Raw genomic sequence first — 72,089 nt, 5'->3', positions numbered from 1 at the left:
AACGATATCAACGTATTAGATCGTTCTCCAGTGTTCGATGATATTCTAAACGATCGTGCTCCGAAGGTAAATTATACTATTAATGGTAATAATTATACTATGGGATATTATTTAGCAGATGGTATTTATCCTGAATGGGTCACATTTGTCAAATCAATCTCAAAACCACAAGGGAAAAAACGCAAGTTATTTGCACAATACCAAGAAGGGCACAGAAAAGATGTGGAGCGAGCATTCGAAGTGTTGCAAGCACGCTTTGCAATTATACGTGGTCCAGCTCGTTTTTGGGAAAAGAAGAAGCTTGCCAACATAATGAGAGCTTGTATTATATTGCATAATATGATTGTTGAGGATGAAAGAGATACTTATGCAGGAAATTTTGCTCAAGACTTAGAGTATGATGATGTCGAAAATGGCTTATCACAACCTCAGCTGGAAGAAGAAGATTTCGCACCATACCATCAATTTCTCCAAAAAAATGCCCATCTTCGAAATAAGCAACAGCATAGACAATTGAAAGAGGACTTGATTGAACACATATGACAATTTCACAATAATAGTGAATTATTTTTAAATTTAATAAATTTAAATTATATTATTGAAAAAAAATTAATTACATTAATTTCAAGTATTTTAATTAATTAATTAATTAAGTGAAACCACAACAGGGACTAAAGTTAGTTCCTCCTAATGGAGAAGAGAGAGAGATGTTTTGAGTTCTTATTTACTGTTTATGACGCAAAAACTGATGTGGAGTTACTTTTTATAATAGGTGAGCCATAAACAGGAACTGAAATGAATTTCCTGTTGAAGATGGTCTTAATGCCATTTCAGCATTCACGTTAATTTTAGAATAAATCTAAAAGAGAAAGAAAAAAGATATTACTTTGTGCACTAAAGTTTAGTAAGAATATCCAAATTTAATAAGTCACTTAGCCAAGTGATGGAGATTCGAAATCTATCCGCATCTCATAACCAACACTTACCCGCGCAGAGAGCTCCATTAATGGAAAGAGGATTAGTCACTGCTCCCACAACGGATACATTGGTTTCACTCCGGAAAATAGAAAGTAAATAATAATAATATATATATATATATATATATATATATATATATATATATATATATATATATATATATCATCCTAGTATTACCTTCCCCGGAAGATAATCACTTGCAACTAGTTTCAAATACTTAAAGAGTAGATAAATCCAAAGCATGAGTCCTTTCATGATGCATGAATGCTAAACTTGACAAATGATCTATGAGAAACAATTGAAGACAACAACTAACACTGAAAATAAACCTTCACAAATGTATCATCTATCAACGTGCAGAACAATCCTACGAGAAATATCAACAACCCATAAAACATAAGTTAAAGGCCCTTGTTAGTTGTTTACCTACTTTGGACCTTCTGAGTGCATTCTTTGATTATATTTACAAAGTAGAAACTGAAACTTAAACACTAAACCTGTGCATGGTTACCATAAATTAGAGAATGGCATGATTCAAAAGAATTTGAAAGCTAGTGGTGCAGGCACAAACAATTTAACCAAGATCGATGTCGACCCTTTCCGGATTTCCCCTTTCGGTTTGGTTTGCAACAAGCTCAATTCCTAGCTGTCCTTTGTCTCCGGCCCCAAATGCGTACAGCTTTCCAGATTCGGTTAGGGCAAAGGTGTGAGCATTCCAATATATGGAATTCGTCAAGCTAATTTGTACCACCCTTTCATTGATCTGTTTCAGCGATGTTACGAGCTCCGGACTCAACACATTTGCATGTCTGTTGCCCTGCACACAAACAAATATAAATCAATTTTGTTTTTCTTTTTGAGAGAAATGTCTAGTCATTGTTCGACAGATAAAGATTACCCTAAAATTGAATGTTACCAATTGCTATTACTCGCGGCTTTATTTTAAGGCATCAGAGAGGCACATGTGTAACTAAGAGTGAGGTCCATGGCTTACATTGGAAAAACTATGCAACTATTGGGGAAGGAAGAAATGTGAAACACATTTGAAAGCAACTTTCTTTCAATTTTCAAATAAGAAAACATAGCAGACCGACCTGTTCGTCGATTCCAGCATTGTGTCCAAGACTAGCAGATTCCCCACAGCCAAATGAATACACATCACCATCATCAGACACTACAAAGGTTGTGTAATCTCCCGTTGCAACATGAACAGCTTTGACATTACTCAATGCTTCCACAACCTTAGGTGCTGATTCACATTCTTCATTCCCATGCCCCAAGCAACCATAACGGCCCCATCCCCATGTGCACACTCGGCCATCCCGTCCTACAACAGCAGCATGCCATGCACCAGCAGCAACCACCATTGGTTGAAGGTTTAACAACTGGAACTGTTCGATCAAACGAGGGTACTTCTCATCAGTTCTTGAACCGTGTCCAAGCTTGCCTCCCAGGCCACAACCAACTGAGTATACAGACCTGTAAATTCCCGAAAAAGTGCTTTAAAATTTGAGCATGAAACAAAGCCCGAATTGGATCACATAACTACCAAAACTATTTTTCTTCTTGTCAAACAAAATATGCAACATGTTAAGAAAAGAAATGTAGTTGGAGCTCACATTCCACTAGGTTGACAAGCCAGACAAAGAAGGTAGCAATATCCAGCAGCAATTTGCACCACTGGAATATCTTCCAGAGCTCCTAATAAAGGATGGGGTTCCACATCACTTTGATCGGTGTGGTGTCCAAGTTTTCCATCACTACCCCAAGAAAATGTATAAACCCTTCCTTCTCTTGATAACACAGCTGTGAAGAAATTCCCAATTGCAGCCTGTACAACAAATATGTTTCTTAAAGACTCTACTAATTGTGGAGCTGTAACCATTTTAGACCCTTGACCTCCATACTCGGCTTCCCCAAAAGAATCTTTGCCACATGCATAAACTTGCCCCGAATCGCTTATCAACATGGTCCTCCCAGCACCAGCAGCAGCTTGTATAATTCGAATGCCTTGCAAGGTTCTGAAACACAATGGGAGTTCTGTTAACTTTAAATCAACTAGTTCACTTTCCGGTTATCCTTACAGGATATACTGTAAGGATAAAGGAATGTCCAAATGTTTTCCAACCTTATCGGCCGAGGCCGCCATTCCTCCTCAGTGGTGCCATGCCCTAGTTGTCCTGAACTGTTGGAACCGAATGAATAAACAACTCCATTTGACGTCACAGCAATGCTATGACCAGGACCTGCTATTGCCTGTGACTTCTCCCTCCGGCAACATGCTTCTCCGGCTTGCAAATACCTCAGCACCAACTTCCATGAGCCTCCACATCTTCGCTTCAAATCTTCCCTTTGTTCTGTGGACATTGGCTTAAATATGGCTCTCTTTTGACACATGTCCAGCGCAGCAATCTCCGACAAGGACAAATCGAAATCAGGGGCAAAGTTTGCTGGCTGCCTGAAGAAAGAGCATGTTGCCTATAGCAGCAAAATCAGAACCAAAGGCAGAATTATTGGCATTTGGTCTATAATTCAATAACAGCTTCATAATGGCGGATAATTCTCCTCTACAATGAGATTAATATCTCTAAAGTGTGAAAGTGAGAGAGTATCCACCCTCAGACCAATAAAACAATTCATAATCATTAAATGATCAAAGGCCCTATACAACCTCATTTCGTCACTTTAGAAAGAAGTTCACTCCAGAGAAGCAATTTCCAAGCTTCTGTTAGTATTAGAAGGGTTTTGCTAAATAGTAGGGCACTTTTCAAATAGTTAAAAGTGGAAAATTTTTTGAAACTTTTAATGAATTCAGTGCAATGGAAAGTTAAAAGCTTTAGTTTTCTATCAAACACACTCCATTTTTGGCTACTTAATAATAATAATAATAATAAGCATAGGACTTGCCTCTAGTTTGGCAAGGTCTTGAGGGTCCAAATTACATGCTGTGAGGACATGAAGGACAATGGAGGGGTTAGCAGACAAGGGAAACTCCCCCGGGGACGCGTCCCCGAAGCAATGGCGTTGCTGCCTTTGAAATGTTGGAATTGGTGTGGCAACAACAATGGCAGTTGTGATTGGCTGGTCAGGGATGTTATGATGGTATTGTATAGTTGGGGTTCCGCTTGTTGTGGCATCCATTGGGCACTGCCAAGAAACCTTTTGCAGTGCCCAAACTTTTTGCAGTGGAAATGATCTAAACTTCTGATAATTATGGAACAAAAAAACACAAACACAAGAAAGAATATGTGCAAATTTATTATTAATGCTACTACATTAGTTAACTTTAATTTAATTTCTCTGTTTCTCTAACTAAAGTGTGTACCTCAAAAATATAATTGACTAGCAAATCTCAGGTCTCAAACCTACAAAGAAAAAACATACTTGCATAAACTCATTATGTGACACAGTTTAAGAAAAAAAGAATAAAAATTCTTAAAAAAAAAAAGAAAAATTCTGAATCATAGGACCAACTACTTCCATTTGGTAAAAATACTATCAATTACAAGCACCAGAGGCCATGCAATTGGTTTAGACACTTAGAATCATGAAACTGGTTTTTATCTCCTATGATCAGAAACACAGAAAATCACTTCAAAAAAATTAATTGAAAAAATAAAAAAGGTAATAAAATCATCACCGATCATTTCATGAAACAGATGATTCGGATTTTAGATGACTCAGGTGAAGAGAAAAAGCATTAAATAAGGGGATGTATATGTGAAGCTGAATTGAAAGACGAAAACTTTGAGGAGAAGTAACAGTAATCATTCCCCTTAATGAAAGGTATATTCCAAACAAAAAGTAAAAGGAAAATTTACAAATTTGCAAATTGCAACCAAAATTGTGAAACCCCTCCTTCACGTGAACTCATCATGATTCATCAAAGTGAGATCATAGCAATCAAAACGAAGGAACATATCATAATCTCCCTCCATAGCTAGCAAAAACCCAGAAACAGGGGACTTGCAAATTAGAACCAATTTGTTTCAATCAATTATTCATCGGTAAGCGTAAAAATCTTTTCTTTTTATAACTATTCTTCTTTTTTAGGTGTGTTGTTCAAAGATCAGAGTAACCAAATTTGACAAGTGCAGTTGCCCTGAATACGCAACCAAAAATTGGGGGAAAAACGGAATAAAGAGGGAAAAAAAAAACAGAGAATCCAGAACAAAATTCACATGCTCAATAAGTTTGCGATTAGTGGCATTACGATCGCCACCGATCGATTAAGAGAGAAAGGGAAGAGATGGTGATTACGTATCAGAGACACCAACGATTCCTGAGACTCAATCAGCACCATCGGTGGAAAGAGAAATGCAGAGGGAGAAAGAGAGAGAGATAGAGAGAAAGAGAGAGTTTCAACGCTTCTGGATGAAGGAAAAGTTAAGAGCTTTGGGATGAAACAAAAGTGAACAGAGGTTGGTTTTTTTTTTTTTTCTTTTGTTGATGAATTAACGAAGGAGTGTGTGGTGGGGTGCTTGCAATGTGATGAGGAGAGAATTGAGAGAGGAGAGAGATTTTTGAGAGTGAGAATGAATGAACTATTTTAGCCTTTTATCTTTCTCTTTCTGTTTCTCTTTCTCTTTCTCTTCTTATATAGTGGGATTTTTTAAAAGAATATATATCCAAACAATAAAACTTTATATCCAAGTCATTTAATCAACTAGGGTGCGCATGGCCCGGCCCGACTCGAAGATCCGATCCGATTTCAAATATTTTAGAGACTATTTTGGTGTGATTTTACTGGATTTAGAGTCGGATAAGGGTTTCAAAAATAGACCCGGTCATTATTTTGGATCGGGTACGGGTCATGGCTTGGGTCACCCGAAGTCGGCCTAGTCATCATACACAATTAATATTTTGTGTTATTAGTAATGGATGATGGCTATTCTTATGTGGAATTTAAGTATTGTAAACCTTAATATTTTGTATTATTAGTTATTATAAGACTATAAGTTAATGTTTTATGTTTAAAATGCATGAGATTTTAGACTAATGCATAATATTGTGTTATTTGTATTGATTTAAATATTTGGTGTTATTAGACAATATTAGTATTGATTATGGTTATGCTTTAATTTTAGAGAAGAGTTCGTTCTTGTTATATTTTTCCAAGTAAATTTTACCATGTCAAATAATGGTTAGAGTCTTGGAAATTTGGATATTTTCACATGCTAGTTTATAAGAAGGTATCAAGGTAATGTAATGTTAACGGTCCGATTTTCACCCGGTTTTTACCCGGTATAATCGTGGCCCGAAAGTGTATAGGTTTCATTGGGTCTAGGGTCGGGTTCGGGTCGAATAAATAGGCCCGGTATATATTTCGGGTCGGATCTGGGTCACATCAAACCCGGTTTCACCCGGCCCATGCACACCCCTATAATCAACCAAGTTGCTATAACCTAATTCAGCTTCACGCGTCACTATTTCTAACAACATTTTGACTTAACGCGCGACTATATATAAATGCATTTTTTTATGCGGATTTCTTTTTTTTTTTCAAATTCTTTTAACGTTTTCTGCGTTCTCTTTCTTCTCCACCTTCTCTATGTTCTCTTCCTTCACTGTATTTTCTTTGTTCTATATGTTTTCTTCGTTCATGATCAATGCTCTTTAATCTGATTTGAATATGAGGATCAATGTTTTTTAAATCAAGTTGTGAAATCAGATTTAAGCAGGTATTTCGTTTTCAAAGACAATGAATTATGCAAGTTCACACTGTCAGTTGAATTAGGGCGAATTGAATTATTGTTTTGAAACAAATCAAGTGGATGAAGTTTGGTTCAAATCTCGTTAATGTAGTTGGTTAGTAGTTCATGTTGATATAGTTGTTTTGTCTACGAATTGAATAATTTCGTTTTTCTTTGTAAAAATCAGTGTTCATGGTTTGAATTTGAATGGAATGTTGGAGTTTTGAATTTTTGTTTCGATCAATCTATTTATGTTACATTTGATGGTAGTTTCAGTACATTTTTTAAAACTTATAAAATTGTTTTTGGTGTCGTGCTTATAAGTTTTCTGTTTTTTTTTTTGTATCCGTTTGTTTTAAAGGTTGGAATGACTTTTAACACACTTAAAGAAGAAGCCACTGCTATTGCTTTTTTCTTCTCTTTCTCCTTTTTTCTTATTTTTCTCTTTCATTATCGTTGTCTTCTTTTTATAAGTATAACAGTTCAAATCCAAAATGCACCGAAATTTCTTAATAATGACGACACACAAATAAACTCAGTTTAAAACAAGTTCAGATTACAAGTATACCTTATTTAAATCCAGAATGCACCACAACTACTTAATGATGACGAACACAAATAAACTCAGTTCAAAACAAATTTAGACCACAAGTGCACCTTATTTAAATCCAAAATGCACCAAATTCAAATCCAAATGCACTGAAATTACTTAATGACGACGACACACAAACAAACTCAATTCAAAATAAGTACATACCAAAATTTTATCTTATTCCAGAATGCACCAAAATTACTTAATAATAACTCAAAACTTCTCATCTTCCTTCTTCTTTTCTTGTTCATTTTTTTCTTTTCGTTTTACCTTCTCATTTACTCTCTTAACAAGAATAAAAACAAAAAAAATCAAATAAAAAAATGCATAATGATGTAAAATCACTAGAAAGAGGAGGAGAAAAAGAAAAAAATACAGCACCAACAATAAAAAGAACAACGATGAGAAGGAAACGCACGAAGAAGAAGAACAAACCCGAAGAAGAAGGAGGAAGAATGTGAAGAAGAAAGAGAAAAAGAAGAAGAAGGAGGAGAAACGCGAAGAAGAAGGAGAGGAATGTGGGAACCGTTTCACGTAGTTGGAGCATGTTTTCATGCTCCACTAATGAAACTGATTTTTGTTGAGTTTAGACCAACTTGGTTAGATTTGGTTACCAAAAAGACTTGTATGTGTAGCAACTCTAAATAGGTCCTTAAGAAATTTTGCATCGGATGTTTTTATTCCCAAAAAATTTTATTACGTTGAGATTCTTGAATTTTACAAAAATAAGACATATAAGTCTTTGTTATACTTTTGAGAACCTATTTGTCCAAATAAAAATAATGAATATGGTTAAGGTAGAGATTTATATGTCTTACTCTTGTAAAGTTCATAAAACTCAATGTAATAAAATTTCTTAGAGACAAAAATATCCGACACAAATTTTTAGGACCTATTTAAATATATACTCTTTTAAAATAAATAGAAAAATATATTATTTATGAATATATATAAATAAGTAAAAAAAATTCTCTACTTTACATACTTCGTTTGCAAAGAAACTGGGATACTTATGAATGCATCACATCTTCAATAAAATCTAATAATGTATCATACTTGCATACGAGATAAATTCATAGATGCCAACCTTGTATATCTTGTTACGCTTCAGTACTATTTGTGCTTATTGAAGCTGATATATGTTTATAAATACTCTGTAATCTGTGTATACGTGATAGGAACATGACATAAAAATTTTGAATATATAAAGAGCTCATTCATGCCAACTGCAATGTAGATCTTGAGTCATTTCAATTCTTTTCTGATATTCTTTCAATATATCTAGTAGTGAGTATATTATTGTGAGTGTTTATCTATATGGTTGTATTAAAAATATTGACGAAGGGATTGTGTTCAAATTTCTTGACCTTGTGTTGTTTCGAACTCTTCGTATTGATATCCTTAAGGCTGGGTTTTTGGGGTCAAAAGAAGGTTAGGAATACATGGTATAAATCCCATGCAGTCTTGGCAAACCGAAACTTCATATTCATGCTTTTTTTAGATTATAGGCAATGACCATGCGTGTGTGATGTTCGAGGTTCGTGGGAGAATCTTAGCACATCAAGTCATGGAGTTGTATGTCGAGGTCGATGAGACTAGTGGCGATGTTTCCAATCCGTCTACCTCCACAGTATTAGATCTATCGATAACAGTATTTCTATTCCATTACGCTACACCAAGCGAACACATGGAGGATGACTCTAAGCTGGATGATGAATACATTGCTGAGACCAAAAAGTCCTAAAAAATCTTTCAAAATAAAAAATTACTAAAAAAGTGTACTAAAAGACAAAATAGAGGCTTCTAACTCGTCCCCACATGAGACACTTATATAGGTACTACACTATACTTATCTCATTTGTAGTGAGGACATCATAGTTATGAACGTATGTCGTCTTCAACGCAAACGAGATACATATAATGTAATGTTCGTGTCTTATCTCGTTTGCAGACATGATATGCTTTTAGCGTGTATGTAACACCCTAATACTTTTAAACTGAGTTAAGCTTTATTTGAATTATATTTAGTAGCTGATATTTAAAATCTTGCAAAATTTTGTTTTTAAAACACATATGAAATATTTATATAAAATAATTTATATATAAAAACATCGAATAATTAGTTTTTATTAGAATAGTTACTAGTTAAAAAATATAAGTGATCTAAAAATACTAACATGAAAAGCGGGTGTGCTAAACTATGAAGGTACAACAATCACAAGCTTTACTCATATCAAATAATCATAACAAGAAACATCATAGTTATAATTGCAATCAGTCAATAAAAATAAAACAAGACACAGAGAAAATCCTAATTCTCTTAATTTGTATAACTATGGCTAAAACAATCGCATATTCTTCCTTCTTAAGGTAAATGCTTAATGTTTTGTATCTACGTCCTTGATAGCTTGCTCCTAATAGTGCACTTGTCTTTTTACCTCAACTCAACTGAGCAGTGTATTGCTTTGTACTGCATCGTTCCTGAAGATGATACGGAGAGAGGGGTGAGAAACAAAAGTTTCTCAGTAGTTTATCTATATGGTGTCATCGTATCCATCTCCAGCCACTCCGAATTTTAAAATAAAAATAGTGATAATGCAATGTTGTTTAATTATTATTTTCAAAAATTCTTGTTAGTCGGAGTGGTGTGACTTTTATTTGCTTCTCATTTACTTATGTAATGACATGTGTGATGCATACAAAATGTCTATAACATTAAAACATATAAAGGTAAACTTATAAACCTTGGTATGATGTTCTCATAGGCCATAAAGCAAGGCAAAATAAATAATAAATAAGAGAAAAATAGTAACATTGGCATAGATAAGTCAAACAGAATATATCTGAATAAAATAAAGATCCTAAACAATATCATACATCATACAAAAAGGAACTTTGGATAAAGAAGGATCTTTGAATGCAATAATAAACATAATTAAAAAAGATAAAAGAAGAATAATCATGATCACACTTTTTACTGTACTTTTCATTACTTTTTCTCGTAACTTTTATGGAAGGTATTGAGCTCAAACCGATATAAAGGGTGGGAGTCCCCTTCCCTTACCGAAGGTTCTTATCCCAAACGTTTTAGCGATCACCTTCTCTTATCAAAGGATCATCTCAATCGATCACCTTTCCTTACCGAAGGATCACATCAATATCTTGTCTTTGGGGGTCACCTTCCCTTACCGAAGGATCATTCCCTCAGTTCAATTTATAATCAATGTTATTTAGACATACACAAGAAGGGAGTCATATCAACAAAGATATATTATTATATAAAATTGATGGGATAGTCCCCTTCCCTTACCGAAGGTTCTTATCCCAAAGGCTTGTCAATCACCTTCCCTTACCGAAGGATCATCTCGATTATCTTGTCTTTGGGGGTCACCTTCCCTTATCGAATGATCATTCCCTCAGTTCTTTAATGCACATAAGATTGTTATTATAATGCATAATGCTTATGAAGAAAAGAGACATTATATCATGATATGTAATGCTAACATCTATATCCAAAAACATTTAACATATGACATATAAAAATTAGCATAAAATTTCCTACCTCGAGTAAAGTTCCGATAGGTATTTCGATACAAATAGATGCAGTTTGTTAGTAAAGAAAGACTTGTTCTATAGCTAGAAATTGTGTATACTATAATATTTTGTATAAAAAAAGGGAATAGAATGAGAAAGGAATGATCAAATAGCTCTCATGTATGTTCAGATTTTGTTAGGAGGCATTTAGGTGAAATCTTCAATCTGAATTGTCACTTTGTGAGCCCTATAAGGTTTTATATGTTTGGAATTTGAAAATAGATATTAGAGATAAATTTATAGAGAAATGAATTAGCTTTAAAATGAATCTTAAATAAAGTCAATCGAATAACCACAACTTGAGATATTCTCGAAATACTGTTAGTATATCAGACTGGCTGATAAAAGCGCGATTTTCTATTATGAACTTGTAACCGATTTATCTACCTAATTTAATTTGAATTTAATTTTATACTGAACTTAAGGAATAGAGCTAGTATTCTTATCTTTTCATATAACTAAATATCATTCAAATCTAATAAATGTAGAATTAATTAGGACTATATTTTAAAAGGTTGTTTATTGTCAGTTAGAGATTTACTACCGCTAGTGTTTTCATATGTTTAAATTTTAAATTCAAATCTTAAATCGTTACCATTTTAATTAATTAATTAGTTATAAAAAATGACTTGATTCAAAAAGTTTGGATATTACAGTGTACTTACTTATCTTGTCCTCAATACCGATGAGATACGTTTAGAATTTTTCTCGTTTTCTATGCAGACGATATATGTAACGCAGCAAAAAAAAAACCCTACCCATATCTATATCCGTAAATATTATATTTAATTTATTTTTAAAAAATCTATATATGTGCCTTTCATTTTCAATATTTTTTAAGAAAAGAATTTTAATAAGATTAGCATTGATTTATTTTCATGCTTGATGACCAAGTCGTTTCGCTAATCAATTCAAAGTAAATTATCTACCTGAGCGAAAGTTATTTATACAACTTGCGGGTGAATTACACGCTTCTCATTCTTTTGTTGCTATGTGTTTCTTCATCTTCTTCCTCTAAATGTTGCTGATTCTTTTATTGTTTCTTCTTTTTGTTTGCATTTTCTCTCCTTTTTTTGTTTCACAATTTTTTGGGAGGGTGAACTAATTTAGATCTAATCTGCAATATCTATGGTATTTATCTATATCCGATCCGAATTTTATGGATATGCTTCGACCCAATCCATAGATAAGTAGGATCATGTATCATAGTTTAGAATTATATACACGTCTCTAATTCGCATATCTGATTAAATAATAAAAATATTATATCATGTGAAATTTTATTACATTACAATGTTTAAGTGTTCCTTTTTATTTGGTTTAGTTTCCAACTTATGTTCATTCTTGAAATATTGGTATATTAAAATTTGCATTATTACTTGTTATTATTGTTGGAAGGTTGATAATTAAATCTCATTGTTTTATTTTTATTATCATTCATATAAGTTTGGTTGTTTTCTTTTTATTATTTAAGAAAATATTTTTTGATAATATTTTGAAAGTAAACACATTTACACGAGTGAACATAATTTTTCTTTTCACTTTTTTATAAAGAAAGGTTAAAATTTATTTTTTTGGTCTTTTACCCCTAACATCTAATATTCAATATCCGATATGATCTGTAAATTTGTAAATTAGATTAGATCTGAGCCTAACAAATGCAAATATCCAATCCGATATTTTGACTATGAATCTGATCAAGATTTTGGCAATAATATCTAATATCTGATCCAATTTATATACATCCCTAGTTTTCTTCCTTTGTTTCTCTTCAAAAATTTATGTTTTACACTAAAAAAATTATGTGTTTATTGTCATAGAGTTTCTGTATTTTTCTTATGTGTTTTCTTCTTATGTTACTATTCAAAAAATTATATTTACCTTCAATGAATTTTTAATTTTTCTTTTTCTTCAAAAGATTGTATGTTTACCGTAAAAAAAATTGTGTTTATTGTCGTAAGATTTCTGTATTTTCATATTTTATTTCTCTTTAAAATTGTGTTTACATTAAAATCTTAATGTTTTTCTTAGTAAATTTTTGTATTTTTCATCAATAATATTTTATATTTTCTTCCTAAGTTTCTCTTCAAAAAATTATGTCTATCTTTAAACGATTTTTGTGTTTATCATCACAAAGTTTCAGTAATTTGTGTAGTAATTTCTTTTGTTTTTTTTCTTCTTCTTTGTCATAAAATATTTATGTATTTATTAGCACAAAATGTTTGTGTTTCATGTAATGGATATTTTTTATTCATTTTTTTCCTTTTATTTCTCTTTTTTATTCTTCTTCTTCATAAAACTCTCAAAATAACAAAGAAACAAACAAATAAATAAATAGAGAAAGAAAGCATATTTAGAATTCTAGTGCAAAGGTTGTGGGCGAGAAGACTTCAAACTTGGCTGAGGTTGGAGCAGTTTAGGGGGCATCCTTTGTATGTCGGGAGATGAATTTTTCAAAATTTCACAAATCTTTAGAAAAAGTCGTTGGTAGGTTTTGAAGGTTGTAATAAAAAAATAGAATTTGTGTTTCATTTGTGTTGTTTATAGGTCACATATACACAAGGGATATGGTAAATAGATTTTGTGGAGATTTAGTAGAATTATCTAACAATCAATGGATTGGTGATTTGGTGTGTAATTTGTTGACAAAAACCTGAAATTGTCTGTTGTTGTTGTTGTTGTTGTTGTTGTTGTGTGAAAGTGTAAAAAGTGTATAGAAAATTAATAAAATGATGGCAAATCAATTGGGTATGTCATGAGACAACAAAAGAGTGATTTGAACTATGGATGTGAATTAGTAAATGAAGGTATCGAGATAGATTAGAGAAGATTGGGTATCAATTTTTTTAGTAATCTGTTGCATTTAGAATGCAAGAAACAAAAAAATATTCAAGAAGAAGGAATTTAGGACAAGCAAAGTGAACTAATTGATTAAGTGCCTAATTGAATCATGGAGAAGAAAATGGGAAGTGGCTACATCAAATGGCTTCAAAGTGTATAGCTAACATTGTCAAGAATGAAGAATTCAAAATGGAAAAGGTGAGATAAGAAAGTACGAGCATAAAAGAATGTAGTGAAGAAATAACGATGAGAAGAAATTGGAATAGCAGTGATGTTGACTTGGTTGAGCACCAAGCTGTTACAGGAGTTAGTTTTAAAGGGATGAGTATGAATATGACGGTAGTTGATTTGGTTTAGGTTGATTGCTTTCTGTGTTTGACTTGTTTGTTTGAACTTCATTGGTTGGTTTGTTATTTCGATTATAGATTTTATGCCGCTTCCCTCACCTCCCTTTATCGAGACTTTGTGAGTGGTTACCTATCAAAAAAATTAAAAAGAAAAAGAGAGAAAGAGAAAACATAGAAGAAGAATGGAGAATTAGAATAGAAAAAGAAAAATACATAAAAGAAGATGACAACGACATAGAAGAAAAATGACAAGAACATGAGAAAAAGAAGATGCTGAAAGTTGAATGCGTGAAAAAGATAAATGGAAAATGCATTTTGAGGTACTTTGTTAGACTTGGTTACAAAATTGATTTGTTTATCCAATAATTTCTTATTTTTAAAATATTTGTGGATAATTTTGTGTATTTATTAAAATTGGACTATAAGACTATAAAAAAATTTGATCATTTTAATATAAATTTGATAATTCTATTCTAGTTGAATTATTTTAGTGTTTGATTATTTTATTAAAAAATAATAAAATAACATGTTTAAGTATATACGATACATAATAGAATTTTTTTAAGAATAAATAAAATAAAAATAATAATTACCAAATATACATAACGTGAGAGTGTTTATATTTTTAACTCACATTATACATCTTGTTTATGAAAATTATATCGAATGGATAGAGGTCTTAAAGGAGGACATGAACATCTTTATAATAATTAATTTTTTGATGAGTCAATGTATCATGCTAACATATTCCAAAGAAGGTTTCCAATGAGAAGGAATATCTTTCTTTATATTATGAAACCGTTGTCAAATATTAGTCTATATTTCGAGCAACAAGTGATATTGTGGGGAAGAAAGGATTTTGTCCACTACATAATATACAACAATGTGTATGTTCGCATATAGAATAGTTGTTGATGTCATTGATGGTTATGTGTGAATAGGAAAAAGTATCGCAATTGAATACTCAAAAAATTTTGTAGAAGATATTATTTTAGTATTTAAGAATGAATATTTGCGTAAGCAAAATTGAAATAATCTACAACACTAACATCAAATGGAAGTAGATGTAAGTTCCTAAAATGTTGGATAGCATTAAATGCAAGCACTAGCAATTGCACATTATCTAAAAACGTAGAAAAGTATGTACATGGTTGGTCATTATGGGATTCTAACAATAGTTCTATTGTATAATTTGCCTTTGTAATATGTATATTTATAGTGTTGTTAGTTCAATTAATGAATTTAATGTGTTGGTTTGTTCGTCGTTGTTTGATAATTTCTAGAGGATCAAACTTCAAAGTTCTTTATACTTCTAATGGTACCAACTATATATTAGGTTACTATTAGTGAATGACATATATACACTAAAATTAAAGACCAACATTTATGAGAATAATCTCTCGACCATAGAGAGATAAGCATAAGTTATTTTCTCAACATAAAAAAAGATAACAAAAGGATGTTGAATGAATTTTTGGAGTGTTACAATCTTCCTTTGCGACCATGTGTTGCCCAGCACAAATTTGGGAGAAGAAAATAATTGAGAATATAATATGAGTATGTATCATACTACATAATATAATTTTTGAAGATGAAAGGAATACTTACAGAAAAGTTCGTTGAGCTTTCAACTTAAAATGGCATGGATAATGAGATATCACCATTGCAATTAGAGAAAGATACTAATTGTCCATTTTTAATTTCAAAATAACATGAATTGCTTTTTTTAATAACCCCCACAATTTAATGGTATAATTAAATTAAGAATTTTTCTAACTAATATTTTTAAGTGCACAAATTAAGATTATGCATAAATATCCATTTTGATTTTCAAGATATTCTAGATTGAACATTTTGTTTTTCAACAAATTTCATTTTTAGAAGTTCTTGATAATCGCTCTCGTAAGACAAATTAATTCATCCGACGTTTTGAAGGAAATTAGATCCTCTAAATTTTTATTAAAGTGTGATTTCTCATCATACATTCTTCAAGGAGGACACAAAAAAGAGAAAAGATATTAAATAGTAAAAGATCACATTTTACAAAATAATTGAAAAAAAATAGAGGATCCATTCTCGATTGAAGGTGACTAATTGACTTATAAGCTACTTTTCAAAACGTAATTATTTTTGCTAAAAGTTTGTTCAACTTATTTGCTTTGCTTTGAGATGGAGAGATCAATTTGTTTGAAATGAGTAATTCTTAAGTAATACAATTTGTTAAAAACTAAAATGTCAAATTTAAAATTTATGATAAAGCAATTTAATTACTTATTTTAACATATTTTTAATAAAATATCGAAGTAATTATTTTTCATTTAAGTGTTTGATGAAGTCATGGTGAGATGTCACTCTGACCAAGGTATTGCAAAAGCATATGGGATAAGTGCTAACCAAATGTCACTTTTAACTCTCATTATTTACTCTCTTCTTCTTTTCTTTATTCTTTGCTCACTCTGCCCTCTCTTAACCTTCTATATTTACTCCCCCCTCCCCTCTCTCTCTCTCTCTCTCTCTATAACACATTTATCTTCTACATTAGCTAGCATTTCTTTTCTTTCATAACCTAACTATTTTCCTATTTGTCAGTATTCATGAAAGAGGTAACAATAGCAGCTAAAGATGGCCATAGCCACTAAACGTGTATATATAGGTTGGGCCGGGTTATGTTTAGTTATATTCGAACCAGATCCTAATATTTTAGTGGGTCTATTTTAATCCAATTTTAAATTAACTCAAAATAAACCGAATTCAATCGACTTAATTAAGAAAACTTAAATACAAACTCTTTTATGGACAATGTAGGAGGAAGTAAGTACTAATGGTCTAACTTTGTTTACTTTTACTTGCTTTAGGTGACATGATATGTGATAGTGGTAGGTGACGAGGTAATGGTGAGCAGGGTGGTGGTCGTAGTAGGGGGACAACCTAGGAAGATTACTGGGTATCCCACTTGACTTAGGTGCATCGTTGTCACGCACCCAGCATAGGACCACTGCAACTACTACTGATCCTATGGTTGACGTGCCGACCTTATCACCCAGGTTGCACGCATAGCTATCACAAGGGTTGGACTCTATCAAAATGATATCGACATTGAATCTATCTTCAGAGGCAGCCGGGTGGCATAGATCAAACACCTCCACAACTATAAGCAACAACCGCAGACACAATCTCAGCTATAACCTCAAACACAACCATAGCCACAGAGCCAAACATAGACCTAGACACCACCCGAGGTACAAGCATCACCTAATCCGTAGTCACAGCCGATATAGTCGACAGCTAGAATCTGAGAAGATGGTGTCCCATTTACAGTGTTAAACAGAAGCTAGTGTGGGATGGAGGTGACAGGTATATTTTACATTTACGGGTTTAATTAATTTTATAGTATAACATCCATATATAGTGAAAATTATTTGTAATGATGGTTGGGACCTTACGAGACCGAGGACAAAGAAGATTACTTGGGTTTTCATGAACCACTAGGTAGTTCATACCCAGGTTCAGTATGGCTCCAAATGGTGTCCGCAATCTTTGGTGGTAACTTTTTAAGATAATAAATTGTATTTTTTTAAACTTTAAATTATAAACTTATAGTGATCTGATTTACTTGTATTTGATATTGCAGGATCACTTTGAGTTTGTCTATGGGGAGAAGCAAAAAATGTAGAATGCTTGATGGTGATAGCCGCTAAGCTCCTTCGAGAGACGCTAACAATCACCTGCAAAGCCGCAATAAGGGTGCCTCCTGTAGATTGGATCCCGGACAATAACCTCTCCCAATTGAAGGAGTACTGGAACATAAGGGATTATCAGGCTATCCGAGCTATGGCCCGATCTAGTCGAACATCTGAGATCGATGGATCCATGCACACTGAAGGGTCCACCACCTACAAGGTGACCAAGAAGATGGTTCGTATCATTTAAAGTTTTAATTGTTAACTTAATTTATTTACTATATTATTAATTAAGTTGAAACTCATATAATGACTTCTTGAAATTTTAGACCCTATGCATAGGAGATCAAGTTGGGTCACAAACCTCGTCGAGCAAGGTTTTTTAGAGGACGCACACGAGAAAGAAATATCGTACAAAGTGGGTTAACAAGCGGTCTGAGGATGCTTCTATAAGTTCAACAAATCCAAATATATCTCAATAAATTATATTCGTTTATTTATTTAACTCCGTATTCATTTTTGTTTGATTTTAGATTGATTTTGACGTTCAGCTAGCTAAGGCACAGGTGGAGCGTGCAACCCAAATTGCACAGGGGGACCTGAGCCGCACATATCTGGGTATGAAATATGGACACAGACAGTTGTCGGACACAAGCTGGAGGGTCTACGACATGGGACATCAATTCACCACGACTACTCCACGATTCTCCGATCTTGAGTCCACTGCCATTGGAGGTGTGAATAGTAAGGAGCAGGTTACCCTGAGCAATAGGGAGCTACAACAGGACATAGAGTGAGAACTATAACAGCATCAAACGAGATATGCAGAGTTAGAGGCAAGCTACCAGTAGAAACAAAACGAGTGGAGGCTTGCTCACCAGAGGTACGAGGGGGAGATCAGGAGCCTCTAACGTCCCCCAACAGTTCGATCAAGACCAGTGGAAAAATATGATCATGGATATGTACTTTTTCATGCGCGAGAAATTGGGGAGCAGCTCATCCAACGGTGCGCTAGACATGCCGCCTCTTCCACTGCCTAGACGTCCTCTAGCAACATCATCAGATTCTTACCCGTCAACACCACTAGTGCCACCGCCACCCACAAGACCTCAGGATGGAGCAGACAGCGACGAGTGCGGCTTCATCTTGGATAATTACATGTAGTGTACTTTCCTTTTTTATTTTGACGACATTTTTCTATTTCTAATTTTTTGTTGTATTTTGGTTTCAAATATTCCTGCAAATTTAATTACTATTTGTTCGTTTTCAATTTGAATAAAATTCTTTTATATTATTTACTGCCTGTGCTAAAATTTAATCATATAACACGTATTTAATTAAACATGTATTCAAATAATAGTTAAGGACTCAATATATGTGTATATGATTTACGAAATCCACACTTTTAGCCTTCAGTAAATTATGTTTAAAAAAATTATTTTCGCATTTTAGCGACTTTAATGTTCAATTAATATTATATTTTTTTACCGTCAATATTACCAATAATCATATTATCAATACAATGAAAATAATATTTTTCTATGTCGTATTTTACTGACAGTTTGCGACTATCGAGATTTACTAATGACTGCTTTGCTGACGGTCTTTTATTGATAGTAAAGTCATGGGTAAAATTCGTGTCTTCTGCAGTGTCCACGCGTCCATATACTTGTATTACTAATTAGAGACTAACATAGCTAGATTTAACCCTATTTGCAGCGGTTTAAAAAATAATTAGAGTGACAAATAATTTATTATGTTATCTTTCGCATTTTTATATAAAAAAAATATGCAAAGATAATTTTTTTTATTTAATTTTTATATGTGTGCATATACAATCATTCTTTTCTTTTAAATTTTAAATTAGGATTTACTTGATGATTGGTTACTTTAAAAATATTTACATTTTTTGGTTAATTTAATTCGAGTTATAATATGTATTGAAAAATAATGTTTGTATAATTTTTCATTATTTCTCATTTTTTATCAGTTTTTTTATTTTAATATTAAAATTAAAAGATATATATATGTATATATTTAACTTTTGATGCTTTCTATGGTGTTTAAATTTTAGACATAAAATTTAATATTAAAATTAAAAGATTTATATATTTTTTTGATGACTGAAAGAATATATATATATATATATATATATATATATATATATGTGTGTGTGCGCGCGCGCGCGCGTGCATGTGCGCGCGCCTATTTCTGATAGCATATTAAGTTTGGTGGCTAAAGTGACTATACTTACATTGACACATGGAAAGAAGAAAGTTAGTTGATCCGATTTTAATAGAATGAAAGCACAGTAACTTTGTTAAAGAGGCAAGGTAATCTTTTTCATTTCTTAATCGTTTTCAATAAAAAAAGAAATAAATAAAAAATTCTTTTTTGGGTCAAGTTTTGCCCAGTTTGGTGGCCAACACACAACGGCTAATCAGTGAAACAACCTTCAAGTAGCGGTGGTGAAAACAGGCACTTCGAATCAAATAGCCATCAAAGAAGGCAGATGGTAGCGAGTGTCAACGACTGACCAAGAGCATGGAGGAGCTGACAATGGCAGTGGTATGGTGCATTCTTTGTCTAACTTCAGCAGCCATGGCGAAACGGGTAGTGGAGGGAGTTGCTAGAAGTAGGGAATCCGTTGGGACATTCATGAAAACAATGAATTTATTCAAACAAACAAACAATGCAAATTACACTAATATCCTTTCATTTTTCTTTAATTTCAATTTTTATCTATACCTTAAAAAAATCTAGTTAAACTTTTACGTGACAAATATCACTTGTTCATTTGCAAATTAACTTATAGCCATCGTTTATATATATAGTAAATGGTTAAATTAGTTCCTAAAAGATTATTCGTTCTTTAAATTAGTCTTTTGAAAGATTTTTTAATCAAATTTATATTTAAAGATTTTAAATTAATCATGTTAGTCTTTCCGTAATTTTGTTTGTTTATGGTGTCAAAATTTGTTAATATGACACATTAAATAATACTCTAACACACACTTAAAAGTCTTAATTGACTATTAACATGATTAGTTTATAAAATTGGATCAAATCAACTCCAAATTAAAGGATTCTAATGTCTCAATTTCTCTCCACAAATTAGGTTTTGATTTGATCTAATTTCATAAACTTATTATGTTGGTAGTCAATTAAGACTCTTTGGTATGTGTTGGGGTGTTACCTAACGTTCTTAGGTTAGATAATTTTGACACCATTAATAAACAAAGTGACGGAAGAATTAACATGACTAATTTAAAATCTTTAAAAGACGAATTTGATTAAAAAAATTCTTTTGAGGACCAATTTAAAAAATAAATAATCTTTTAAAGATTAATTTGACTACTCAAAAATATATATATATATATATATAATTTTTTATGCTTTATAAAATATTTAAATTTTAGATATAGAATTTAAAAATAAAAGAGTAAGTCTCATTTTTTTCTATTTTTATTTTTAGATAATTTAAACAAAAAGATTATAGACTCCAAAAAAACTCTCTAATTTTTTAACGGTTGCATTAGGTTTTTTTTTTCTATTTTGAATTTTGATAATTAGATCTCAAGAGAAATTAATTTAAGATGTTAAATAACTAGCTTTACGTTCTTTTTTTTTTTTTGGTATTGTTAACTAGCTTTAATTTACTTTAATTGTGAACAATGGATAGCTCTAAATGTAGTAGCAAATCTAAAATGAATAATCTATTCCTTAGTCAATTGTCATCGGCATCTAAAATGTAAAAACATGGTTTCATTTTTTATTTATACCAGAGAAACATCATAGTAATAAGAAGGTATACCGTCAACATCTTCCACTGTATATATGCACCATAAAGAAAGATTCACGTACGTAATAATGCGAATAAAGAACCAATTTTAAAAACCTTAGCTTCATGTTATATTTAACTAAATTCAATCAAAGTTAGTTTAATTATTAAACGCCATAATAAAAACTGTTTATACCACTATTAAATTACACACTTTTTCTTTTCATATTTTGTTATTGATACAAAATTATTTCTGTATCTTTTCATTTTTTTTTTAAAATAAAAAATTTTATTAATAAATAAATCAACTTTTAAGCTGAATTATATAATAATATACAAAGAAAAACACATAAGAAAATGAAAATTTAGTTGAAAAATATAGAAATTATTTTAAAATTTAAAGATTTTTTAATTAAATGATACAGAAGAATAATACAAAAAATTTAAATAAAAAACACAAAATTTTAGTTGAATAATGCAAAAATACAAGTTGTGTATTTACTATTTACATTCAAAAAATCTGAGTTATCATAACAAAATTTATTTGTTTGGTTTTTCTCAAGAAATTTATTTGTTTCTATTCCAAAAGTTGTGTTTATCTTTAAAAAAAGTTGTATTTATCATCACAAAATTTTTGTGTTAATCATCAATAAATTTCTGTGTTTTATTTTTATGTTTGTCTTTAAATAGTTGTTTATTTTCGAAAAATTTATGTTTATCATTACAAAATTTCTATATTTATCATCAATAAATTTTTATATTTTCTTCTTTTGTTTCTCTTTAAAAAATTGTGTTTATCATCATAAAATTTTTATATTTTTTCTCAATACCTTAAAATAATTTCTAATTTATAATAAAAAACACTTTTTGTATTTTATATTGTCAATTAATTTCTATGTTTTCTTCCTTTGTCTCGTTTCAAAAAGTTATGTATTTATCTTCGAAAAAAATCTGTGTTTATCTTAACAAAATTTATGTGAGTATCGTTAATAATTTTTTGTATTTTCTTCCTATGTTCATTGGCAAAAAGTTGTGATTGCCTTAAAAAGTTTTTCGTATTATCATCACAAAATTTTTATGTTTATCATCAATTAATTTTTTATTCTCTACTTATACTTCTCTTTAAAATGGTATGTTTAGCTTTCAAAAGTTTATTTGGTTATCATCACATACAAATTTTCCATTGGTAAATTTATATGTTTTCTTCCTTTGTTTTTCTTCAAAGATTGTATTTACTTAATTAAAAAAAATTGTGTTTATTATTGTAACATTTCTGTGTTTTTGCCTAATAAATTTCTATGGTAAATATCTATGTTTTCTTTCTGTATTCTTTTCAAAAAGTTATGTTTACTTTTAAAATATTTATGTGTTTATTATTACAAAATTTATGTGTTTTGTGTAAAGAATTTATGTGCTTTCTTTTTAGCCCAAACAAATTAATTTAATTAAAAAATGGTAAATTAAATTTTAAACTGGTCTAAATTAATATTATTTTTAATAAAAAATAACTATAATGATTCTATTATAAAAAATAATTAAAATATTCTTATTATATATATTAATTTTAAAAATCTTAAATTTTAGCTCTTTTCTTCTCTGTCGTCATATGGTTAAAATTTAGAGTTTTTAAAATTATATATATATATATATATATATATATATATATATATATAATAGGAGTATTTTAGTTATTTTTTATAATAGAAATATTTTAGTCATTTTTTATAAAAAAATATTAATTTATACCAATTTAAAATTTAATCTATTAATTTTTTAAGTAAACTGACTTGCCCGGTCTAATTTTAATAAAAATAACACGATTTAATTGATTATATGTGTTAAATTTTAATTTAAAAAACATGTTTAAAAAAAAGACGTTTTTAACATCTTTATCTAAATTGCTTCATTCACGTAATAATTCATCAGCTGAAAATATTGACCATTCACCACCATTTTAAAACAATGTTCCATCTGAACCACCTACTACATATATTTATTTTTTTATCATTTTATCACTATATTTTTATTATTAAATTTATATGTAACACTGTGTGTGGTATGAAATCTCAGTTTTAATTTTATTTTTTTCACATGTGATTTTATTATCACATAGTTTGCTATTATTTTTATAGTTAGTTATTGTAAATTCTTGACCCCCATAAAGGACGAGAGAGTTCTAATAAGAGTAAAAAAAAATAAAAAACAGCAACAAAATATATATTGACAAATATTTTACATTTGTTTTTTATTTTCACCTACTATATCATACACAATAAAATAGCAAACACTAACTGCACAATAATTTTTTTGGTATTGCCATCAAAATTATTGTAAATTAAAATTTTATTATTATTTACCACATACAAGAACACCATTTTCTAATGATATTACGTAGAAAGAACCAATTGCCTAAAAAATGGAACTAATAAGAGAGCAAATCTTAGTGATTAGGTTATATAAAATCTAACGATTAATATTAAAAAGTATTTGTTATCATCGTTATTTTAATATCTATTTTCTTGTCTAAAAAAATTATATTTTTTGAGTTATTTATCCAAACGCTACAACTTTAAAATAAGTACTTCTATAACAGAAAATCAAAATACAAAATAATTTATTTATAAGTTGCTATTAATAAAAGTCCTTGACTTTAAGCTCTTTTTTCAAATTATTTAAGTTGTTTATTCAAATTGGGTGTTAGTGGTTAATTATTAGAACTTTCTACATTTTAGATCCCAACCATGCACTTAATTAATTAAATTATGTCATCTTTGATCCACTGGATATGCTATAGTTTAATTTAGCTAAACCACCATTTTGATGATTTAAAACGTTGATTTGTCAAAGATTGATTGTTTTTTTGTCATAGAATTTTTGGCTCTTTAAGAATTAATTTTGTTTAATGAGTACATCTAAAATGGAGGATCATTTTTTAATATACTATTTTTTTTCTATTTAAAATACGGGGTTTAATTACATTAAAACGAAAAAGCCCATTTCGTGTGTTCCAGAATTGGAATGGCCTAATTTATATGTACCGCCATTGTAGCATTGAGATGGAGGCTATTTCTAATTCGTGAGTGCTTTTCATTATTTGGTATTGCACATTTTAAAAAATGTTTTGATCCAAGCGTATTTAAGAAAATAAAAATTTTTCTGTATTTATTTCAATAAAAAAGCCGGAGAAGGAAAAGATGCAGACAAGAGTGAAAGTGAAAAAGAAATTGAAAAAGGAAGAATACATAACAAAAGCTCTTGATACAGAAGGTATAAAGCACTAACATTTTGCTGAATTGTCACCGTATTTATGTGTTAAATATATTTTGAGCACAAGAGTTATCTAACACTCATTTGATATGTGTGTCTTTCATATCTAATCGTATTTTAATAAAAATAAAATATATTTCTCATTATATATTTAGACATATCTAAATATTGTTAGTGTATTCAATTTTATTTTTAATTATATTCTTGAAATGAGTTCAGAATTAATATATATTATTATTTTTTAAAATAAAATAATTAATTTAAATACTTTATATAATAAAAAATATATTAAAAATAATTTTTATATTTTAATATCAATAAAATAATAAAATATAATTATAATTTATTTAAAAAATATTTTATATTTTATATAAATAATGTGTTTTCATGTGTTAAAAAAATAGTGTGTTTACATATTTGGTATCATATCGTGTTCTATTATATTAATGTTCATACTTGATAGTACAGAAGATAATCATCATGTCAACGAAAATTTTGTCCCAAATTTAATTGTTAGCTCTTTCTAAAAAAAACGTGCTAGAGACTCAATTAAAGGTCAAATTATTAATTATATGCAACAAATGTAACAGTGCCCTTATATTTTGATTTTGTATAACATATTATATTATTTTTTATGTAATTTATTGATATTTTATAATTTAATTTAAAGTAGAGTATAATTTTGTTCTTAATATTTTTAAAAAATTTTAAAATTATATATTTTTAACGTTCAATTTAATTTAATTTTGTCTCTAACATTTAAAATAAATTTCAATTCTATTCCTATTAATAATTTTTGACTGACAATTATTAATTATTTTTTAAAAATTTATCCTTAATTATCTATTTTAATCTTAATACTAAATATTAGCAAAATCTAAATCCAAACCCAAATCTCATTCCCCAATTCTTCAAAACTCCATCTCCTCTCCACTACACCATACAGCATCTTCCCATCACCTTTTTTTTGTCACTCCTTACCATCCACATCAACCCCACCATTTCACCTCACTACTCATCACATTATCCCGACAACACTCCATCTCTTACGAGTCTCCGCTTAGTTCGAACTCTGGAGTTGACAATTACTTGCATCTTTGGTCATAGCCTCGAAGGGTGAATTTCAATCTTCCTAAATTTGACGGTACTTATGCATTGAGTTGGATCTTTTTCGCAAATTAGTATTTTGATGTCTTTCGAGTACTTGTAGAAGAGTGAATCGGCATCGCTGCGATGCACATGACTGTCTCAACGATTCCGTGGTTTCAGATGTCATAATGCTCTCAGTTTCGTTCATGAACGTAGCCCAAGCGTGCTATTGAAATAGAGTTTGGCCCCTCCTTATTCGAGTCTCGCAGAGAGCTTCTCTTTAAGCTATAACAATATGGTTCTGTTAGTGAATTTTACGCTGAATTTGTAGCTCTTGCTAATCGAACGCATATCGAACATGCTGATGTGTTACGCGACTGTTTCATTAGCGGTCTCTGGGCCTATATTAGACATGAGGTGAAAGCTCAATGTGCACCCTCACCGATGCATGCTGTAAGCTTGGCTAGGTTCTATGAAAACAAGTTTTCGACATCCCGGTGGCACACTTCAGGTCCGGCAGCCTCTAAGTCCCCATCGCGAGGCTCTTCTATACCTGCGCATACCTTTCAATGGAATAGCTTGCCTCCCCTGCTTCCCGTACCATCTCCAAAGCCAGCTCTACCACCACCTAAGAACCCAATTTGCCATTTGTCTCCAGCAAAGATTCAGAATAAACAAGAGAAAGGCCTTTGTTATTGGTGTGTTGACAAATTCATAGCTGCTCATATGTGCTCGAATCGGCAATTCATGCTTATGCAAGTGGAGAATGATGAGAAAAATGTCATGACAAATAGTGGAGACATAGTTATGTCTGAAGAAGATATTTTACAACAGTTATATGCAGAGGTGATAGACCATCATCTCTCTTACAATGCCATGCATGGCACGTCGGGTCATTCCACTATTTGAATCAAAGCTCACATTGGTAAAATAGAAATCCAAGCGCTCATTGACGGTGGAAGCTTCGATTGCTTCATTCAGTCGTGGAATGTAAAATTTTTTAATCTCTCCATTAAGCCAGCTCCGGGAGTCCAAGTTATAGCGAAAAATTTTGACATTATGCAGGTTGAAGGTCACATTCCTTCGCTCAAGGTGACACTGCAGGGCTATGAAGTGCTAGTCCCTGATGTATTTGTTTTAAATGTTGCGGGTGGTGATCTTATCATTGCAAATGCTTGGTTGAAATGATTGCAAGCCCATATTGTGGACTATGAGACAGCTTATATTGTTTCATGCATGAGGGTAGTTTGATTACGGTGCATGGGGAGAAGACTAATGCTATAGCTCAGGCAGAATTCCATCATATCAGGAGACTTGTGCATACCAATTCTATTGCTGAGGCTTTCACATTACAGGTGCAACCTCAGGTTGAAGTTGCTCATTCTTCCTTGCCTTTTCCTAACGACATACACCTTGAATTAGCAAAACTGCTGCACTCATATGCTGGGGTGTTTGCCAGCCTTCAGGCCTACCCCCACAGCGCCATCATGATCATTGTATTCCTTTAATCAAGGACGCTGAACTTGTTAAGGTTAGACCCTACCACTACCCTCATAGTAAAAAAGCTCAGACAGAATTGATGGTCCACCAGATGCTAGATGATGGGATTATTCAACCGAGTTGAAGTCCCTTTTCCTCTCTAATATTACTGGTAAAAAAGAAAATTGGTACATGGTGCTTCTGTACAAACTATAGAGCCTTACATAATATCACCGCTAAGGATAGTTTCTCAATTCCTACGGTTGACGAATTACTTGATGAACTGTTCGGCACCTCCATTTTCTCCAAGCTTGATCTTCATTTTGGTTACCACCAAATTCTGGTCAGCCCTGAGGATAGATACAAACAGCTTTTCGCACTCACCAATGCCTTTATGAATAGTTAGTCATGCCATTCGGCCTCACCAACGCTCCGGCAACATTTCAGAACTTGATGAATGATGTGTTCCGACCTTACTTGCATAAATTTGTGTTGTTTTTTTTATGACATTCTTGTTTTATAGCCCCCCTTTACTTTATATTTACAACACTTGGAGACTATGTTAAAGTTATTGCAGCAGGAATGCATTTATGCTAAGCTATCAAAGTGCTCTTTTAGAACTAATAAAATTGATTATTTAGGGCATACTATCTCAGACAGTGGCGTCCACATGGAGAAAGCCAAGGTTCAAGCTATTTTGGAGTGGCCTTAACCAATCAATGTGAAACAACTAAGAGAATTTTTTGGTTTAACCAGGTACTATCGTCGATTCATTCGTCACTATACCTCCATAGCTAGTCCTCTTAATGATTTACTGCGTAAAGATGCCTTTGCTTGGGATAATGGAATCACAGTTTCTTTTAACATATTGAAGGTTGCCATTACATCCAAACCTGTCTTAGCTCTTCCAAATTTTGAGCTACCTTTTGAAGTCGAGACTAACGCCTCAGGGACAGGGGTTGGTGCCGTGTTGATTCAAGAGAAGCATCCTATAGCCTTCTTCTCAAAGAATTTGTCTCCTTCGCTGCAAAAACAATCATCTTATGGTAGGGAGTTCTACGCAAGTACAGAAGCTGTAGCAAAGTTTCAACATTCTTTTCTAGAAAAAAAAATTCATAATTCGTACTGATCGGAAGAGTTTGAAGGCATTGGTAGATCAAACTCTACATACACCTGAGCAACAAAAGTGGCTCTACAAGCTACTTGGGTATGATTATGAGATACAGTAAAAATCGGGGAAGAAAAATGTTATTGCTGATACCCTTTCACGAGATTTTTTTGCAGCTTGGTCTCATCCCAATGCTAAATGGATGGGGATTCTTAAATCAGAAATTGAGGTAGATGTGCAATTGCAAGAATTGTGGCAGCAATGTCTTCAAAACAGGCAGGTTAATCCACATTATACGGTCCAAAATGGTATTCTATTATGGAAGGATAGAGTAGTACTTCCTGTAACCAGCAACCTCATTCCTCTTATCCTTCATGAGCACCATGATAGTCCGGACAGGGGACATTTTGGTATCACTAAGACTCTTGATCGGATCCACTCCTTATTCTACTAGCCAAATATGCATAGGGACATTTGAAATTATGTCCAGAATTACTTGATATGTCAACAAGCTAAGGCCAAAACTACCAAGCCAATAGGGCTTTTGCAGCCTCTCCCTATTCCCCACCAAGTATGGGATGACATCTGCATGAATCTTATTACATCCTTACCTCCCTTTCATGGATACTCGGTGATCATGGTTGTGATTGATAGACTTATCGAGTTTGCTCATTTTATTTCTCTGCATCATGATTTTGATAGCAAGACAGTTTCCAATGCTTTCATCAAGCACATTGTTAAACTCCATGGTTTTTTCCAAGTCAATTTCTCCGATCGTGATAAAGTGTTTATTAGTAAATTCTGGCAGCAATTATTCCAAGCTCAAGAAACCACTTTAGCGATGAGCTCAGCCTCTCACCCGCAAACGGACGGTAAAGTGAAGTCTTGAACAAGACTTTGAAAATGTACCTTCGTTGCTTTTGTTTTGAGAATCCCAAGCGCTGGCTTGGCATGCTTTCGTGGATACAATTTTGGTACAATTCTACTTATCACAATAGTATAATGATGGCCTCATTCAAAGCTTTATATGGATGTGATCCCCCTTTCTTGGTCAGATATAAAATTTCAGCAAGGAATGAGATTCCATTACAGGAACTGTTGCTAGCTTGGGACAAGTTGATTGAGCAACTTAAATCTACCTTGTTACGCTCTCAACAATTCATGAAGACTCAAGCTGACAAGCGTCGGCGATTCGTGGAATTTGAAGAATGAGACTTAGTATTGATTAAGCTCCAGCCATACCGGCAACACTCTGTCGCATTACGTCGTAGCCAAAAGTTGGGAATGCATTATTTTGGACTCCCCATCTACAGAAAGTTGAGTTCAGTAGCTTATCGCCTAAAGTTACCAGTTGAGGCCAAAATCCACAATGCGTTTCATATTTCTGCCTCAAGAAATTTAGGGGCGAGCAACATGAGCAATACTTGCCATTGCCACTCCATTCGAGTGAAGAAGGCCATATTCTTAGTCCGCATGCCATTGTGGACCACCGAGTCATCTTGAAACATGGCCAAGAAGTGCAGCAATTGCATATACAATGAAGACAAGGTACAGAGGCTGAGAAGGCGTGGGAGGATGCAACAGAATTTCTCCCAACTTACCCAGATTTCAACCTTGAGGACAAGGTTGAGGTTCAAGAGCGGGGTAATGTAACGAACAAGAGAGTAGTAACTAAATGGGAAAATAATATAGTGGGGGCAAAATGACCATATAGGACAGAGTTAGTTAGTGAAAGTAGACACATGGAGCATGGTCCAAATATTCAGGGCGTGAGACGCGGCAGCAGAAGACGCACTATTAGTAGAAAATTAGAGAATCATGGGCGGTAGATGATTCTGGTATTTGTCTCTTCATCTTGAATTCTCTTCCTCTCTCAGGTTCTTGCAGGGAGTTCATGGCTGCTACTCTTTTATTTGCCTCAATAATTTCATTGTTATAGCTTCATAATAACTGTCTTACTGTTTCCTCTCTTACTTATGTTCTGTCATTCAATTCCTTCACTTATTAATACAATTTCACTATAATTTTGAGGCATATACCACTGTTTACTGTTCTATTGCATCTTTATATTTTCTGCACCCTTCTACGACCCTTTAGAGTAATTTCTCCCTATTTTTTCTGTCTTTTTTTTTTAAAAAGAAAATGTGAATGCTTTTGTGGTTTGTTGTTGTTAAAGGATGAGGTTATGGCAAGCTTGCGACAGTAGGTGGTGATCTTAATTAGGTGATGAAGTGTGATGGATAATGTTATTAGTGATAAGGGTGAGGGTGCGAGAAAAGGTGACAATGGCAAAGTAGGATATTATAGTTGTGACCGTTGAGAAGGAGAAAGGTGAGGCTGACAAGGTGAAAAGGACTCTAGGAGTGGTAAGATGGGAAAGATTTGAAATTTGGTAGGTTGAGTTTTAGATGTTAGATTTAGATTCAAATTTAGTTGGATTTAGACTTTAGAGTTAGGGCTAAATTAAAGGTAAATTTTAAAAAAATAACTAATTATTGACTGTCAAAAAATTAATAATAGGAGTAAAATTTAAACTTATTTTATATGTTAGAGATAAAATTAAATGTTATAGATAAGTTTAAAAATTTTTAAAAATATTGAAGACAAAAAAATATACTTTATTCTTTAAATTAATATCTCATTTACATTAACAGTGTAAATTATTAGTTTATTTGTATTATTTTAATTTTAATACATTATATATTTTATCATTTTTATATGCTATTTTTTATTTTAATAATTAAATATTAATTTTTATTATAAATTAATAATAAAATTTATTTAAATATCTAAAATAAGAGAATAAGATTATATAAAAATATCTAAATTTATATTTTTTTTAATAATTTTTTATCTAAATATAATTTTAAATAATATAATCTAAACAACATTTATTTTATTATAATTTATTTTAATATAAAAATTATCAAATATAAATTATGTTTACACCAATTTACTTTTAATGAAAATTAAGATTGTAAAATCAATTTGATAAAAATTTCGTTTGCAAACATTAACACAAGCACACACTTAGTAATGGAAAACCACGACGATGGAAGAAATTTTCGCAACTTTCTTTTCTTTTTTTTAAATATCATTATGCACCAAACGCCATGTTTTGGACTAACACTGCATGTTTTAGCGCTCAATTGATTAATTAGTCAGATGTGTTAAGTACAAACTATCTTTTATGGTTGTATCTGTTAATATTTACTTCATTTATGACCAGTTTTAATACTTTATTTAAGTCAAAAATAAAATTAGACATACCAACCCGTGTTATATTTAGATATATCTAAATATATTTTAAAAAATATTTTTTATTTTTATTAAGATATATTTAAATACAAATGGCATGCATCTCACATAAATATATATTTAAAATGTATCTGAAACTTGGGAATTATTCAACAAAGAGAGTTATTTAGATAAAGACACTTAAAATATCTTTTTTTAAAGATGTCAAGTAATTAAAATTTAATACATATAATTAATTAAACTATGTTATTTTTATCAAAATTAGATCAGATAAATTGATTTGGCCAAAAAATTGATAAATTATACTTTGAACCGGTCTAAATTAATATTTTTTATAAAAAATAATTATAATATTTTTATTATAAAAAATAATTAAAATATTCTTTTATAAAAAAAATATTAATTTAAATCAGTTCAAGGTTTGATTTACCAATTTTTTTATCAAATCAATTTATCTGATTTAATTTTGATAAAAATAATATAATTTAATTAATTATATGTATTAAATTTTAGTTAATAACAAATATCTTTAAAAAAAATATTTTAAACATTTTTATCAAGAGTCTCCTTTTTAACAAAATATTTGTGTTTGATAGAATATTACAAATACACCGGATGAGAAAACCCTAATCCAGATACACGTAAAACGTAGTAAAAGCAAAATGCCATGAAGGTGTTATATTTCCGAATTCTACATGTAAGGCTGTTACGTATTGTAGGAACCTGACGTATTGAATTATGCATTTTAATGACTTAATCAGATGATTTTTTTTCAAAATGAAACTAAATGAAACAAGAAGATAAGGTAGTTTAATTTTTAAATATTAAAGATACGGGTCAACCGAAGTTGCAGTGATAATAAATCTTCAACACACTAACCAAAATTTGGCGCACACGCAACGTTACCGTACTGGAATGGCATGTGCACAACACACATCACACATAGAGGTGAGAAAGACATGCTTCACTACCACTTTTTACTATTATTATTATTTTATTTTATTTTATTTTCTTAGGTATATATTTGTGAAGAATATAAAAATAGTTTTTTTAAATAATTTTTGAATAATAATAAATAACAAACTTGAAATTCTATGAAAAGCTTTGTTAACAAAACATTTATTAAAAAAATAATTAAAAAATATACTATATAATTAACAAAATTTATTATTTTTGACCAATTCTTATTCAACTCTAAATTCTAAAAACTAAATTTTAAACACTAATTCTAAATCCTAAATTTTATTAGTATAAAAATAAAATATTAGTCTTAATGTGGTGACTAATATTAACAAAATTATTGATCCAAACATTTCTGTTAACTGAATTCAACACACATTAATCTACCAAAATCATAAGTTTGCAAAAGCACGAAAAGCTCATTCTTGTGAAATATGTTCTAAACTTTTATCACATACCTCAACTTTTTCTATATATTTTTGACAAATTTAATACATATTCTAAGAAGAATTATAACCAATAATTATGAAATTGTTCATATATAATTTTTAACTTATTATAAATAAAATAACCATACTAGATGTATGTCAAAATCAGTCACCAGTATAGAATATATATTAAAATACATAAATACATAATAGTTAATTTTAATGTACAATAGTATTTTTGTAAATAAAATTTGAGTTAATGTACAGGTTGGGTCGGCTAAAAGGAACCTAGGCGAAAAGGTAGAAGAAGCATCGAATGAGGAAAAATTGCGTCAACAAACAAAACATGGCATACGAAAAGGGAGAGTTTCCGCGGCATATATGATAACTTGTTACCAAGAACACCAAGACTTGGCAAACCGGACAAGAATTGCATTTGCAGCTACTTCAAAACTATCTTGATTCTTAAATCTTTATTTTTCTAAAGCTAGCGTCACTTGAAAGTTGGAAGATGGAAACACTTACATTAAACCAGAAAGTTTTAAGCTAACAAAATTTGTACTGGTCAATGCATGGAACATAAAATTGACTCAAAATTAACGCTTGGCAATTTTAAAGCATGATTCTCCAGTATTTCTCAACTCATCGAATCAAGGATTAATTCGTTGTATACACAAGACAAGATTCGAATACACAACTCATCGTATACACAATACTTTTTCCGCTCTAAATTCTGGCACAAATTCTGGCTTTATATCATAAACAATAAAATGGCCACGTATGTATAAGGATAAATCATATCTTCACTAATACACCAAATAACATTGGTGTCTATAAATAGATGCTGAAGCCCATTTTTTGGTGCTCAGTAATTGATAGTTGAATTTTAATATCTAAACTTTCGACACCTGAAAATGGATTTGCATAGCACTGCTTTGGTTTAGGGCTATGAATTTCATCTTCATATCATATACAAACTTCGATGTTATTTGAAATTTTGAATTGAACATAACTATTTTCTAGACCAAAAAGAAATAAAATAAAACAGAACCACCAATGTTATATCCCCTCCAACTTTTCGCTATTCTCTTATTGGAATTCATAATCCTTATTTATTAAGAAAAATAAAAAAAAGACCTAAAATATAATACAAATGAAAATACAATCTGCCAATTCACTGATTCAGTTTCAGCCATCAAACTTCAACCACCTCCACACAGCAACTGTAGGAACCTCGAATCTTGTTGAATCCAAAACTTCTGTGATAATATACGATGTTAACCAGAGACATCTCATATTGCAACTTGCAAGAATGGTTGCATTTAAGTGTATAATTCTAGATGGCATTGGGACCAATCAATTTCCCAGCAGCTGAACTTCTACGGTTCTAATTTCAATCCTTTGCCAGGTGATCCGATTGTTCTTCAGGATGTTGCTTCTTGGTGGTAGCTGTAGTTGTGAATGCTTCCCTTGGTTCCTGTAAAAACATGAATTAGACACGAGTACACGATGGCATGTGTTATGAAATAATTATCTAAATCTTGATGATAATGGAAATTTTCCTCTGTACCAATGAAGAAATGCAAAGAGAAAATGAAAGAAAACTTGGTTAACAATTTCTTAAGCTGGTTCATGTATTGCTAAATTTAACAATTCACAATGTCAGAAGCATGAAAGCATTCAAAGCAAAGCACTATAAGAAGGTTCACTGAAGAACAAAATTTTGCAAAAGGAAACATAGTATAAATTTTTTCTCCAGAACAAATTTTACGATTAGCCAAATAGAAAAAGGTAGGGTACGCAATCCAATTACGTTGACATAAAATGGTAAGCAGAGATGATTACCAAAAGCATTCCTCATTCTTTTGGCAATAGAAAATTAAATTCAAGATGCACTTTTTTACATGTCCTTAACTAACAAATGTTAAGAAAAATACCATCTATATATGCTACAATACCTCATCTACACTTTTCTCGTTTACTCCATTGTTGAAAGGAGAACCTTCATTACTTTCCCTCTGAGGTGTATATGTGGAATTCTGATTTTCTTCCAAGTCTTTGCTTAGTGGATTACCATTTACAGTGACTTGAGATGTGGATGGATCAGTATCAGTGTTAACATGCTGAGAATTTTCAACATTATCATCCCCATCTTGATTTCCCTCTTCAACTGTTATCTCATTAGTCTCATATACTTTAGTTGCTTTAGATGCTGCTTCCGCGGCTTTCCTTTTTTCTTCTTCTCTTTGTTGTCTTCTCCTTGCCTCTTGCTCTTTAAGTTGCCTAAATCTGCAACAAAAAGTCCAGGACAAAATGAAAATAAAATAACAGCACTATTAAACGCTGGTGGCTACTTATATAATTACCGACCTTTCACCAGGCTGTGGCCCCCCTGATGTTGATTTCTCATCTTGTCTAGCTTCTGTTTTCGTGGAATTTACTTTAGGTACCGACTTCGGAATCTTCATTTGGTCATCCTTCATAATATCATCTTGAATTTGAACTATAGGATTTTTGGCACCCCCTAATTTTTGAAGCCATACTTGTTGAGCAGTGCTCAATATATTATTTGTTAACCTGCACATAGCATAATAAGTAAATACGGATAGACAGGAGACATGGTTATATAAATATAAGGCAAACAATAAGCTTCTAATTAAGCTCACCAATAAAGGCTTAGTCCAGAAGGAACTGAAAGAGCAAAATAACCAATCATTAATGGAAGGAGCTTGGTGATGGCTTGAGAACTCTTCATGTTGGGATCATTAGGCTGAAAGTTGACATGGAAAATGTTGAGCAACTCAGCTAATAAGATATACCCAGATGCATTTTCATGTGCAGACACATGAAGTAAACTAATATGAACATTTTTCTATTAATCTTGTATAAAAGTAAAGGAGAGTGAGTTGGTTACATGTGATTAAGCTAATAAGGTAAAATTCAGTTAGAAAGGCTGGCTATGGATGCAGAAGAAAAAATGTTAAGTACTTAAAGTTAAAGATATAACTTAGCCATGGCTCAACACTTGTAAAATAAGGTTCAGTATTTAAGTTAAAGATATAACTTAGCCATGGCTCAACACTTGTAAAATAAGGTTCAAGGGAAATATTGAGAAAGGGAACCGACATGTATATAATTTAGTTGTGCATATAACAAGACTGACCTGTGATGACTGCATTATTTGGACAGAGATGTACTGACTGACTACCAGCAACACGGGCAAGACAAGGTAAGCCAATGTGTCTGACCATCCAAGGGGAGGGTGACCATCCTGAAATTAAATGATTAAAGCAAAAGAAGTTAAAAATTAAATTAAATTATTTGCCAAATCACATATAAATTGAAATGGAAGCAGCAAGAACAAAAAATGATATTGCAAAGAACTTTTTGCAATAACTTTAGCATAGGTTAAAAATAATTCTGAAGAACTACACTTAAGAAAAATGATGCAACAATTTTTCATTGATTCATTGAAGAAACGAGAGAGGAAAGAGTGATGCACCATAGATACATGAATCATAAACAAAGAATTATCATGCCTTTTCGACTTTTCCTACACTCAGGCAAACACTCCCTTGGCCCATTTCTTTCTTATGAGACCACAGCTTATTAGATCACAAATATATTAACTAGCTAACTAATCTAATTTGGTATATATGATCCACAGATGGTGCACCCCCAACAGTGGAGGGTTCCTTCTAATATGTGTAACTCTCAATCAGCAAAAAGGAAACTCTTGTATGAGGGTGTAAAAAATTATAATAGAAAATGGAATTCTCCTATAAGTTAACTATTTAAATTGGAAAAATACAATAGAAGAGCTTTCTTATTTAGCAGAATAAGCATTGCCAACAAGGGAAACATTGTAAAGAATGCCTAAAACAAAGCACGAGAATTCAATATGGTCGTATTTCAAGCCAAGTTGCTAAAAATAAAATCGGAACTCTAAACATTATTCCATTTTCCTCCTAACATACAAAAACATTAGTTTACTCACACTACGCCAATAAAATATGTCCACACTCACAAGGGAATTCAACAACTTCACACAGATTCTCAAAAGACCATGAAACATTGAAACTGGTCAACTAAAAAATATAAAAGAAATATACTTCTTATTAGTGATACAAATGATGGGACAATTCACAATTTGGAAAGAAGACCAATGCCCTAGACAAAAAAAATATGGTACTTGCAATGCCACAAAAGTAGTGTTCTCAATATATGTAGTTTTACTTTCTATTTTCCAAAAGATACTCACCACAAATGGAAAAAGCCAAGAGATACCACTTCCATTTTGACGAGCAGCAACCGTTGTTGGACCAGCAAGAGAAGGTATCCAGAAGAAACCTTCTGTAAGGAGTCCCTTTGTAATTATTTTTCAAATTAAAAGAAAAGGTAGCATTAACCATCAAAGGTAGATTCATATGACCAAAAAATCACATCAATGGATAGACTATCAGATACCAAATCAGCAGAATACACAAGATACCTCATCTGCCACATTTGAAAGGGCTCGATATAGGCCAATCCAGACTGGTATTGTTGCAAGTGTAGGCAAGCATCCTATGGAGAAGAGAAAAGACAGATTGACGAAAATATTACTAGGTAAAAAATTTAGATAGAACATTAATGCATTATACTGGATTAATTGATGCCTGCATACCCAATTAAGCCAAAACAATAGACTAAAAAATGCTTGATCAAATAGTTCCATATATCTTTTAATCATATAAAAAAAGAGAACAAACTGAACTTGTGATATGAAAGCTTTGGATGGCTCCATCCAGGAAACCAAGGACCATATTTATAAAAAATTTTGCAATATAGTCTTTCATTCCATAAATACCTGCTAGAGGATTAATGCCGGCCAATTTATACAACCGAGCAGTTTCAAGTTGAATTCTCTCCTGTAACAAAACAATTCATAAAACTTGATATTTGAATTACACTCCTATCAGTCAAAGATAACAGTGAGAAAATATAGACATAAGCATGGGCAATTTAGAATGGAATTTTGTCAGCAATGATAGCAGCTCATTCAATTCTCCAGTAGCACAGGGGAAAAGAAATAATGCTATTCATGGCTATAGCTGCCCAGCAATATATCAAAAGTTATCCGAAAAGTTATCCAGTATATTCCCATAGTAGCTTTATTATGTTCATAATCCAAACACGTATATTACTTATGGAAGCTATAAAAGATACCTGATCACCAGCATAACGTTGCTGGATAGCTTTTATTTGAGGTTGCAGTGATCGCATAGCCATGGCAGATTCTACCTGTGAACATTTATTAAGAAAGTTATTTGTAATGAACATTTTTAACGTCAATAGCAAAGAGCCAATGACAATCAGTTCAGTATGTTGTCAATTCATCAACACTAGCGAATTTGAAGCACATTTCAACAGGAACAAACCTGTTTCTTTGTCAACGGAAAGGTGGCGGCTTTTACGAGAACTGTGAGCAGTATAATTGCAAAACCATAAGCATATGGCGCATGCAAAGTAGAAAGTCCATCTTTGAGTACCTACCGAAAAATTGAAAAAACACTTCTCTCATAATAATTGCAATGTGTACGATGGCAGTAGTATAACCATATGTAGTTATACAACTACAATTGTTGATCAAAGTAGTTATCTACTTAAAATTTCATATATGTAACTAAGTTATTTCATAACTTCAAAGTTCAAACAATAAAAAAAGGAAGTTTGACAAAACAACTATCACTTGACTGTTAAGTAGTCTACAGACTCGTGTACGAAGGTGTCATTCATTACCAGCAGAAGTAACATATTGTTCTGTTGACCCAATTTCAATCTCCAATATGAATGGAATATATTATTTCATTGACCTGACCACTATCAGCATCATCATCTCTTGACTTTGAATTTGTCTAATCGACTCCATGACAACTTAACCAACTATAGGAAATTGCACAGCTAGGATTACAGCAACAATGGAAATAATGATATTTACTTATTTAGCACTTGGAACCCTATTCTTTTGTGAGTTGTGTTGTCATCTTCAACAGCAAACACCATGAACAACCAACCACTATAACTAGTGCATTGCACCACCTTTAGCTTCGCTTTCACCATGCATTAACCTTAAACTGCAACTACTTTTAAGCATGGTTTGGTTTCTTTTTTTTCACTTTTCAGATTTATTAATTTTATTCGTCTTAGTCTTATATTTTTTTTTTCAATTACCATTTCATGTTTCCACTATCTTCTTCAGTGCAGTACAAAATAGACATGGAATTAAAACAGGAAATAAAACCAAACAAGCCCTTAATTCGCCATTCTAATTCACACTAGCATGCTCAAAACGCTCCAAACACTGAATTCACATATTCCAAATTCAAATTCAAATCATGCCCTCCAAATTCCACACGCTAAACAAATAAAAATTCATTTGAATAGAAAGAGATGGAAGTTAGGATAAAAAATAACAAGAAGAACAATACCTTGAGCACAGTTTCCATGTAATTGGTGATCCCCGAGAGCCAATCGTTGTTCTGTTTGGCGGTGGTTGTCGCCGTCGCCGCTGTGTCGGAATTCGAGACGGCGGCATCCGCAATCGTGTAGAGGAACCCTTCCGCCCTATCGAACAGCTCCCTTAACACCTCTCCGGCGGCGTCGGGCTCCGGCAAGAACCCGGGTTTGAACCCGAACCGGGCCACCGAAAGCGACCCGCGGAGGAAGCTCCTGGTCGAAGCGGGAACAGCGTAGGAGTGAGACCGGTTCAGGAGAGGGAACCCAGTCCGGTTCCCGAACGGAGTAGAAGCTATGTTGGGCGGCGCACAAGGTAAGAGAGAAGCCATTTAATTTGGGCTCTGAAACGAGCCGGTTCAAGAAAGAAGAACGAAGAAGAGAAACCCTAGCTAGCAGTAGCAACACAAACCAGTTCGGTTGAACAGCGGGGTGTGGCTGTTTTTGTTTAATAGGGTGAGGAGGAGAGAGCAGAGGGTAGACGAAGGAAAGTGGAGCAATGGAAATGGAGTGAGTGGCGTTGTGAATCTTATGATATTGTTGGAGGGCAAAAACAAAGGTTGGGTGTTGGTGAAACGTGTTGTTAATTGTAAATACGTTTTTGGTAATAAAAAAATTTTTTTAGTTGAATTTAATTTTGATGTCCTATTAATATAGAGTAATTTTATTTTTATATATATATTTAATTACATAATAATAAAAATAATTATTTTTTACATTGACTCATAAATAGTCATTTAGAAAAATAAATATAATTATATGATTGTGTATAATTATTTATACTATTAGTATATTAAAATTAATTTTTTTTTTAGTTTTGTTTCTAATTTTTTTTAGTTAGTTGTGTATTTAAGTAGTGTACTGATAGTTACACATGGTGAAGAGAAAAGTTGGGTGAAAAATTGAACATGGTACACTTTATAATAGAAACAGAAAATAAAAAAAAAAGATAAACTGAGTTGATAAAAAATTTTAAAAAATGTTTATTTTTTATTTTGTGTTTGGTAAATAAAAAAAATTATATATTTGTATTTATAGTATTTAAAAGATATAGTATTTTTGAAAGCATTTAAAGTAAAAAATTTTAAAGAAAATTTATATTTATCGAAATTAAAAAGTTTAATATAACACATTAATTCATTTCCAAATTTAATTATTTCATTAAAGTCATTTTTAATTTAATTTACCAGACATAGATGCACTTTTTTAATTTTGATATGAGAGTAGAAATAGTGTATAGCACATTATTAGAATGTAGGAAGATTGACCGCTTTTGTGATGACTATGCTAAAGAAATCGAACGGTTCGAGTTAAGGAATAGTAATCGAATTGTCTGATTACATAAATCAGTAGATATACAATTTGGGCTGTCTGATTTGCATATCAAATGCCACGTGATTTGCGTACCAAATACCACATATCGTGCATGCAGTGCATCCCGACCTCTTGATCTACATCTCTCCTTTTCACTTTGGAAATTCTCTCTTCCATTCATTCCTTTCACTCACTCTCATAGCAAATGCCACGTGATTTGTGTAGCAAATGCCACGTGTCGTGCATGCAGTGCACCCCGACTTCTTAATCTACGTCTCTCCTTTTCAATTTCCCCTTTTCACTTTGAAAATTCTCTCTCCCATTCATTCCTTTCACTCTTACTCTCATAGCAAATGTCACGTGATTTGCATAGCAAATGTCACGTGTCGTGCATGCAGTGCACCTCGACCTCTTGATCTACGTCTCTCCTTTTCATTTTGGAAATTCTCTCTTCCATTCATTCTTTTCACTCTCACTCTCAGTTCACACATTCCATAACTCACTTATATTCTCTTCTCTTCTTTCATTGTTCATCCAAATCAGACGAAAAAAAACAATCATCCACTATCAAAATATCAATAATACTTAGGAGACCTAATATAAAAGAAGTTAATCATTTAGAATTTTACATTGTTAATTATCTTGTTCATTCTAATTATGTAAGTTTTCATTATCAAATATTTTAATTTAATAAAAATAATAATGATAATATTAGAGACTAATAAAAATTATTTAAAAATCTTTTAAATAATTATTGAGTTCATTGTTATTATAAATATATTATTTAGATATTTAATTAAGGATTAACGACTTGTTGTTGTGTATTATTAGTTCGATATTTAATTAATATGCTTTTTTATTGTATTATAGTGAAAGTTTTGAAATTTTTTGGATATAATAATTAACCATTATTCTTCATTCTTAGTTAATTAAGTAATTAAGGTATATTATTATTATAGCAGCATGAAAATCGAAAATGAACAAGGAATAATAATAATAATAATTGAATTTAGTGTAATTTAAGTAATGAATTATTTTATTAACACTAAATTTTGGTTATGAATTTAATAAATTATTTATGATTATTAATAAATTTGGTGTTATAATATATATATATATATATATATATATATATATATATATATATATATAATATTAGAGGTGTTTAATATTTTTTAAAATTATTTTGTTATATAAATAAAAAATAATGAATCATAATTATTATAAAATAAATAGATTTTAAATATTAGAAAATATATTTTTAATGTATCTAATAATGATAATTAAATTTATATTTTAGATTCATTTAAGTTTTATTAATTGTTGGTAGAAGCTAATAAATATAAATGTGAGATTTTCGTAAAATAGATTTAGTATATTTCGAGTAGTTAATAATATAATTGTTAATATAACTATATTATACTAGTTGTTAAATTTTATTTATTAATTAATTATGGTTATCTTTGTTTAATGTGATATATGGCTACATTTTGTAGGATTTGCGGATGTTGACATATAACCACTTAATGCCGCCGGATCCGTACAATCTAATTGTGGAGGGACATTTATGAGAGACTAATTTTTATCACGTTTTTTAGATTGGAGTAATCCAATATCAGTCAGCAATGGTTAATGCTCTGATCGAGTGATGGCGCCCTAAGACTCACACATTTCATTTTTCGGTTGGTGAGTGTGCCGTGACATTGGAAGATGTGGCGATAATATTTGGTCTTCTGACAAATGGTCGTCCAGTTACACGACCGACCATGGGTAGTTATGAGGGCTTAGAGGTCGAATGCTTGTACCAGTTTGGGGTTGCACCTAAAAAGACAAATTGTAGAGGAAGTTTCATAAAGTTGACGTGGTTTCAAGGACTGAAAGATCGTATAGTCTTGACTGATGATATTTACATTCAGAGATACATAAAGTGCCACATAATGTTATTATTTGGGACAATTCTATTTGGAGACAAGTCTAGAGCAACAGTGCACTGAAAATTTCTGCCGTTATTCCGTAACTTTCCTGGGATCATAGAATTTAGTTAGGATTGACATGCCTAGCGCACTTGTATAGAGCATTGTGTAGGGCATCTCGTATCGACTGTAAGGAGATCGATGGTCCACTAACACTTTTGCTTATCTGGGCTTGGATCCGTCTACCGTTTCTTGTACTGATTCTTGGCAATCCCCAACTCTTTCCGATTGCAAACAGGTAAAATTAATTACTATCTGCTTTGAAAAAGTGTAGCACATTATATTTTAATTTTTATGATAAAAGTTAATTAACGGATTGTCTAATGTCAAGTGGCGTAACTGGGAGCGTGCTGAACGACATTACAGTTTCATTCTCTTGCTCATTTTAGGAGGTCGTTGGATGATCTACAAGAAAAAAATGTATCTTATAATAAATAAGTATCTGTTTTTGTTTAGCCGTATTATTATTTGGTGTGTAATTCACTTTTACTTTTAATGTATCCAGTTTGTTTTGGAGACTTAAGTAGTTGATCGTATTGTGTAACGTTCCTTCTAGTAAAATACCTTTCTTAAGTCATGATATTTCCACTAACAAGAACATTACGTGATCTTTTCCAATATTAACTACTTAATTATTGGGCCTTTATATCGATATCGCGTTCCAATTTCGTGAAAAGGCTAGAAAATTTTGTTCAAATAAAACCTTTCATCAAAGATCTTCAAACAATAATAGTCACATAATTATTAATAATAGTAAATGTTATTCAAGTAATTTTAAATAAAACTCAGATACAATACCTATCCATCTGAAAATATAAAATCTTAAGCGACAAGCATGAGGGGACTCTATGAAAGCACTTAACTCATAAAAAAACTCTACTATTCGTCCACAGATCCATATTAAGTCTTCAAAATCTGTGTCACTGAAAGGGTGAAAAATTACGGGGTGAGAACTAACCACTCATTCTCAGTAGAGGATGAGAATGCCGTAAAAGTGGTTTTCCTAATGAAACCTTTAAAATTCTTCGAGTTCTAATTTAAACAATTTAATTATTATCCTTTAAATTATATTATTTGATCAGTTTTCAGTACATTAATCAATCCTCAGTTATATCAATTCTCAATCACCTCAGTTAACGGTCACATTTATAAACTAACAAACACAGGCAAGGTACATAATATAAACATACAAACAATTCATGCAAGTCAAATAGCAAGGAATTTCACAGATAACCTAACACAGCAATAGAAAGCACCCAAACAATTCATACAAATGCATATGATGAATATCTATTTCTATATAGACTGTGAGCTCACGTGTCAGTTCGTTGTCCGTTACCCGATAGTAGTCCTGAGATAGGCATTACGTATCGCGTCCCTACCTCAGCCAACGTCCCTTCTATGAGCATTACGTATTGCTGTTCTCATAGGGAACCTTCCTTCGGGTCTCAAGTGGGCGTTAAGTATCACTGCCCCCACTGAGCCTCATCCTTCAGGCAGAGATGGATCCAGAAATATTATTATGGGGGGACAATAACATATATAATATTAAAAGATTATGCAAAAAATTATATAATGTAAGATGTATTACAAAAATATACTGATAAAGAATATATTTTAAAGTGCAAAAAATATGTGTGTAATTTTTACTAATGAAGTAGTCGATTGTTCATATCATAAAATTCATCGATAGTAAAATCTGTGTCAAATTTTTAGCAATTTTTTTTCAATATAATTAAAAGACAATTAGCAATAAATTCATCTTTCATTTTGTTTCTGAGTCATTCATCACAATATTCATAGCTGAAAAGATCATTCAGTTGTAGCAGTTAAAATAAAGAGAATTAATACCAAATGAATCAAGAAAAACAGTCACAAAAAGAAAAAGAATTCACTTTATGGATTTTGAAAAATTTTATTTAATTAAAAAATATTAATAATAATATCTTTTTCAGATTTTTTTTTACATTATTACTTACTTTTTAAATGTTAGAAATCATAATATTTAGGTTGGACTAAACTTTTATTTATAATAGACTAAATATTAAATAAATTTTTTAAAAAATTAAATCATACTTAATAACTTATTACTATTAATTTTTTTTTAGAAAAAGTTAGGGGCCGAGGCCTCCACTTGTCCCCCTCCCTCCCCCTATGTCCGTTCCTGCCTTCAGGTCTCAACTAGACGTTAAGTATCATTGTTCCTACTGAGCCTCATGCACAATATCTTAAGTAAGCGTTATGTTTTGCCTTTCTCATAAGATTGTGCTAAAAACATAGTTTTTGATTGCGGATGGCGGCTCACGGCGGTGAGCCAAAAATTCGCCATAAAATAATGGTGGATGGTGTTGCGGGAAATGGCGGATTACCTAAAAATACATATATATGTACAAAAAAAATGCAGAAAAATTGCAAATATTATAAACTATAAAATCTAATATATGTAATCATTTTTCTAGTCATATCCAATAAATGCAGCAACTATAATAGCAAATGTTGGAAATAAACATAAGACATAGAACATAAAAACTAAAAACTTAAGAGAAAGACCGAAGCCATTGTCTTATCATGTCTTTAAACTAACAAATGATAAAATAAATCATCTAAATTTTAGCTCTCATCAACTTTATCATGCCTCTCTGCCCTTTCATCATCATCTAATTCAGTATCATTAAATTGAATCTCCTCTTCTTCATTTTCGGAATCTTCTAAATCTTCAAATTCTGGTTCTTCCTCTTCCACAATTACCGCCTTTCTTTTTTTAAAGGCCTTAGACCCACTTGGTCCACCCTTTGGAGCTGTAGGTTCTTTCTTTTTTCTATTTTGTTGTCTTCTCTTAGTATTTGCATTAAGCTCATGTCCCCCCATTGCTTCAAACACAAGGTTCCAACTCAAAGTGTTGTCACCTTCATGAACCAAATCATCATCATCTTCTACATTATCATCACTTTGAAAGGTGGCAGTCCCAAGTTCTCCAACAAGCCACTCATTACACTCATCAATGTCATTGAGTGTAATAGGATCAACTTCATCTTTAAGGTTGTACCTTTCGATAAGCTGTTAGTTATATTTTATAAATACCAAACTCTCCATCCTTTCATGATCAAGCCTATTTCTTCTTTTAGTATGAATCTGCAAAAGTATTAAATATAATCTAAGTAGCTATAGAGTTTGCAGTTTATTACTTCTAAATTTAACAAGTTTAAGTGATACTTTACATGCTAAAAAATACTCTAGTTGCACTCACATCCTGAAGCACTACAAGCCAAGCTCAAAATCTTGATAGCAAAGTCTCGCATGTTTGGAGCTTCATGCCCGTATGTCTGCCACCAAAATGCTATAAATTAAAATAAATTTATCTTAAGATTTTAATTAGCACTCTAACAGTCTAACTAAGTCAATAATGCATTGGAAGATTAATCTTACTGGGTGAAAGCTTTTTCCTCTGAGATTTTGCAAAGGCTGATCCAAAAAGTCCATAGCTGGACTTATATAGTGCTTGCTCCTCCAATATCTTCTCTTGCACAGCTATACTTGGCACCAATCTAGTGATGCACTCAAACCACCCCTTTGTAACTTCTAAATCCAGCTCAATACGAGGATTATCATAAAACAACTCCGGATTCAGGAAATGACCGGCTGCATGCAACAAGCGATGAAGTTGGTAATTTCATCTGTTGTCAATGATTTTAAAAACTTTAGAATATTTGCTCACATCATTAAAAAATATTTTCATGATGCATTCCTTTGCCTTCTCTATTACTTCATATATATAACCCATCGGTGGCTTCTTCTCTCCATCAACAAGTCGAAGCACCCGAACAAGAGGACCCCATGATCTTAAGGGTGTACTTGACATGATTCCAAAAGGAGGGCCTAATAACAATATTTGTTGCCTCCCTCCCCTTTATCTCCCTTGACAACTTATTCCTTACCCACTCATCCGAGGTGAACATTTTTCTTAGATTTCCTTTCTCTTCATAAAGTCTTTTCAAAGACAGAAATAAAGTGGCAAATCGAGTGATTGTATGCCTCACCAATTTTTTGGCATTTGTGAAGTGTCTCAACATGGATAAAGTGCTAGAGTGGCTATAAGTGAAGCTAACCAAAGAAATGGCATTTTTTATGGTTTTTTGGATTAATTGTATCTTCCCAATATCTTCAAGCATCAAATCCAAACAATGGGTAGCACACGGGGTCTAAAACAAATTTCTCCATCAACAACTTACCGGTTAGAACATAGTTGCTCCCGTTGTCAGTTACAACTTGAACAACATTTTACTCCCCAATTTCCTCAACAATACCATCAAGAAGCTCAAACATTTTTCATCCGTCTTCACATATGTCCCAACAGGAGAGTTTACAAGAAAATTGATAATGCTCCGTTGTCTCTTATCCGTCCAAGCATCTGACATAATTGAGCAACCATACTTTTTCCATTGTTCCTTATGACCCTTTAATAAGTCTTTGGTGTATTCTAACTCCTCATTAAGGAGTTGAACCCTTAGAGCATGATAAGCTGGAGAAGATAAATTAGGACCAAAGCTTCCAACAGCCAACAACATTTCTTGGAAACTCTTCAACCTCACTGGATTCAATGGAATCCCAGCTTGATAGAACCACCGTGCTATGTATCGATGAACTCTACAAACCGCTTTCTTATTACATGCTTCCTTGCTATTCTGTTGCCTCAATTTCTCCTTTTTGTTTCTTGCAATGGTAGTTTCGGATCTTTTAATAAACAAATCCATTGGACCTCTCCTTGAACTTGTACCCCCTCTAGCTGCTGCCATTGGAGTTGGATTTGGAATTTCATCAATTCCTTTTGCATCTTCTTCTGACAATCCAAATTCCAAACTATCTAAATCAAGCTCCCTAGCATTGACACTATGTTCTTCGGTGTTCACCGATGTAGCACTTTTTTTTCCTCGAGTTATTTTCTGATTGTAAAACTCCCATAATTCAGCAAGAACATCCTTTGAGACTATTTTACATCTAGCAACATTCCCAGGCTTATTCATTAAGTGCACCTTTGTCGGTGTAATTCCTCCTTTCATAATTTTTCCACAAAAAGTAGATATGGTGTCATTGGTATTTCCTTCTTTCACAATATTAACATATTTTCACCATGGATCAATCTTACTGGCACAGACAGCAGCTGTAGGACGAGCATGAGCAGTTCCAACAGCATGGCCGGCAGAGGCAGAGGCAGGGATAGGGGTAGGGGCATCAGAATTAGGGGCTGGTCTAGAAGTTGACATAGTGGACTAAACTGAAAGGAAAACAAGTTGGAGGAAGAGAGGTTTATGAGGGAAGAGAAGGAGACAGTGAAGTGAGTGCACTAAATGAAAAAAAGGAATGTATGTATTGTAAGTGGTACGAACCAGAGAAAAGAGGGAACTGTGATGATGAGTGGCAGCTATCACCAGCGGCGACGGGTAGTGACAAACGGCGACAGGCGATGGCATCCGACGGCGACAGGCGGTGGCGAAGATCCCCGGTGACAGGAGGCACATAGAAGAGAGAAAGAGAACAGGGACAGAAAGCCGTTTTGGACATGAAAGAGAGGAAGAGTCATTTTTGAGTTGCAGCGGCTGAACTGGGTTAGTGGGTTACATGTATCATTTGGCGTTTTGCTAAGTTACCCATTTACCCTCGAATTTTTTTTAAAAATTCAAAAAAACCCGCAATTTTTGCCATTTTCATGGCAGTCCGCCATGCTGTCACCACAATTGCGATTGCCTTTTGCCCGTTGTGAAAACCCCTTCGCGGTGGCGTTTGTATGGCGGCGAGGGTAAATTCCGCCATGCCATACCGTTATGGCGCCACCATGGCCGATATTTTAAAACACTACCTAAAAATCAAATTATTTAATTCAAATCATTCAATCTTTTTCAATCTTTTCCTCAATCTTTATTCCTCAAACCTCAACTCTTAATTTCTTAAACTTTTAAATCTTTAAACCTTATTCCTTAATTCCTTAAGCTTTAATCCTTAAACTTTAAACATTAAACCTTAAACCTTAATTCATACCTTAATTACCTCTTTCTCATCCAAACTCGATTTAATCGCTTTACCTTCAAATATTCAAATGATCTTAAATTATTATTTTAATCCCGTTCTTTTATTAAAAGATCATTACATCCTTATTAATGTTTAACCTTAATACCCTGACCTCTTTGACCGAAACCTCTATCCTTCTTTAATACCTCATCTCCTTCTCTTTTTCCTTTTAATTCTTACTATTTTTTCTTAAACTTTTCCTTATTTTTATAAAATTTTGGACATAACATCCCCTAGAAATAGGATTTTACTAATCTTTTTTTTAACAATTACCAACAACAATAGTTTTTTCAACTTGGTGGCAGTGGCCAGAAGCTTGGCGGTGCAACTCGGTGACGAGCTCCGTCAGAATCCTCTTTCTCTCTCTTTGAAATCCCTCTCCCTACGCATTGTCACAACAGTTATTCACAACCCCAGCGATGGCGGCTATGATGGCGACGAAGTGGATCCACAGCAGCAACGATGTAGGATGCGGCAGCAACGAAGATGAAGCTTTCTTCTCTGCATCTCTGGCTCGCGCATCGTCCTCTCCTGTTCGCGACAGTGCTGATCCTCTCTCCACTCAGCAGCACAATGGCGGTGACGGTCTCGAGCGGAAATGGCGACGACTTGGCAGCTCCCTCTTCTCTCTTCTGTTCGTGCATCCTTCCTCCCTCTTTGCTACAACATCGACAGCGACTGCGACGGTGGCAAGCCCTAGCTGTGGTGCCGTCCCTTCCTCTCCTCCTCTCTTTCTTCTTGTGTGTGTGTGTGCGCGTTTGTGGGTAAGGGTGGCGACCAGGGGTAGGTTAGGGTTGAGGGGATGAGTGGCAATGAGTGAGTGTGGGTTAGATAAAAAAGATAATGGTAAAATTGGGGATTTTAATAAATTTAAAACGATAGAGTAGTAAATTAAACTAAATATAGTTTAATATAATTATTTTTAAGAATACTATTTTTTTCTCAATTTATAATTTATTTTTAAATAAGTACTCTAATCTAAAATTAGATATAACTAAATTAATTTTCTTTTATTCATAAAATTAACCAAAATTTTTAATTTAATTTATATAAAACTTTCGTTATTTTTAATTACTAAAACTTTAAATTTTAATTAAGAAAATACCCAAATCATTAATTTATAGTAAACAAAAATATCTAATTATTATAAAAATGATATAAATCCTAATTAATTTTAAACCCAGCATCATAAAATTTGATTTAATTACTTTTTAGTGAAATAATTTTTTTAAAATAAAATTTTCAACAAATATAATAAATCATAAATAACTCATTATTTAATTTTCAAAAACTCAAAATGTTACAAATTGTGCCAGATGTAATTCCTGTAGACATCCGTCAACATTTGATGATTTGGAGTGCTACAGTGCAACCGATAATGTTTCGAATGTGCTGATCAACATTGTCAACATAGATCAAGAAATATTTTTGTTTCTCTTTTGCTCAATGGAAGTAAACCTTGATGAATACAAGGTTGTCTCTTGAGTTTAAACCATACAAGACCAATCACTTGTTAAATCACAATAAAAAGAAAGTTTTCCAACAGGTATTAAGTGATGAACTTGTGTTCTCACTTTTCAAAGTTTTCCAATAGCTATTAAGTGATGAATTTGTGTTCTCACTTTTCAGTTTTGACTTTTGACTACTATAGTAGAAGACCAGTGTAATGAATATGGTCAAGAATGCACATAAACTATATTTATTAACAACTTCATTTGCAGCTCTAAAGTCACTACCATAAGCAGAGGAAGAATCATTTGCAATCTGATTCAAGAAAAACTACCCTTCCACTTTGTTTTCAACATGAGACTTTGTTCCTTTCTTTGAGAAAGTGGAGGATGAAGAAGAATAAAAAGATGATGATGATTCTGTAAATGTTGATGGCATTACTTTCTTTGATGACGTCGTTTGAGTTTGAGGGACTAATTGTCTCTTTTTATCTCTCCCTACACGTGTGCATCCGTAACAATCATGTAAGTAAAATGGGAGTCACATCACATGTCTCTGTTACGTTTGATGGACCCGGATGGACGGAGGGATCAAGATGTCCAACTTTTGAAGAGGTCAGGGACTTAAAAGTATTTTCTAATTCTCAGATACTTAAATGTCTAGGAGGCAAAAAGTTAGGAATCTATTTGTCATTTTCTAAAAAAAAATAAAGGCATCATGTGCAATGCACATTTTTGTCAAAAATTAACTATAATCTTCATTTTTTTACCAAATATCACTCTTCACCAAAGAAATCCGTAATGATATAAACTATCATATTAATAACTAATTGAGGCATGACTAAATCAAAACATTTTAAATTTTACATTAAGGCAAAAAAAATTATTTCGAGGTGTACCTGAAATGGATTGTAAGAAAATGGATTTGAAAAGAAAGTCGGAGATGATGGTAAATGCGCCTGGGGTGGCTTCACGTCAGTTCCAGAACAACAATTGCAGGTACCTGCAAAGGAGTTTAATTCCTGAGTCAGCAAGAATTCAAGTAGGATAAGTCTAGAGTGTATAAAATGTACTAACATAGGATGATGACATAACCATTAGGAGAAGAGATCTTATCCGATCAAGGTGGGAAGTTATCCCCTCATTGTCTGGGAGGTTATTGTAATCCCCGTAACTGAAGTAATGGAGGGGGAGTTCTAACTTGCTCCCCAAGCCCAGTCGAACTCAGGTCTTAGAGCCCAAGTCTAATGTTATTCGGGTATATGGACCCGCAATTGGGTCTGACCTCCATAATGGGCTAGGTTGTGAGGACATTATGAGGACCATCTTCGAGTAACAGTCTAAGTCGTAAATACGAATCGTTTGTTTGTTGGTCACCGAGCTTGGCAAGTTTGAGAGGTCGACAATTGTCTGAGTAGGAGCCAGATCGATCTGATTGTCGGAGTCAGTCGTGATGTCTTGTTTCTCATGTCAGATTATGCTTAACACAAGACGAATCTCTACATGGTTTCACCATAGATCAAGTCGAAAACTTCACGTAATTATTGGGGAGAATGTACATTGCTTTAATTGTTCTCATGTCTTTTCAGTTTTCTTGATAACCGCAGCTAGCATTTAAATCCTTACAAAATTATCATAATGCCCCTAATTATACTTATTTATAACCCTTCTCTTTCTTTGCATTCTTCTTCTTTCGATTCATATTTCTCTTCATTCAACTTTGCATTCTCTCATTTCTATTTCCTTTGTTGGTGCTCCCAGGATTTACAAAGTGTTCTTTGCTTTTTTCTTATTTCATCTTCATCAGGTTGGTTCTTTTTCACTTTCACCATGCTTTATGCTTTACTCTTTCTTCTTTTTCTTTTCATCTTGCCAATATACTAGTATTTCTGATGCTATGTGATTCTTGATGCCTTCTTCAGGTGGTGACGCTATCATCATGGTGGTGGCTTTGTTCCTAAATAAGTGCTTGCTTTTTGGAAGTTTTGATTGCTTGTGGTCTCCACCCCACAAACTTTTTTTTCTTCTTCCACGTTTTTAAATAGTCATTCAATTTTACTTTTGTAGATATTTGACCTCATAACCAAATCGATTGTTAATGAGATACCTTCCAATATACTTGTAAGTTTAGCTTAGATGGATACTACTGTCTCGAGCATCCCTCACTTTATCTACATGTACGAGTGTCTCTTTATTATAAGGTTGGGATAAAGATCATTTTTATCAAGTTCGAGTATGTTGTCCTTTACGCATGTAAAGTGACTCCTACTCAACTCCATCCAAACTTTTGGACCTTTATGCTAGGATTCCAAGTTATGTGTTGGACACTTTGACTTGTTTGCTCCTTCCGGATTTTCCTTCACCTCTTCACCTGGCAAAGCCCTTCAGTGTCAAAAAATAACAATAGGTTTCCGTCCGAGCTCACCAAGATTAGAAGATCTTCCAGAATTTTTAGGACTCTTTCCACGATTTTCAAAAACTTTTACTTTAAGGTGAGGCTCTGCCCAACTTCCAAGCTTTTTTCCAAAACAAAAAAGACGAGTACATATTTTGCCTATATTGGCATTCTAAACTTGAGAATGATGACCTTAATGAAGAGAAGCTTTTCGTTGAGATTTTGAACGAATGTTAGGGTTATGGTCTTAACCACCATTTCCACAAAAATGCTCTTCATCGAGTTATTGAGTTTTATTCGAACCGAGTTAGGTAAATGTCTTTTTTATAATATAGTTATGATATACTTGCTGCTTATTCAATTTTATCTTCTTCTTTTTTTCTGCAGAGAGAATGACCAGTGCATCTGAATCCTACAAGCGCATGAAACAAGGATGAAACCATGGAAGTTGAGCGGCGAGGAACAAGTTTATGAAAGTTTATAGCTATGGCGGTGGCTAGAAAATTTAGTGGATGGTGTTATTGTCTTTCACTGTTTGGAAGAGTCGGGGAGGAAGTGTGGAGGATTGAAAATTGGGGTGAGGTAGAAATATAATTATAATTGGAAATTTAATATTAGATTGTTTAAGAAGAGGATAATTTAAAATTTTAGATAAGTTTTTAGTGTCTGGATATTTTAGTTAATATAGCCAATCTTTTATAAATATAACGTAAATTTTGATTTTTCGTAGTAAATTTGTCAACATTTTTAAACACAAAAAGTTATGTATAAATAAAAAATTAACTACTAAATTAGTCATTATATATCTGTATATAAATAATATATATATTATTTAATTTATTTTTAATATGTATTTTGAATTTTAGTATATACTACTAGTGATTAGTGAAGGTACCCGTACTACGCTTGGGATTGATCATGGTTTGCCGGTTTAAAGCTATTATTATATTTTGATTAGAATGAATCCTGACATCACGAGGGATGAATCTATCATTAATGAATTATAAGAATTTTATTAACTCCCCTGAATGAATGGAACTCGTAAGTGCATCTTGTGCATGCATTGATTCCAATGATGATGAAAAAGGAATTTATCAATTTGGTTTTATTTTCTCTGCTTATACTTTTTAAATTAAGTGTTTGTTTTGGTGCCATAATAAATTTTTTACATATTGATACATTAAAAATATGGACAAATAATAATATCACATATAAAATTTATTTTACACATTAATATTTAATTTTTTTAAAAAAATATATATCATATCACTACTTTTATTAAAATATCCTTATAATTTAATAAAAATAAAAAATATTATTTTATTTTAGGGTAAAAAAACATAAACAAGCCAAAGGGAGAATAATTTTACACAAATAAACCAAAGCAAAATCTGATTCATCAATTAATCAAAGCACATTTCTATGTAGCTGGTTCGAACTCACTTTACATGTAAATCAAACCAAATAGGTTCGAATTACACATTGTAAGCCATAGCCACATAATTCGAACCAATTTGGTTCGAACTCTATCTTCATAATTCGAACCAATTTGGTTCGAATTACACTGCTGAAGTAATTCGAATCAGCTTGGTTCGAATTACACAGACCATATTTCGTACTAGGCTGGTTCGAATTAGTGAGGACCAGACCTGTATATATATGGTGTGAACGTGAGTTGCTATCATTAGAGGGGGGTAAGATGGCTAGTGAGGAGAATTTCGTAGTGTTTGTTCACCATAGAGGATCCATTAAGAGGAAAACTCGTTCCGGTGTGAAGTTCACTGATAAGGATCCTCTCTGTATTATCGTTAGGCCTACGACGAGGTATGAGGACCTTGTTAGCTCTGTACTGCTGAAACTTGGTCTAGAAGGTGTGAAACGGGTTAAGAAATTTTTTTATCGAATTCCAATCACGGTGCTCCAGGAAATCGTAAAGTACGATTGTTTCACGATCGGGAGTGATGAGGACTTGCAGGTCATGTTTCATTGTCGCCGACAGTTTCCAGAGGTGAGGACACCAGAAATGTTGGCAAAGTTGGTTGACGGGTGTCAAGCTCGGGGGTTCGAACCGGAACACCACCACTTTAGCCACGGTAGCCGGTTCTAGCTCCAGACCTGCCGTTGCATCTTCCTCCGTCCCTGCGTACGAGCCACCCGTCCAACATGTCGCCTCCCCTTCGTTCGCTGTTGATCTCAACAGCAGTGTAGGCGACGAGGTCGGAGAAGGGGAACATCTGGGGACCTCTTTAAAGTGTGTTGCACCGGCTGGTGTTGGAGATGGATTCTTGGATTATCCAGAGGATGATGATGTCGAGCCGGATATGATTGCTGATGACAGTGGCGATGATGTTGGAGCAAGTGAGCCTGCTGGGGCGGGCGGTGGTTCTAGCTCTGGTACGCAGCAGTACCCTCCACATTTTTTCTCTTTAAACTTGGATGCCATGAGGCAAGAGGGAGTTCCTGGGCAGCCGGCTGGATTTGGCGCTAGAGATGCTGAAGGGTCTGCAGGTCTGACAGAGTTTCAGGTTGGTCAGCAATTTCCGGATAAAGAAGAGGCCCTGTTAAATGTCAAGACTTACAGCATCCGTCGAGGGGTACAATACAAGGTCGTGGAGTCTGACTATCGCCGGTATGTGGGCAAGTGTTCTGAGTTCGGCAATGGGTGCACATGGTTGATTCGGCTTAGTCTCCGACAGCGCAAGGGACTTTGGGAGGTCAAACGTTACAACGGACCGCATACTTGTCTCGCCACCTCCATTTCCAGTGACCACAGGAGTTTGGATTACCATGTGATATCGGCATTCATTATGCCAATGGTTAGGGCTGATGCATCCGTCAGCATCAAGGTGCTCCTAAATGCCACTGCCGCACACTTTGGGTTTAGGCCAACTTACAGGAGGGTCTGGTTGGCGAAGCAGAAGGCTGTTGCCCTCATCTATGGTGACTGGGATGAGTCGTACAACGAGCTCCCAAGGTGGGTGTTAGGAGTCCAGTTGACGATGCCTGGTACTGTTGCAGTCATAAGGACGAGCCCTATTCGTGTCGGTGGACAGTTGGACGAGTCTCAAGCTTATTTTCACAGACTATTATGGATGTTTCCACCGTGTATCGAGGCATTCCATCATTGCAAGCCCCTAGTTAGTATTGACGGCACCCATCTGTATGGCAAGTATGGGGGAACGTTGCTTGTCGCGATTGCACAGAACGGGAACTCCAATATACTCCCTGTTGCATTCGCATTAGTCGAGGGTGAGAATGCTGAGTCGTGGTCCTTCTTTCTCTCCCACCTGCGTCAGCATGTGACACCGCAGCCGGGTCTGCTGGTTATCTCGGACAGGCATAACGACATCAAGGCCGCGCTTGAGGCTCCTGACGGAGGCTGGTTACCTCCGTCTGCATACCAGGCATTCTGCATCCGACATGTTGCGGCAAATTTCGCCCTTAACTTCAAGGGCAAAGACGCAAGGAGGCTACTTGTGAATGCGGCGTACGCTAAGACCGAGGTCGAGTTCCATTACTGGTTTGATATTCTTAGGTCCGAAGACCCGGCGATGTGTGACTGGGCGAACCGGATTGAGTATTCGTCATGGACACATCATTGTGATGAGGGGCGTAGATTCGGACACATGACGACGAATATATCTGAGTGTGTGAACTCGATACTCAAGGTGTCAGAAACCTTCCTGTCTGCTCGCTAGTGAAGGCAACATACGGAAGGTTGGCCGAATTATTTGTTCGCAAAGGGAGAGAGGCTGAGGCGCAGATGGGAACCGGAGCACAATTTAGTCAGCACTTGGTGAAGTGTATAGAGGCCAACTTGAAGACGGCTAGGTGCTTCACGGTTACTGTGTACGACAGGGATAATTCCGAGTTCACCGTCGCAGAGACAACTCCGACTGGTTCTTTCTCACTGGGTAGCTACAGAGTCTCGCTTGCATCTCACACATGTGACTGCGGATACTTCCAGGCACTTCATTTCCTGTGTCCCCACACACTGGCATGATGTGCCTACTCACGGCTTACATGGGAGCCTTACGTCCACCAGGTGTATCGTCTTAGTTCGGTTTTCAGTGTGTATCAGATGGGTTTCACACCTCCCATTCCGGAGGGTTTCTGGCCACCATATGACGGGCCGACTGTCATCCCTGACCCCAACAAGAGGCGTGCGAGAGAGGGTTGTCCGAGGTCAACTCGGATACGGACCAATATGGACGAGGCAGATTCGAACCGGCCAAAGAGATGTGGGCTTTGTCGGCAGTCCGGCCACACACGTCGGAGTTGCCCACAGCTCGGAGGAGCAGAGCACAGAGGGGGACATGATTAGGTGTATTGGTGGCTTTGGTACTTTTGTTATTTCAATTTCGCGTTTAGATTCCACTATTATCGGTTTTCTTAGTTGTAGTTGGTGACTGATAGAATTTGTTAACGTTAGTGCGATGTACTTTGAATGGGATTTTAGTTAATGAATATATTCTGTCTACGCAATTTTAAACGAAATGTATGTCTAATGCACACCGGAATAAATAACTGTACGAGTTTTATTAAGACATGATGCGAAAACTATGTTCGTAACTTAAATTGCTGTGCGGAACGAATTCTGAGTAATTCGAACCATCCTATTTCGAATTACTTGGTTATTATTTCTTCAGTGTAATTCGAACCTAATTGGTTCAAATTATGAAGTTAGAATTCGAACCTAATTGGTTCGAATTATGTGGCTCTGGGTTACAATGTGTAATTCGAACCTATTTGGTTCGAATTACGTGGAAACTGAGTTCGAACCGGCTTGGTTCGAACTACATAGAGATATGCTTTGGTTGATTGATGAATCAGATTTTGTTTTAGCTTATTTCTGTAAAATTGTTCTCCCTTTGACTTGTTTATGTATTTTACCCTTTATTTTATTTTTTAAAAGACATAAATAATTTTTTTATGTTAGACAAAAATTACCTTTTTAAAATAATCAAATTATTTAATTTTACAATTTTAAAATTTAAATAATTTAAAAAACAAAAAAATTAATTATTTATCAACACTAAAAAAGACTATTTCAATCTTATTAGCATCTTCCATGAACCCTAATCAATCATTCATACCAAAAAAAAAATCTAAAAAATACTAAAAAATATCACTTTATTCTTTGTTTTCCTAGGTTACTCACCCAACCTCCATATCTCTTCTCTGTCGTGTTGTTAGTATCTCCCTCTCTTCTCTTCACGCTCGTCTCTTCTCTCCGGTAAAGAAGATGAAGAAGTTTTCTCCACGGCTCCCAGCCAAGGTCACCGCAGCATCCGTCACGTGCCTCACCCAGCCGAGGAGAATGTCTTCGCGTCAGAGAGCGTCACCGCCTTCTTCGTTCTAGAGAGCGTCGCCGTCTTCCTTGTTCTTTATCACCATCATCAGCCTCTCCCTTCCGGTAACTCCCTCTCTATGATTTTAATTATTATAGCATTGTTGTGAAAAAAGAAGGAATACGAAATAACTATAGCGAATACATAAGATGGATTGGTTAATTACAAATAATTTTGCATCGTTTGAGCTAAGAAAGACAAATACAATGCATAGTATGAACTAAAGTGTGTGATTGCATTATTGTTATTCTTGTTTCAGAACAATCTAATTGACAATGATGTATTTGGATATAAAGTTGAATTTTAAGACATTGATGCAGAATTGGTGGTTAAAAACATGGAAGATGTTTTGTCTATTCTTCAAATTTGTTAGTATGGCAACATCAATCAATTTCAAGTAATCAAATATTGTTGACGATTTTATGATGTATGTGTAACAAGTATCAAGTTCTAGTTCATGTGATTTTCCATGTCTATATATTCTTTTAAACACTTTAATTTCTCTCGCTGTTGGATTAAGCAAAAAAGAAAAGAAAAGGCATTCCCAAATTTGATGTGTTCTTGTTGCCTTTGAAGAAGGGGTGGTGTAACTAGAAATTGAAACCATTACATCATGGATTTGGATACCTATAGACAAACTTCCTATGATGGTCTTAGCTTTGGTTAGATCTCTAATTCATTCTTTTTATTTATTTATTGAGTGTGTAGAGGCTGAAAAGGAGGAAACCTTAAACCCTATCAATGCTAAACTTAACTACTCAAGGATGGTAGATAAAAAGAGTTTAGTTGCTATTTTTTACTTTCAATTATTAGAGGCTATAACAAACAGCTTTAGCAACAGCAATGTTATGGTAGAGAGTGGTTCTAGAATTGTTTACAGAGCTCATCTTGATGAGAATTTCCATTCAGCTATTAAGAAAGCAGATAGTGATGCTGATAGAGAATTTGAGGTGATGGTCCTCTATTACTATTAAAAATTAGAAGATATCCATATCAATATTTAATATCTAGGTTTGTTGCACTCATTTGCCTTTGATGGTTACATCAAACTGCAGAATGAAATGAGTTGGCTGAGCAAGATTCAACATTAGAATATCATAAAACTCATGGCTATTGTATTCATGGTGAATCAAGATTCCTTGTTTATGAATTGATGGAAAATAGATCATTGGAAACTCAATTGCATGGTACATTAATTTCATTTCATTCATGTTGATTCAGAAGAAATACATAAAAATTATCTATAGTTGGGAACTAAAGCATCTTATATTGTTTGTTTATATTAACCATAATTGTAGGGCCTAATCGTGGATCATCTTTAACTTGGTATCTCCGTTTAAGAATTGCTGTTGATGCTGCCAGGTGATTTTGTCACACTTAGTCTGTCAAAAATTGCTAGTAAAGTATTCTTGTCTTGTATATACCATAATGATTAACGACTGATGCATATTTGACTTTGTTAGAGCATTAGAATATCTACTTTGTAACTGAAGTTTGAGCTTTAATAACCTATCTTTTGTACTAGCTATCAAACTTGCATCACAATCTTGATCATGCAAGCATTTAACAAATCATTTGACAACATATAAAAACTTTGGGATGGAACAGCCAAATGGCTTCCATTTCCACTTCTCATAGTCAGAATATGGCCTCCCATTCTTTTGACAAGTTACTACTGTGCTGAGATAGGGACAGTTGGAATCATAGAGAGGGTAAGACTCATCAAATACCCATTTTCCAACTGAAAAGTCACATTTCCTCCAAGAACTTTTTCGGGTTTGCATCAAGTTAACATCTTTAAATTCCATGGCAAGCCAGTTGAACTCATCCTCTGGGTTGATTAGTGACAGTGTGCAGTGCAAGATGCCGCAGAAAGAAGAGAAAGGACCACAAGTGAAGCTTTGGTTTTGCCATGGAAGCACTAGGTGTGAGAGTATAGTATAGTATGACTTGTAGAAGAGAACAAGACCCTTTTGTTTCTACTGTCTTGCTACAAAGTTTGTAGCATACATGTAACTCTTTGATATTGTAAAAGTAAAACGACTTAATATCATTATTAATGTTATTATGTAAGATTTTTTTTCTTTCTTTCATTCTAAAGATAAATACCAAAATGGCTCTTTAAATTGTATTATGCGAAAAGTTAAATACTCAAATTTTAATTTGTGACCCATGTTAGACCAAAATTCATCTCTGACAATAGTAAACTGAGTTGGCACATTAAGTTGATATCATATGCGAATGAAATTGACATTTTTTTGTGGCAGCAATGGAAATCACTTAGAATGACGCTATGGAAGAGAGGAAGAGTATCAGTTAATGAGTTTGTAGAATAAATCATTAGCAATTTATAAAATTGTTCAACTTCCTGGCAATAAATATCTATTTGAAGCTTTGTTCTTTAGTCAAAGTTAAAATATAATTCCAGTTCAAAAAGGATACAATATAATAATTGATAAAAGAAAGAATAAATGGTTTAATGGTTCATATGAATCAATAATGAAAACTTGTTTGGGCTTGACATTTCTTTAATATAATTAGTCGCATTCTTGTTCCTCATCATCAGTAGTAACTAAACAGAAGGAAAACACTGAATAACCAAATATTACCGTTAGCTTTGCTTCCTTCACATGACCAGTACCGGAACCCAGTTGGGGCTCCACACAATCGTCAGCCATCGCCAGAAGAACAAGATCAGCTAAGAAGAAGCACTAAAAAGGTGCGAAAGGATACAGAGGGCTTCTCTGGGACACAAGTACTGGTTCCAAGGGAGGAGAGCTGGATGACTGAAACCACAGAAAATGGACAAAAACAGAACAAAAAAATCACTTTCGCTCAAATGGTGAAAGGAGGTCCTGAAGGAGATCAAATGGAAGACGACAGTCTCAGTGAGGAGAAAGAAGAGAAAAAAACAGAAGATGGAAAAGGAGCAGCTAATGATAGCGGAAAAAAGCATAATGGAGTAGACTCCCAAAGCAGCGGAAACCTTGGTGGGACTCTTTTATAGTAAAATTACTAGGAAGAAGGGTTGGATATGCAGCCATGAAAAGGAGGCTGGAAAATATGTGGAGTAAGAAAGGGAGTATAGACGTTATTGACTTGAGCAATGACTATTATCTAGTGAAATTTTACTCATCTGAAGACTTTGATTTTGCTCTACTAGAGGGACCATGGAAAATCTATGACCACTACTTAACCCTGAGAATGTGGCAGCCAAACTTCAATCCTTTGGAAGCCACTATTGACAAAGTAACAACATGGGTAAGATTGCCAGGACTGCCTATTGAATTATATGATAGAACTTTGCTCAGGCAAATTGGCAATTTAATTGGGAGAACAACAAAAGTTGATAACAACACGGCAGACATGAGCAGGGGAAAGTTTGCTAGGCTGTGCGTTGAAGTTGATCTAACCAAACCATTACTGGGGAGATATTTGATAAATGGTAGGGAGTACCACATTGAATATGAGGGTATCCACCATATTTGTTTCACCTGCGGAAGAGTAGATCATGATCAACAACACTGCCCAAACAATAAGAGAAAGGAAGAAACAACAAAAAAGCAACAAGAGAATCAAAATGCTAAATCTAATACAGGTGTACAGCAAGAAAACAACAGTAAAAAACAATAAGACCTGCAAAAAGAGAAAGCTAGCACAAGCAAGAATGACATGGGGAAGCAAGTAATTAATGAGAACAATAGTAGTTTTGGTGAATGGATGGTGGTCCAGAGGCCAAAAAGAGGAAAGAAAGGACAAAAAGAAGATGTTATCAGAAACGGAGAGGAAACAAGTAGACAAAGAGAAGTCCCACAAACAAAAAGAAACCAAGGCAGATTTGGCGTGCTACATATAGAGGAAAATCCAGAAGCCCAAGGGCAAGGAATTGAAGAACAAAGGGAACAAGAGAAAGACACACAAGGAAAAAGAGAGAAGGAACATCATAACAAAAGCAAGACAAAAGCACAACCATAACAAAAATAAAGTGAAAAGAGCAGTCAGCCAGCTCAAAAAATAAAGGCCAAACAGAACAACATCAAGAACACAGAAAAGCAAGCACAAAGAAACCAAGAACCAGAGCAAAATCAAAAGGAAACAGGGGAACAAAGAGAGTCTACTACAATGCAAACTGAAAGGGTGAACCATAACCACCATGAAGAGAATTGGATGGAGGCAAAATCCTCAACTCCATCTTCCATGGAGGAAGGGATTGAACCTTCTAACCAAAACCAACAAAAGAAAGGAAGACCCCCTGACCTTATGGAAGCGGACGTAATAGAAAAAGAAGATATAGTGATGGATTCCTTGGAAAAAGAGCTAAGCATGAGGATAATTGAAGGGATGGACTTCACCACACCAGACATGAGTATATTAGAGGATGTGGAAATGCAGATGCATTGATGCTTTCTCTTTAGCTTTAGCTTTCTATTTTCTGACTGATGTTTGGTTTAATAACTGGTTTTTATCTGCCTTTTCTACCATCCTTTTTGTTTTAATGATTACTCTTATTTGGAATGTGCGAGGTGCGGCTAGCGAGACTTTTAGGCGCATCTTTAAAGAAATGATGAGACAACATAGACCAGACATTGCTATTCTTTTGAAAACTAAGTGCAGTGGAGACACAGCAAAAAGGGTGATACATAACCTTGGTTTCTCTTACTCTATTTTGGAAGAAGCTCAAGGATTTGTAGGAGGCATATGGATCTGCTGGAATAGACCATATATCAACATAACCACCATAGAAAAGCATAGTCAATATTTACATGTTAAAATTCAAACTCAGAGTGAAAAGGAATGGTTCCTCACAACAGTCTATGCCAGTCATCAAAGTCAGAATAGAAGGGAATTATGGCCTAAAATTCTTAATATAGCTAATCAGACAATGGGAGATTGGTTGATAGCTAGTGATTTTAATGGAATTAAAGACAGCTCAGAAAAAAAGGCGGTGCTACTATTAGTAACAGAGATTGCAATGTGTTCTCCGGATGCATAAATAGATGGGGTCTAATTGATTTGGGTTTCATAGGGTCTCGCTACACTTGGAGAGGACCACAATGGGAAGGACAAGATAGAGTCTTTAAAAGACTAGACAGAGCCCTCGCTAATCATTCTTGGAGGACAAGGTTTTATGAAGCCGTGGTAGAAGTTCTTGCGAGAACAAACTCTGACCACCACCCCCTCCTTATCAAAAATGAAAGACAGAGGGGGAGAGGCCAAGATAGACCATTCAGATTCGAAGCTATGTGGGGAATGCATCAAGATTTTCAAAACTGCCTGAATACTAGCTGGAACAAGAACAACTCTCTCTTAGGATCCTTGGTGGATCTTAAAGAAGACCTCTAGAAGTGGAATAAAGAAATTTTTGGAAATATCTTCAAGATCAAGAGAAGAATTTTGAACAGAATAAGTGGCATTCAGAGGAGTAGATCTTATGGTAACAATCGGTATTTGGACAAATTAGAGCAAGATCTCAATAAAGAGTTAGAAGACGTTCTAGATAAAGAAGAGACTTTTTTGATGCAAAAATCAAGACAACAATGGATAGTGGAAGGAGATAGAAACACCAAATATTATCATACTAAGACTGTCATTAGGAGAAGAAGGAACAAAATTAAGAAACTCAGAAGAACAGATGGAAGCTGGATAGAAGAGGATGATGAATTGAAAGACCATATCATAAACCATTTCCAAAGCATCTATCAAGAACAGGTGAGCATTAGTCCAATTGAAAACTTATATGATACTTTACCTAATTTCAGCGCTTGTGTTTACAGGAAACTCATAGCGGAGCCCACTAAAGAGGAAATAAAAAATGCTCTCTACAGTATTGGATCGTTTAAAGCACCAGAAAGTGATGGATTTCCATCTCTCATTTACAAGAATAACTGGGATTTAATGAAAGGGAAGCTGTATGATTTTATCAACTGCTGCTGGCAATATCCGGATCTTATAAAGCAATGCAACAACACTCTACTAACTCTTGTGCCTAAACTTAATAGCCCGGAATTTATCTCTCAATTTCGGCCTATTGCTCTATGCAATGTGAGTTACAAAGTCTTGACCAAGATTTTGGTGGAAAGAATCAAACCGCATTTGAATGATAGAATAGCAGTCAACCAATCAAGTTTTATTCCAGGAAGGAAGATTCAAGATAATATTCTTATTGCAAAAGAGATGATGCACACCATGAGGCGCATGAAAGGAAAGAAGCAATTTATGGCCAATAAAATTGACTTCGAGAAAGCCTATGACAGGCTTAACTGGAGTTTCTTGGAAAAAAGACTTCAGGAGTTTAAATTCCTGGAGCAATTAAGTAAAATCATTATGTCTTGCATTCAATCTGTCACTTATAATATCATTTGGAATGGTAGCAGAACTGAAGAATTTACTCCTAACAGAGGATTGAGGCAGGGAGACCCATTATCTCCCTATCTCTTTGTCATATGTATGGATAAGTTATCCTATTTAATTGAGAATAATGTGCAAAATGAAAATTGGAGACCCATGAAAGTTGGGAGAGAAGGACTGAACATTTCTCACCTTATGTTTGCAGATGACCTTTTACTATTTGCAGAAGCTACTAATGACCAAATAATGAATGTTATGTAAGTGATGGATAATTTTTGTAAGGCCTCAGGCCTTAAGATTAATAAGGAAAAAACATCTATAGTTTTTTCTAAAGGTGCAACTGCTACCACTAGACAGGAGATCTCCAATCTCTCAGGTTTCAAAGAGCAAAAAGATCTTGGAAGATATCTTGGAGCCCTCATCACCAACAATAGGAGGAGTACAGATAATTTTAAAGATATTTTGGGAAGAGTCCATAGCAAGCTGAAAGGGTGGAAGACTAAATGTTTGTCTTTGGCAGGGAGACTTACGCTAGCTCAAACTATTCTAAATCCAGCTTTAAACTACAATATGCAACATGAGAGGATACCCAAGGGAATATGTCTGGAGATGGAAAAGATTCAAAGAAGTTTCATCTGGGGAGAGGAGCCTAACCAAAGAAGAATGCACCTGATTGGTTGGAAAACCCTTTGTCAACCGAAGCACTTGGGGGTATTGGATTCAGAAAACTTTCAACCATGAATGATGCGTTTATGCTCAAAATCATATGGCAAGCAATGGAAAATCCGGAAGCTCTTTGGGTGAGGGTGCTATCCCATAAATACTGTAATGGGGGAAGATTAAACAACAATGCAAATTTTAAACCTACGGACTCATGTTTATGGAAGGAGCTGAAAAAGATCTGGCCTGTTTTTCAAGAGCACTATGTTCACTACGTTAGCAACGGCTTATCCACCTATTTCTGGAGAGATCAATGGGTGGAAAGGGAAGGTATTTTAATAGAAAAGGCTATTAATCCTGTCAATGTAGATTTGGACAGTTTTGTGTGGGAATGGACATCTACAAATGGTGAGTGGGATTTAGAAAAGCTCAGACTCCATCTACTGCTAGACAGCATTGAAAAGATATGTCACATGAGCCCTCCAAAGGAAGAAAATGAGGATGACAAGGTGGGTTGGAAGCTTTCAATTGATGGGAATTTTGCAGTCAACACAACATACAAAAGTCTCTCAAACTGGCCAGAAAAGGTAAAAACTATTTGGACAGAGCTATGGAGTTGGAAGGGACCTCAGCGAGCAAAAGTTTTCGTTTGGACAGCTATGCATAATAGAGTCATGACAAATCATAGAAAGACAAAATTATTTGGGAGAAATGGGGAATGTCAATTATGCAGAGGAGGCCAAGAAGATCTTATGCACGCTTTAAGGGATTGTCCTAAAGTTTCTCCCATATGGATAAAACTCATTAAAACAACAGAAATTCCAAAATTTTTCCATCTCAATTGGGAAAACTGGATTGAAGTCAATTTTATGCAACAAATGGGTAATAATCAGAATTTTGAGTGGAGGGACATCTTCATTCTAGCTATCTGGAGACTCTGGTATTGGCGCAATAGAGAAATTCATGAACAAAACTACAAGAGACCACCCAACACACAAACAGAAATCATCAAACAAGTGACTGAAATTAAAGAAGCCACGGAGAGGTCTTACAAGATCGGTCGCATAGGAAGGAGAATAGAGGAGCATGTCAAGTGGAAGCCGCCTCCAGAGGGATGGGTGAAGTTGAAACAGACGGGGCTTCATAGAAGAACCCAGGCAGAAGTGGTTGCGGCGGTCTTCTAAGAAATAATGAAGGACGGTGGATTGTAGGTTTTTCGCATCGAACTGGAGAAGCGATGGTGTTCACAGCAGAACTATGGGGAGTGGCAAAGGGATTAGAGCTTGCATAGATGATGGGTTTCAGGAAAGTGGTCGTGGAAGTAGATGCTGCTGCGGTGGTTCAAAGACTCAATGGAGGAAAGAAATTGGCCTCCCATCCAAATCCTGTAATTAGAAAAGTAAATGAGTGAAAAAGAAAGGATTGGAGTATACGTTTTGTACAAATTTATAGAGAAGGGAATAGATGTGCTGATTGCCTAGCAAAAAAGAGTTTAAATTTAGATGATAATTTTGTGTTTTGGGATTTACCTCCTTCAGATCTAGTTAGTATCCTCAGTGATGATGAAATAGGGGCTACCTTACCCCGTTTAGTTTGTATTTAGGCTTTTGTTTTCTGGGTTTTTATAACCCCGTTTCAATACAAAAAAAAAAAACTAAACAGAAAGATCAGATAACTCTTTCCTTATGAGTTAATTTCAACATTTTGGTTTTTATTACATATTCAGAAACTGCTTTTGTTTATTCAATTGCATTCACCAACAACTAATTCTACAAGACAATAGTAGCACTGAATTTATTTAACTACACGTTCCTAATAAACCTCTGTAATATCAGCTTCTGTTGTTGTTTATACTTTATACGATAACTAGTAATTTATTTATACCTATATATTGCTAGTAACTTTTAATATTATTCCAAATATGAGAACTTACCTAGCTTACAACACAAAAGTGGTTCAAGGGATAAAAATGCTAGAATGAAAATTAAGCTTCATATAAATTCAAATATAATTGAACTAAAGATAGAAACATCAATTTTCAAAAAGAGTCCATAGAAAATATAGTGCATAATAATTTTTTAAGTAAAAGAGATGAAACTAACAACTCTTAATATAAACCAAACATGACTACATAACAATTACGAATTTTTAATTTTTGTTTGAATATTTTTGTTTATACTTATTGTGATTCCTGGTATGTAGCAGAGTCAATGACATTATGCAGCATCAACTTGTGGGGCCTTAGAATCAAATCCAACGCAAGTCGCATCCTTATACCATCATTAACCTAAAAAATATAAATATTTTAGATTACCAACAAAACCATACACATTAGTAAATGGGGTACTATTTTTTTTAAGCAAAAGAAAATTACATTTATTGTATAACTATACGTCTTTCTGTAGTTTGTCATCCAGGTTGCCACCCATACACCACAGTCATTACTGTGTTAAATAAGACGCGGTTAGTTTATGCAGATAAACATTTTAAAGAGAAAAACACAAATACAAATATTCATTACAAGATGGGAGCTTGTTCTCCTGTTTCTAGCATATCCACAAATGCAAAATCAAGTATCCGTGACCTAAATAGAGTGTTGTATTTATAGATCGAGTCATACTTGAGCATATCTTCCAGATATGTTGCCTATTTATATAGGAAAACAATTAAATAAAGGATGATATTTGAAACTTTTAAAAAAATATCATAAAAGTGAAAATGGGAAAAGTTAATTTACTAGCTTTACAATACTCGATCTCTTTCCCTCTTTATTTGAAACAATCGGTAGAGAGTCTAGCAGAACTGTTTGATGATTGCACAAATAAAAAACAACTAGATACCAATACGTGTTGTTTTCATTGACAGGTAAAAAAATCTAGTACCAACATTCACATATTAGAATATTACTAGATACAAAAGATTTTAAAATAAAAAGTATAGATCAGTTCATAAAGATAAAAGCCATTAAAAAATGAAAAAAATAAAAAATACAATAAATCATATACTTTTTTTAGACCTTCATCAACTTTTTCCATGAAAGCTTTTTGATAATATTTCAACAAAACTTCAATTTTCGTACCACATTTCAGTATGAATTGCTGAATTTAATAGTTAGGGGCTAAGTCAGTGACACTAATTATACAATAAGATAAAATAAATAAAAACTGTAACAAGCCTGAAAAAGACATGGCGTACCAAAAAAACAGCTGACAAATACCAGTGTGTTTGACATCCTATTCCTTTCTCCTACACGGTTAACATAGTAGCCACCAAATTCAACACTTATGAGGTAATTAATAAATTTATTAAGAATCGAAAGTATGCTAGAGATAGTAGTTTAATTATGCACTTACATCCCTATGTACCCATTCCTAGAGAATTAATAACTTGAGTTGTCATGAGTTCCCCTAAACTTGTTTGTTGTTGCCAATACCTCATCACTGCAAACATGAAACACATTAATCTTGTACCATTTTAAGCTTTAATTGTGCTCGACCTTTTTGTTGTTTAGGGAATGCATGCTAATAGCATATCCATTTGATGTACTCTTTTTTAAGAGTGCCTTTTACTCCTCGGTTAGGGATTTGTGTGAGGTCCTTAGTGTAGTTATTTTATTTTTTGAAAATTTATCGTTAATAGAGGCAATATTCACACCAATTATACTCTTAGACAAATGTGAATTCTAGACAATTCTTCTTTTGGCCGCAGATACCTTCTTATCGTATACACTTGTATGCTTTGATAGTTTTTTATTTTTACCAGAGTCAGACTAATGATGTTGTAGAGACTTTAGCAATTTAAGAATTTTATCTGTATCTCTTGGATTAGTAGAATGAAAAGGATATAAGAGAGTAGGATGCAAAAAATTTGTGATAGTTGGACCTATGATAAATGATGGTAGAAATAGGTTGTATAGCGATAGATGCATAGTTGTCAGAGATTGGTTAGAATATACTGCAGCAGTATAAAAACTGTGGTACATAGAATAAAAATATTGGGGTATGTGAGGTATATTATTGAAGTATGGATGATGTAAGAGTTGGTTATCAATAACATTAATGCTAACCTCTCTTGTGTCTCTTTTTTTCTCGCTATGTTGAGGTGGTCCAAATGATTATCACTTACACACGTCAATCACTCAAGAATATATGTAACAAAATTAGAAGGTGAGTTCTATGGTGACTTTATTATGGTGCCTAAATTGCCTAACTTCCCTTTTAAAGTAAAAAATAAAATGTTTAAAGTAAAAAATAAATCATATAAAATTTATTAAATATTATTTATTTACCTTTTTTAGTAACTTAGGTATAAAATAATAGGCACCATAGCATTTACCAAATTAGAATAATATGGTAAATATAATTTGCTAATAATATGTTGAGCAGTGTCTTTATACATAGAATAAAAGTTTGTTTGCTCGTTCTTTATTTCTGAAAAGATTTTATTATTTTATATTTATATCATATAATATAATTACAAGGTATGTGCATCTTTTATGATTGTAATTTAAAAAGATTTACTATTTAAAGTAGATATTATTTTTATTTAAAAATTATTTAAAAGAGATATTATTATTTAAACTTATTATTCTATGTGATAATAAATATATAATTTTTAATAATAAATATCTTTTTTCAAAAATAATTTTGAATTGGAAACTTTTTATTTTTATTTAGACATCATTCATAGTAGATATTATAGTACCAGCTTATACTCTATGTGATAATAAATACATAATATTTAATAATAAATATATAATTTTTTTAAAAAATCATACATTACTGAAAACTTATTATTTTGATATAAAAATTCATAGTATATATAGTTATTCAAATTTATTATTCCACGTCATAATAAATACATAATATTTAATAATAAAGATATAATTTTTTAATCATATATTATTGTAAACTTATTATTTTTATTTCAAAATTATTCATAATAGATATATATTACTATTTAAATTTATTATTCCACGTGATAATAAATATATAATTTTTTTAAATCATATATAATTGGAAACTTATTATTTTTATTTAGAAATGATTCAAATAGATATTATTATTCTAACTTATTCTAACTTATTACTCTACGTAATATTAGCCTTCAAACTTGTAATTTTTACATATAATATTTTATTATGACTGAATATATGATTTACTTATAAATAATAAAATTTGTGTTATTCATGTTGATTACAATACTAATTAGATTGTCAATATTTAGATTGAATTCATATTTAATACAGATTTACTTTAAATTGATATATAATAATAACTCTCTTTTATCATTATTATATATTTTTCTCAAACACATAATATTACAAGCTAATTATAATAGTAAAAACGCGTAGAAATAATTGGACTGATTCTGTTAAGACAAATTCTATTCCTAACATGAAGATCCGTCAAGAACAAATTGAAATTTTGAACAAATACGTACTAATTTTTTTATTATTCTTGTTTCATAAACTTATTCTCAATGTTCTTCTATTATTTTCTCATAAAGAGTCTATTTAGTCACATCTTCAATTAAAAAAATAAGATATGTATTATGTTGCAATATTTTTTAATTTAGAGTTATAAAAAACTATTTTAAAGAAAAGAAAGACGAGAGAATAGCTTTAGGGTTTAGAATTTCGTCACTCATTTGTCTCTCACTCCCCACTGTGTGACGCGGAGGAACAGAATCAGAGTGCGGTGGAATGGGGAGAGCGTGGAGTTTGGATTCGACAAAGAGGGAGCGCATGATGGAGATGGTTATTGATGTCGCGAGAAGGTAGGAAGAGAGAATGAGAGAGGTTTGTGTGCTTGCGGCGAAGAGGACGAGGGTGAGAAGGAAGAGAAGCGTGGCAATGCCAAGTCTAAAAACGACGATGTGTCTTCGTTGTTGCCGTGGTCACAGTGGATGTGCCAGTTGGTGCTTTGGTTTCATCATTTTCTCTGTTCTTGTGTTTTGTATTTGTCCTATCCTCAGTCGTCTGCCCTATTGCGCACACAGTCGCACACATCTCTAGGTTTATTCCAAGGGGATGACAATGACATATCTCTTATATCTGATTATAGGGAATTTGGATTTGTAATTTGATGAATGATCTATTATGTTCTGGATTTAGTTGTTTATTGTATATTTCAATTTGTCACTTGATTAATATCTCGTTATTATCTTTATTTTAACATCCTTATTAACTCTTTTTTAATGTTATAGTGAACACGATCCATCATTGAAGGACAAAGTGACTTTAGACTCATTAACTAATTCTGTTGAACAATTGACTCAACTAATCCAATCTTTTGTTCAACGGTTGGAAAATAATGTCAGCTCCCCCTATAAGGTGATTAAGGTCTTTGGTTCCAATTCTAAGACTCTTAATCAACAAAGTCGTACGTTGAATAATCCATTGTTGTTATGTTCTATTGAGAAGGGAAGGACGGATTTGTCCATTGCTAAAAAAAGGAGAAGAGACTCACTTGCTCCAATTATAGGTGAGTACTAAGTAATAAGTGGTTTAGTTTTATTATTATTATTATTATTATTATTATTATTATTATTATTATTATTATAGTAACATTTTTTTTATGTAGTGAGTGCAAGTGTCTTTTAGACCAATAGTTTCGATGGGTTGGGATGATACTAAACTTGCAATTGTAGCATACTTGTATGGTAATATATTGGTAGATAAGTAAGTAAACTCAATAAGAATATTATTTTTTAACGGTGTTGTAGATTTGTTTAGCTATTTTTATTTATGTTAATTTCTCTTTGGCAGCTATGAGAAGGATATAGTATTTTTATGGGTTACAACTCGTAGAGATGTATTCAGGAGTTTGATGCCAAGCAAGCTAATTGATTCTCTTGTGCTATTCTTAGTAGCAGATATGATGAAGACAGGGTTGACCAGAGAATTGGTTTTTACTTTCAGCTTTTGCGGTAAGTATATAGGAGTG

The 72,089-nt window shown here is 33.2% G+C and overlaps 3 protein-coding genes and 1 long non-coding RNA gene across 5 annotated transcripts; 1 reads left to right on the top strand and 3 right to left on the bottom strand.

Annotated features, from left to right (window-relative positions):
• Positions 1-1,276: 1,276 nt before the first annotated feature.
• Positions 1,277-5,551, bottom strand: LOC112715097 (ultraviolet-B receptor UVR8). Of its 2 annotated transcripts, XM_025766854.3 has the most exons (7): positions 5,239-5,551; positions 4,304-4,343; positions 3,886-4,182; positions 3,107-3,456; positions 2,598-2,999; positions 2,073-2,457; positions 1,277-1,795 (listed from the first exon to the last, which is right to left on the bottom strand). In XM_025766854.3, the coding sequence occupies exons 3-7, from the start codon at positions 4,117-4,119 to the stop codon at positions 1,553-1,555; spliced, it is 1,614 nt and encodes a 537-aa protein (XP_025622639.1). In that variant the 5' UTR covers positions 4,120-4,182; positions 4,304-4,343; positions 5,239-5,551; the 3' UTR covers positions 1,277-1,552. The 2 variants fall into 2 exon arrangements, with proteins under 2 accessions (XP_025622639.1, XP_029145422.1); XM_029289589.2 differs by having other exon boundaries at positions 4,304-5,551.
• Positions 5,552-33,880: 28,329 nt separating this feature from the next.
• LOC112715096 (ALBINO3-like protein 1, chloroplastic) lies at positions 33,881-40,174 on the bottom strand. Its single transcript, XM_025766852.3, has 11 exons — positions 39,566-40,174; positions 38,516-38,626; positions 38,304-38,378; positions 37,945-38,005; positions 37,588-37,661; positions 37,357-37,461; positions 36,259-36,366; positions 35,762-35,865; positions 35,466-35,672; positions 35,054-35,384; positions 33,881-34,572 (listed from the first exon to the last, which is right to left on the bottom strand). Exons 1-11 carry the CDS (start codon positions 39,920-39,922, stop codon positions 34,489-34,491), a joined length of 1,617 nt encoding a protein of 538 aa, XP_025622637.1. The 5' UTR covers positions 39,923-40,174; the 3' UTR covers positions 33,881-34,488.
• A 3,832-nt stretch (positions 40,175-44,006) lies between these two features.
• Positions 44,007-51,599, bottom strand: LOC112715095 (uncharacterized). The gene is made up of 3 exons (XR_003159462.3): positions 51,484-51,599; positions 51,288-51,391; positions 44,007-44,367 (listed from the first exon to the last, which is right to left on the bottom strand). It is a non-coding gene; the product is annotated as an uncharacterized lncRNA (long non-coding RNA).
• A 9,577-nt stretch (positions 51,600-61,176) lies between these two features.
• Positions 61,177-61,767, top strand: LOC140175571 (uncharacterized). The gene has a single exon (XM_072204085.1). The coding sequence runs from the start codon at positions 61,177-61,179 to the stop codon at positions 61,765-61,767; it is 591 nt and encodes a 196-aa protein (XP_072060186.1).
• The last annotated feature ends 10,322 nt before the right edge of the window (positions 61,768-72,089 follow it).

Source organism: Arachis hypogaea, chromosome 10, assembly GCF_003086295.3.
Source record: "Arachis hypogaea cultivar Tifrunner chromosome 10, arahy.Tifrunner.gnm2.J5K5, whole genome shotgun sequence".
Lineage (NCBI taxonomy): Eukaryota > Viridiplantae > Streptophyta > Magnoliopsida > Fabales > Fabaceae > Arachis > Arachis hypogaea.
Note: the sequence above shows the minus strand (reverse complement) of the source record. Positions and strands in the feature narration are given on the sequence as shown.

Excerpts from the sequence above, each read along its gene's own strand:
- LOC112715097 (XM_029289589.2), bottom strand. The coding sequence starts at position 4,119 with ATGGATGCCACAACAAGCGGAACCCCAACTATACAATACCATCATAAC. Across the intron at positions 2,458-2,597 it reads GCTTGTCAACCTAGTGGAAT|GTCTGTATACTCAGTTGGTT; the intron begins GTGAGCTCCAAC and ends GGGAATTTACAG. Across the intron at positions 1,796-2,072 it reads ATGCTGGAATCGACGAACAG|GGCAACAGACATGCAAATGT; the intron begins GTCGGTCTGCTA and ends GTTTGTGTGCAG.
- LOC112715096 (XM_025766852.3), bottom strand. The coding sequence starts at position 39,922 with ATGGCTTCTCTCTTACCTTGTGCGCCGCCCAACATAGCTTCTACTCCG. Across the intron at positions 38,379-38,515 it reads TTCCGTTGACAAAGAAACAG|GTAGAATCTGCCATGGCTAT; the intron begins GTTTGTTCCTGT and ends AAATGTTCACAG. Across the intron at positions 35,866-36,258 it reads AAATAATGCAGTCATCACAG|CCTAATGATCCCAACATGAA; the intron begins GTCAGTCTTGTT and ends GTCAACTTTCAG.
- LOC140175571 (XM_072204085.1), top strand. The coding sequence starts at position 61,177 with ATGAAAAGGAGGCTGGAAAATATGTGGAGTAAGAAAGGGAGTATAGAC.